General features: G+C 45.2%; 15 protein-coding genes across 17 annotated transcripts; 7 read left to right on the top strand and 8 right to left on the bottom strand.

Annotated features, from left to right (window-relative positions):
- Positions 1-32774: 32774 nt before the first annotated feature.
- Positions 32775-33780, top strand: PV07_02402 (uncharacterized protein). The gene is made up of 3 exons (XM_016389008.1): positions 32775-33275; positions 33332-33405; positions 33450-33780. Exons 1-3 carry the CDS (start codon positions 33044-33046, stop codon positions 33486-33488), a joined length of 345 nt encoding a protein of 114 aa, XP_016255936.1. The 5' UTR covers positions 32775-33043; the 3' UTR covers positions 33489-33780.
- Positions 33781-34027: 247 nt separating this feature from the next.
- PV07_02401 (uncharacterized protein) lies at positions 34028-34760 on the bottom strand (the record flags this gene model as incomplete). Its single annotated transcript, XM_016389007.1, has 2 exons — positions 34028-34435; positions 34695-34760. The coding sequence occupies 2 exons, from the start codon at positions 34758-34760 to the stop codon at positions 34028-34030; spliced, it is 474 nt and encodes a 157-aa protein (XP_016255935.1).
- Positions 34761-37939: 3179 nt separating this feature from the next.
- PV07_02400 (uncharacterized protein) lies at positions 37940-39806 on the bottom strand. The gene is made up of 4 exons (XM_016389006.1): positions 39297-39806; positions 38829-38903; positions 38704-38778; positions 37940-38644 (listed from the first exon to the last, which is right to left on the bottom strand). The coding sequence occupies exons 1-4, from the start codon at positions 39420-39422 to the stop codon at positions 38243-38245; spliced, it is 678 nt and encodes a 225-aa protein (XP_016255934.1). The 5' UTR covers positions 39423-39806; the 3' UTR covers positions 37940-38242.
- A 151-nt stretch (positions 39807-39957) lies between these two features.
- PV07_02399 (uncharacterized protein) lies at positions 39958-41659 on the top strand. Its single transcript, XM_016389005.1, has 4 exons — positions 39958-40719; positions 40780-40902; positions 40959-41186; positions 41242-41659. Exons 1-4 carry the CDS (start codon positions 40422-40424, stop codon positions 41478-41480), a joined length of 888 nt encoding a protein of 295 aa, XP_016255933.1. The 5' UTR covers positions 39958-40421; the 3' UTR covers positions 41481-41659.
- A 968-nt stretch (positions 41660-42627) lies between these two features.
- Positions 42628-43424, top strand: PV07_02398 (uncharacterized protein; the record flags this gene model as incomplete). Its single annotated transcript, XM_016389004.1, has 4 exons — positions 42628-42661; positions 42738-42851; positions 42929-43065; positions 43137-43424. 4 exons carry the CDS (start codon positions 42628-42630, stop codon positions 43422-43424), a joined length of 573 nt encoding a protein of 190 aa, XP_016255932.1.
- Positions 43425-43699: 275 nt separating this feature from the next.
- Positions 43700-45631, bottom strand: PV07_02397 (uncharacterized protein; the record flags this gene model as incomplete). Its single annotated transcript, XM_016389003.1, has 2 exons — positions 44629-45631; positions 43700-44572 (listed from the first exon to the last, which is right to left on the bottom strand). The coding sequence occupies exons 1-2, from the start codon at positions 45598-45600 to the stop codon at positions 43700-43702; spliced, it is 1845 nt and encodes a 614-aa protein (XP_016255931.1). The 5' UTR covers positions 45601-45631.
- A 1511-nt stretch (positions 45632-47142) lies between these two features.
- Positions 47143-48243, bottom strand: PV07_02396 (uncharacterized protein; the record flags this gene model as incomplete). Its single annotated transcript, XM_016389002.1, has 4 exons — positions 47143-47294; positions 47359-47684; positions 47761-47889; positions 47943-48243. 4 exons carry the CDS (start codon positions 48241-48243, stop codon positions 47145-47147), a joined length of 906 nt encoding a protein of 301 aa, XP_016255930.1. The 3' UTR covers positions 47143-47144.
- Positions 48244-49154: 911 nt separating this feature from the next.
- On the bottom strand, positions 49155-49724 carry PV07_02395 (uncharacterized protein; the record flags this gene model as incomplete). Its single annotated transcript, XM_016389001.1, has 1 exon — positions 49155-49724. The coding sequence occupies one exon, from the start codon at positions 49722-49724 to the stop codon at positions 49155-49157; it is 570 nt and encodes a 189-aa protein (XP_016255929.1).
- Positions 49725-50240: 516 nt separating this feature from the next.
- PV07_02394 (uncharacterized protein) lies at positions 50241-51041 on the top strand (the record flags this gene model as incomplete). The annotated part of the gene is made up of 2 exons (XM_016389000.1): positions 50241-50562; positions 50629-51041. The coding sequence occupies 2 exons, from the start codon at positions 50241-50243 to the stop codon at positions 51039-51041; spliced, it is 735 nt and encodes a 244-aa protein (XP_016255928.1).
- Positions 51042-53782: 2741 nt separating this feature from the next.
- On the top strand, positions 53783-54440 carry PV07_02393 (uncharacterized protein; the record flags this gene model as incomplete). The annotated part of the gene is made up of 2 exons (XM_016388999.1): positions 53783-54247; positions 54315-54440. The coding sequence occupies 2 exons, from the start codon at positions 53783-53785 to the stop codon at positions 54438-54440; spliced, it is 591 nt and encodes a 196-aa protein (XP_016255927.1).
- A 1558-nt stretch (positions 54441-55998) lies between these two features.
- PV07_02392 lies at positions 55999-58605 on the top strand. Of its 3 annotated transcripts, none has more exons than XM_016388998.1 (7): positions 55999-56270; positions 56346-56379; positions 56480-57245; positions 57321-57387; positions 57453-57645; positions 57742-58072; positions 58160-58605. In XM_016388998.1, exons 3-7 carry the CDS (start codon positions 57154-57156, stop codon positions 58572-58574), a joined length of 1098 nt encoding a protein of 365 aa, XP_016255926.1. In that variant the 5' UTR covers positions 55999-56270; positions 56346-56379; positions 56480-57153; the 3' UTR covers positions 58575-58605. The 3 variants fall into 3 exon arrangements, with proteins under 3 accessions (XP_016255926.1, XP_016255924.1, XP_016255925.1); XM_016388996.1 differs by having other exon boundaries at positions 56346-56796; positions 56868-57245; XM_016388997.1 differs by having other exon boundaries at positions 56346-57245.
- A 5-nt stretch (positions 58606-58610) lies between these two features.
- On the bottom strand, positions 58611-60550 carry PV07_02391 (uncharacterized protein; the record flags this gene model as incomplete). The annotated part of the gene is made up of 3 exons (XM_016388995.1): positions 58611-59061; positions 59123-59812; positions 59899-60550. 3 exons carry the CDS (start codon positions 60548-60550, stop codon positions 58757-58759), a joined length of 1647 nt encoding a protein of 548 aa, XP_016255923.1. The 3' UTR covers positions 58611-58756.
- Positions 60551-62313: 1763 nt separating this feature from the next.
- On the top strand, positions 62314-63449 carry PV07_02390 (uncharacterized protein; the record flags this gene model as incomplete). Its single annotated transcript, XM_016388994.1, has 5 exons — positions 62314-62591; positions 62642-62721; positions 62770-62992; positions 63037-63341; positions 63409-63449. 5 exons carry the CDS (start codon positions 62314-62316, stop codon positions 63447-63449), a joined length of 927 nt encoding a protein of 308 aa, XP_016255922.1.
- Positions 63450-63551: 102 nt separating this feature from the next.
- Positions 63552-63902, bottom strand: PV07_02389 (uncharacterized protein; the record flags this gene model as incomplete). The annotated part of the gene is made up of 1 exon (XM_016388993.1): positions 63552-63902. One exon carries the CDS (start codon positions 63900-63902, stop codon positions 63552-63554), a length of 351 nt encoding a protein of 116 aa, XP_016255921.1.
- Positions 63903-65230: 1328 nt separating this feature from the next.
- On the bottom strand, positions 65231-66000 carry PV07_02388 (uncharacterized protein; the record flags this gene model as incomplete). The annotated part of the gene is made up of 4 exons (XM_016388992.1): positions 65231-65450; positions 65502-65583; positions 65716-65826; positions 65910-66000. The coding sequence occupies 4 exons, from the start codon at positions 65998-66000 to the stop codon at positions 65231-65233; spliced, it is 504 nt and encodes a 167-aa protein (XP_016255920.1).
- Between the last annotated feature and the right edge of the window lie 3044 nt (positions 66001-69044).

Here is a 69044-nt window from a genome sequence, read left to right as displayed (position 1 = left end):
GCCTCGAAATAGGCTATATACGGGTCTTCTTAGACGCCCTTAGGGTCGATCTTTCCGGGCTTCGGACGGGAAGCCTCGATTTCGCGGGGATCCTCGACTACTTTCGGCGACCTATGAGGCTATTAGGGACGGACGCGATCTAAGTGTATCGAGTATTAAACGACCTAAGTATCATAAAAATCGTCTAGGCCCGCGAGAAGATCGAGGGAGAGAATAACCGTAAGCGATATAGGGTATCAACCTAGGTTCATATAAAATCGGCCTCGAAGGAATATACTCGTCCTTCGTATAGATTAAGGGGGTCCTCGTGAAAACCGGCCCTCGTCTTTCTCAAGCTGACGGTCGGGAAATAAGGGGCGAGAGGAGCCTCGGATTCTTCGTCCCTTCCCTCGTTTTTTTCGAGGCTAGGTGAGGTCCCGTCAAACTTGACTTTTGACGGGCTTACGGACGCCTCGAAAAAAACGAGGCATCCCTCGTACGGACCGAGGTAATGGGGACTAAGTTAGTGAGAAAGAGGGACTCTATATAAATATATAGATCTTTAGAATAGTTAGCTAGTTAGTCAATAAAGTCGAGGAGGGCACTAGCTCTAATAGGTTTAATGGCCCTGAGGAGGGCACTAGGTTCAATAGATTCGATAATATTAAGGCGTCCCTTATAGCTATTCCTCTATAAAGTCTTAGCGAGGTTATATTATTTATACCTTCTCTTCTCTCTTTCTAATCTTTCCTTCTTTATATCACTCTAACTTATCTACTCAGGCCCCCCTACTATCCGGTAAGACCCCCTTTTTTTTCGAGGCTTTAGCCTCGTTTTTTTTTAGCCGAGCACTAGCCTAGTCCGTCAAAAAAAAAGAAGCCCACCCTATATTCTTCGAATCGTCTGATAAAGTGTCTAGTTTCGAAAAAAAAGAACACCCCCTTAAAAAAACCGAACTAAAATGCCTAAAGTCGTGAAGACCCCGAAAAAGCTGAGCGCTAGCTTGAAAAATAAGCCGACTCCCTCACCTTCTCCGTCCCTAGTAGTAAAGGTCACCCCGACTATACCCCCCCCTAATATTAGCAATACCCTTAAGTAAGGATCTTCGCCTCGGAAAAGATAAAAGCTAACTCGAAAAAATAGAGCGAAAGCGAAAGAGTGGCGCGAGAACGGTTACGGCCGGGTCTAACGCCCCCTCCTCACTAGTAAGTCCACCGTTAAAGATAAGCTCGAGTAAGCTCTCTTTTTTCGAACCCCCCCTCGGATTTTTTGAAACCACCCCTAGGGGGGTTTTTTTTTGGCCAAAAGTAAAACCAGTTCCCTCGTGTTTTTCGGCCTCCCCCTTATGTTTTTCGAAGCGCCTCTAAACCGCTAACCGTCGTTTTTTTCGAACTAGGGCTCGTTTCTAGCGAGGTAAGAATAACCTAGCTATTAAGACTAAGTACTAGAGTTATTTTAAGGGGAATAAGGTATTTTTCGAACCCCCTCCCGAAAAAAACGAGCCATACTCACCTCGAAATTTTCTAGGTCATCCCCTCTGTCGTAGGAGAGGCTCCTGATGGTACTAAGGATGACCCCTACCTAGCCTATGGGTATCTAGCCTCTATGAGAATGATCCTTACCCTATCTTTTTCGATCACTAACTCGAAAAAATAGTACGCCCTAGTGGAAGAGCTCTTAGTGGTTTTCGACATCTACCCGAGCGACCCTAAGGAGAAGAAGGTGAGAAAAATTCGAGTCCCTCCTCAAAAAAAACTAACGGTTAAGATAGAATAAAAATAAGGACTTTGCGCTAGCGCCGGGCCAGTACCGCTTTAACTTCCTAGAGGTCAGATTTTACGATTCCCCCCTCGAAAAATACTAACAGACTTAGTTAATCAAAATGTTCACGGTTAAGGCTGACGCGGCGGACGATTAGGAAGTAAGTTCGAAAAATCCAACCCCCCTCTCGATTTTCTCTAACCGGGACCTAGTTCGACGTCGAACTCGTATATAAGACTCTAGTGGCCAAAGGCTAGGAGTGTGTATTATGATCGGGTTTTCCGATCCTCGACCCGTTTTTTTCAACTCTAAGTTAATACCGTCCTACCTCGAAAAAATCGAGGCCTAAGTCCCTTAGTGCTAGGCGTTCCGGTAGTGGGTGACTATCTTCGTCTTTTTCGAGCTAAAGTGCTCTATATGCTGGATATGTAACTAGAAAGGCTGGAGGCTATGATTGGATTTTTCGAGGGAAGCCCATACGATTTTGGCTAACACATGAAATTAGGCTAAGGCTAAAGCGCCTCTTGATTTTCGACCTAAGGGTTGAAAAACTTGACTAGAGAGTCGAAAAATATAAAGACAGACTGAGCTTCGAAAACCACGACCCTTCCCTCGAAAAAAACGAGGGGCCCGGAGTGCCCGTTAAACTAGACTTTAACGGCCTTTAGGACCCCTTGAAAAAACCGAGGCTAACCTCGTATGGACCGATGCGGGGTTTGGAGACTCCATATACCTAGACCTAAGGTATAGCCCTCCTCCTTCCACTCTAACTTTACGAGTTTAGCGTCAATTTCTTTGAAAATTTATATATAGATAGAAGTCGATATTCCTGATCGAATAGGCTAAAAAGATTGACTTCGAAAATTTCTAGTTTGTGAGATATAAGCAATTTTATAATAGGGAGTATTTCTCCTCTAGAGTTAACCCTATAACTAGTAGATTACGCTAATACTTAGAAATCTAACTATATATACTCGTAAAATATATCTTAACCCTAATGATACTTGAAAAAACGATCGAATTTTACGGTGGGTACTAAGAGATATTCGACTTTAAATTTCCTTAGTACCTATCGTATAAAAAATCTTGGTATCCTTCGATGGGTACCATTGAGCACATTAGTAGGCTACCCTATATATACATATATACATACATATACACACACACATACATATATACGGTCTATGGAATGGATCCTCTGCGCGTGGTCATACTTATAGTCTCCTGAACCGATCCTCTATCTATCCTCCTCCTCCTCCCTACACCCCTTCCCGTCTAGATATCTCCCCCCTTTATAGCCCTAACCCTCCTATGCCCTAGATCCCTAAGATATACTACTCTATGCCTATACTTAACTCATCTCCCCGCCTACCGGTCTACGTACTAGATCCGCTACTACTTCTACCTCGTCCATAACCCCGTTCCCCCCCCTTATACTGGTCTATGCACTGGATCCGCTACTGCTTCCACCTTATCCGTAACCTCGTTCTCTGCCCTCGTACTAGTCTATGCACTAGATCCACTATGCGTTCAACCTCGCCTGTGACCCTATTCTCTACCCTTATACTAGTCTACGCACTAGATCTGCTGCGCATTCTACCTCGCCTACGACCCTATTCTCCGCCCTTACACTAGTCTATACACTAGATCTAATCAATACACTACCCCTTTCTTATCCCTATCTCGCTATCTCACCCTGGTCTATACACTAGATCTAATCTATATATCACCCTATTATCGTCTTCCCTAACGGATAATACCGAAGAACACTCGCTTAACTCGGAACATTTTTTTGGGGGGCGCTCATTTTCGCTCTATCCTATGTATCGTAGTATCACTATATCATAGTATCGCTATATCGTAGTATCGCTATATCATAGTATCGTAGTATCATAGCATTATAGTATCATAGTATCATAGCATTACAGTATTGTAGTATTATAGTTTCGTCCTCACCACGTCACTCCTACTGCCTACACTATCGTCATATCCATCTGGGTCCAACTACTAAGCCTATTATTATCCATTATTATATCTGTCTAGGTCTAACTACCTAGCTACCTATCTAAGATACGAAACTAACCTTACCGCTAGTTATGCTATCATATGCCGTCAAAGTCCTTACTCATCTAGTGTACTTATAGATTCCCCTCTATCCTGAGTGGCTAGAGCTAGATCTAATCCCGCCAGGATATACCTCTTATATTATACTATCACTAACTAACCTACTCACCTCTAGACCCTCTAAATAGGTTCTCCGGAAGTCTATACAGGTTGTGCGATATAATCAGCGACAAAGACTGCTGAGCCGCCACTGAGCTCGTCCGCATAGACCGCCGTATGGGAAGCTAACTCTGTCCTCCGCTTAACGAAGACTCTTTACCTAGATCTCGACCCCCCCTTAGGTTCATAAGATACATTATCTGGAATAGAGATAGAGTTACTAGGTGAGGAAATGGAGTTAATGTGAACCTAAATGTGCCTAATGCGAACTAGTCTAAGTTAGAAAGTGGACTACCGGCAGAACTGACTTTGTCCCCCTCGCTACCCTCCCCATTAACTAACGTCTAGTTATCCGCTAGCCTATTGTCGTCTCTTAACGCTAAGTCGCCCATATCTATGTCTCCAGTTAGGGCCTTATGGGACGGCGTCTCAACACTTACGTTACTTAAGTCAGCCTCACCCTTAACTGCCGCACTATCTACACTACTTATATCAACCTCACGCTCAGCTAGCTGTATATTGACACCGGTTATCTAGATATCACTAGCGGCTCGTGGGGGCGGGACCTTAGCTATCTTAGCCTTAGCTACTAGTCGCGGTAAGTCTATATTACGCCTTAGTTATTACTATAGGAGCTTATAATCTACGGAATCACGAGAGTCTAGCGGCGTTAACTTAGGCTCATAGTTCGTCTTAGCCTCGCGAACTGGGTTAGGGACTATAGTATTCTATCTAGGCTACTTAGTATTAGTGACGTTGGGCTCCTTCTCTATCTCATGATCCACCTCCTCTAGCTCGTCTTCCGTATCACTCTTCGATAGATTCTCCTTACCTTACGCCCGGCGTTAGATATTCTATAGTATATAGTCGTTAATGTGGAAGTCTACGCTAGGAATCAAAAATAGCTAATATACTGGGTCTATTATATCGCGATTAAACTATATATCTTCTGAGTGTTAGTTGTAGAGGAGGTTACTATTAGGTACCCGTAATATCTTAGTTTTGGGGTCGATCACCTACGTAGTGACCTTATTAATCTCGCTATCGTTGCGTATATTAATGTGTACGCCGTAGATAGGGTCCTATATAACGTCAATTGGAGACCATAAGTTAGTGGCGCCGCGTAGGATAATACTAGGTTTTGTTAGCGTAGTAGGACTACGGGACTTAGTGAGTGTCGTAAGGTTAAGACTTCCTAGGGGGGGGGGGGGGGAAATGAAGTTAGTGTATGAATATGAACGGGCGGAACATGGTCTATGAAATAGATCCGTAAGGAAAAGGATACCGGTAGATCCATTCTATAGACTAATAATGGAAGACTCACCACTAGGAATAAACATAATAGAGTTACGCTTACTAGCGTTAGACGCGGTGAATAAGTGTGAAGACGGATCATATTGACGGTTAGGCATAGCTATCGATAGGGTACTGTAGGTCTTATGTGGCTTATGGAGATTCTTAGTACGCTAGCCTAGGCGCGAGTAGCGTTACCCAAGTTACTAGTGGATATATTCCTTAGCTTACTCTACGTAGCTAGTGTCCCATACCTTCTTAACTAGCTTATGGGCCTTCTTAGCCGTTAACTTAAGGCTACTAACGTATATCTTTTCGCGATCCTCGAGGCTTAACACCTCCTTATTTATAGACGCCTCGCCCATAACCTAGCTTAGCATCTTCACGGTGGCATTAGTAAAGAGCCACTAGTTATAGGTCCCTAGTACGTAGATAATCTATATAAACTAGACCTCTTCCTAACTAATATAGTGGAGGCGGCTAATCACTTATTTTACTATAGGGATATTATCCAGTATGTCAATAATGATGATCTTATAGTAGGCCCCTTAGATATTGATGCCTATAGTGGATAAGCGGCTGTTTAGGAGGAGGAATAGGATCTCATTATTAGGATTATTCTACTTAGCTAGGATGATACTACGCTTAGCGGCCGTAGTGCCCGGCTAGATAATGTAGTAGGGGAGGCCTAGGGTGTGGAGGAAGTAGTTAGGGCCCTACTATGTATATAGCTAGTTTATTATAAACACCGTCTTACCCTTAAACCGCCTAGCCTCGTCGCTATATAGAGACTAGTAGATGTACTTAGCTATGTATCGTAGCTTGACTAACTCCGACATGTAGTATAGATATACCCCTAGGCGCTCTATGTAGTTAGGGATAGTAGGCGTGGGTTAAGTGGCCAGAAAGTATTCCGTAAAGCCATAGTCGTCAGTGTTCTTAGTCTAGTTACGCGCCTACGCCGTGCGCTATCCTTTCTTACGTAGTATTAGGGCGTTGAAGCGGAGGTCAAAGGTGGATAGGTATAGGTGACGGTGGATGGCCATATCTCGCAGACCCCTACTGGCGATGGTAGGCTTCCGGCTGGGCTTACCTGAGGCGCCGTAGCCGCCCTGAGATAGGACGGGATAGAACGCATTCTAGATCTTAGTGTACTCTTGCGCCTTATACGCGGTCTACTAGAGTTTGACACTAGTGATGTAGTAGATAGGGACGGCCCGGCCAGCCTAGTAATAGTAGTCGCCCTCTAGCTGGATCTTACTGGCTATGGTCTAGTGGAGTTAGATACGTAAATAAATGGCGCGGAGTACAACGGATGCGGTACTAGCACTATTTAACTTACCATAGTTAATTATGGACGCGAAGGTACGCGGGTTCAGGATGAAGAGCGACTAGTCCTTATACTTCTATATATAGTTAGGTAAGTATTAGGTAATGTTAGTAATAACCGCCTACTAGTAGATCTTCTCTAGGTCGTTGGGGAGCTTATAGCTATCAAGTTTATGGAGGTTATCCTCCTAGTCACTATTCTAGAAGAGATAGAGGTATCTAAGGAGGTCACTAACTTAATTAGGGAGCGGAGTAGCTATAACGATCTACTTTTTGGGATAGTAGAGTTTCTTAACCGTAATTAAGTTATTTATCTTAGGATTCTTTATCTGATGCCCTTCGTTATAGATAACGCGATAGAATAGCCTAGTGAAACGGGAGATATAGACTGAGAAGTTAGCCTTGTTATAGGTGTCGTCCTTATCCTCCTCATCAACTTTAACGGGGACGTAATACTTCTTATTGATTCTTTCTAACTACGTAAGGGTCTATCTAATGTATTTGAGGTCGCCCTATCTCTTCTTTAGCTTAGCCTAGGTGGGACCGTACGCTATGAAAGGGAGGTTATCCGCATCATTAAAGTTATCTATCTATGGGGACACTAGGTCTTTATCTATGGCGGGAAGAGGAAGTTAGTCACTAGTCTATGGAGAGGATCTGGCAGATAGGGTGCGATTAGATCTATCCTATGGACTGTACTATACCGGTCACTAGATGTAAGGGAAGGGAAAGGGGGTGGGGGATGGCACTCACCTCGCTCTGGCCCGCTAGCCATAGCGCGCACCTACTTCTCGATAGAATGCTTTCCCATAACTAGGGTGCGTTTCTAGAGGGTCTCGTATGCGCACTAGATGACGGTAAACGCTGACATTAGGTTGTTAGCCGGGAACTGTTTCTTAATCACGCGTCTAGCCGCCTTCCTAGACGTTAGTAGTAGTAGTTAGCGTATAGACTCTTCGACGTCAGGGCTCAGGGTCTTGTCAGTACCGTAGAAAATGCGAAGTTATAATAGGGGCTTATCGGTCTCTTCACTACGCTAGTGTTTATGCCACTCTACGTACTAGGAATCTAGTATCCCGGGGGGCGTAACTATAACGGTAGGTCAAAAGTTGAGCTTGGGTAGCGGTAGTTCCGGTTCCCCTCTACCTTACGCGAGGTGATACTGATGCTAGTAGCGTTCCCACTACTCTAGCTTCTGTATAGCTAAGTGCTAGATTAGGCCGTAGTACTATAATATCTTACTAAGTCCGTAGTCTATAGTTAGGATGCCCCCTCCAATCTCTAATAACTCCATTAAGATCTACTAGTAGATGCCTAAGACCTAGTGGTGCTTCGGATAGAAGCGAGAACAGGCGGAACGCTTACTAGATACGTAGTAGCGTCCCTTAATCAGCTTGTTAAAGTTAGGGTCGAAACCTAACTACTTAGCGGCCTCACGGTAGGAGGTGACTTAGGCGGAGACGGTCGCGTTCTTTTCCTATTAGTCCCAAAACGCCTACTCTACCTTAGCTATCTTAGGCCCTTCTACCCCCGTCGTCACCTACTCCTTTATAGCCTTAGCCTACTCTTCATTAGCCTTTACCTACCTCTTAGCGGCCTTCGCCTACGCTCTTAGGTCCTAGTACTCAACGTTAGGTACTACCCGCTCCGCTATCGAGATTTCCTCACTCTACTCTACCGTATCTATAGTGTTACCCATACTAAAGGCGTTATAGTTGATCTTATATATGTCCGCGATTATCGAGAGGAATAGTTTAATAGTCACGATATTAACGTTAGGACAGAAGGTGCGTTCAGTACGTTTATCCTAGTGACTCTATTAGCGGGAAAGAATAGATCAAAGGGGGTAATGAGCTAGTGTATAGAATAGATCTAACGAAAAGTTACTCCGTTAGTAGTTATGAATAGGGCTATAGACTAGATCCAGTATACGGTCTATATAATAGATCCATTCTATATACTACCGTTAAGCTCGCTCTATACGGTTTAAGCTAGATTACGGGGGGCTTAGAGGATCTATTCCATATACTAGTATAGGCGTTCACTTACCTATTTAGATAGCCTATATGACTTCAATTTACTAATTCAGGTGGAAATCAGGTTATCTTCGTTTTCTAGGGTGTTAGCTATATCCTTTTCCTCCTTATCCTTAATGATCAGGTTAGCCATATTGATCCGTACGTTATTATTATGTTCCTTCCAGTTACTATGCGGAACGAGGAGTTGGATTTATTCCTAAGTCATATGGACGGACTTTCCTTAGTTAACTAAGTTCAGATCTAGTAATATATGTTAAAACTTATTATCCGTGAGGTAGCGAATAGGGGCGGCCTTCTTCCTACTAAACTTAGGAAACTAGAGCTAGGTATAGACGTACATAGCGAATTTGAGTAGGGTCTACGCTTGATGAAAGTCCTTAGCCATAGCTAGGCCCTAGTGGATCTGTCTAGGCTGCTCTTTCGCGTACGACTTGGGAAATACCTTCCTCCATCGTTTGATGATCTTATAGGTCTGGGCCATATACACTACCTTAGGCTAGGTCGACTTATTCACCCGCTAGGTAGCGCTGAATTTACTGAAGTAAGGGTTGTTTAGGGAGAAGGTGTCGCTAATGCTAACCTAGACTAGGTACTTCCAATTATTTAGGGCTACGTCCCCCTTCTAGATCTCCTTCACTACGTGTTTAAACGCGTACGTAGAGGTATCCTTAACGCCTAGGACTAAGAACCCCACCTTCTTCACTTAGAGGAATAACTTAATACTATCTTCCATTTCCATAATGAGATTATAGAGCTAGCCGGTATACTCAAACCTAAGGTAGCCCATTATATATATCTAGTTTAGGTAGAGTTTCTTACTGAGTTTAATATAGCGGTATCTATAAAAGTGCTTATATAACTCCTTAATGGCCTAATCCTAAGGCATTATATTATAGTTATCCGCGCTCTTCGTATCTTAACGCTTCTTTAACTTCCAATCGCTATATACTTTAGCCTAGAGGCGAGACACCGTACCCGCATAGTCTAACTTAGACTCGAACTAGCTCTTATGTTCCTTATTAGAGCTAGACTCGTTACCACCGGAGTTAGGGCCGCGATTACGCTAGGTAGACCATATATTACCTATCTTAGGGTCCTTAGATACAGTTCGACTTGAGGTGATCTCAAGCGTAATGTCTAGTTATTACTTAGCTGATAGCGGGGTGGTAGGCTAGGTGGTCTTCTTAGTCTTATAATGTCTAGTAGTACTAGGCTAGGTCACGTCATCACTAATATCTAAGTTAGTAGGGATAGGATTCTCCTTTATCCCTAACTCTCGTAGCTTATTATCCTTAGAGAGTAGGGTGAATTCCGTAGCCTCCTCTTCTACTTCCTACCGCGCTTTCTTATCCTTTAGTTCCTTAAGCTTCTACTTCTATAAGTAGTACTTAGCCCTAATTCTCTCTTTTAGGAGCTTATTACTCTTCTTACGTAGGAGGGTCTCATATTAGGCTTAGTACTTAGCGATATGTTACTAGGCGTTAGTAATCTACTCCTTAAGGGTTAGGGTATCTTTAGGTCTCTTTATATAGGGTTCTAGGGACCTAGAGACTATATACTTTCCGGGACCTAGTATAGTGACGGAGGATAAGCCCTAGAGATATAGTAGAACTTTGTCAGTAAAATGGCCTATAGAATGGATCTAATAGGATGAAGAGAATAGAGTCTAGGAGGTGAGGTAGTCTAGCGATTGGATCTACTAGCGTTTAGGGAGTTAGTAGGAAGAGTGGCCTATAGACTAGATCTACTAGATATGGGAAGTTGATTAGATAAGTAGCCTATGGATGAGATCTACTAGACTTAGGGAGTTAGTAGAAAAAGTGGCCTATGGATGAGATCTACTAGACTTAGGGAGTTAGTAGAAAAAGTAGTCTCTAGACTGGATCTAGTAGGAAATTCTAGTGGAAAGGCTCACCTCTAGCTCAGATTCTGACTTAGCTCACTCACTAGGTGTCTAAGATAAGTGGCTTAGGCTATATAGGGTAGGAGAGAGCGCCTAGGCTAGGCGGAGGTAAGGAAGGGCCTGAGTTAGCCTATCTTAAGGATCTAACGCGATTTATAGTAGGAATGGGAGTAGTTTTAAGGAAGTTACTAATAGTTAATCTAATGAAAGAAGTTATGAAAGAAGATAAGTTTGAATAAGAGAGCGATAGGAGTGATAATCGGCGACGCTAAGGGGGATAGCCTACTAGAGGAGGTGAAGCGAGGGTATGTTCTGCCTTACCCTAGGCTACCCTAGATCCATTCTATAGACTACCTAGAGAAGAGCCGTATCCTATTACAGTAGCGGATCTATTCTATAGACCTTAACCTTTACTATCTTCTAGGAGGACCGCGTATAGTGCTAGTCTAGGAGAAGTTGCGTAGCTAACGCGCCCCGCTGATTAACTACCGTGCATTGGAATAGGTTAAGTGCTGGGCCGGTTTGAATCGATGAAATTGGCATATGTAAGCGTAGGCTACTGGGAGTTAGTGTATATCTCCCGGCATTACTTACGCTAGGCCTAATGGATAGATACTACGGTAAAGGGACGGTATTATAGCGAGGCATAATAATGCCTAATTCTACTTACGTTAGTGGGTGGACGTTTATAGTATAAGTATAGATATAGGTCGTTACGTAATATTGAAGGGGTATTAGTATACTATTAGTACGATCCGTACTCTATAGTCATTAGACATAGTGGGCTATGGACTGGATCTAATCTATAGACTACTTATAGATATACTATTAATAGGCTATTACCCTACTACGGTAGGTATCTGATATATGGGCGAGGTAGTGTCCCCTTCGTGATAAAGGCTAGTAGCGTTATTGGATATGTAGTAGCTGAGACGTACGGAGGTAGATAATGGGAACTCCCTAGTACGTTAGCTCTAGTTACCGCACTACCCTACCGTAGCTATTATAGTGTTACGTATGAGACTAGCCTCGTCATAAATACGTTACTACGGTCGATATCGCCTAATAATAGTTAGATCCCTTAGTGAATCTCCGTACGTGAAAATAGCCGCCCTCACCCTCCTATCTTCTCCTCGACTTTGATTCTATTTAACTACCTAGTCCTCTTACGCCTAAGTAGTAACGTATCTTTAGACCTATAAAGATTCCTTTTTTTTTCTTTGGCGAAACTGCGGTATTACGCGAGAAGTAGACGAAGCCTTAGAACCCTCTCTAACGTCGCGTCAAAGTAACACTACTCCTCCTCTAACCCAAAACTTAGCCCTATTTTTTCTTAGTAGTGTTTTGTTTATGGTCCTACTTGACTATAGTACAATAGTGAGCACCTACGGATACGACGATAACTATAAGACTAACTCTAGTAGGGTGTGGTGAAATAAGGTTACTTAGGCCCCCTCCACCATTAGGTAGGTTAATTAGCTCCTCGCGTCGTCGTACCGTATTAACTCGTACCTAGCGAACCCTCCCTTATCGGGTGATTAACGGCAAACCGTACTAGTACGTGTCTAATAACTATTTATCCCCTATATATAGTACGATAGTCGTTATAGTGACGAGGGCCGGTAGAAAATGTTATAGGGGATATACCTACCTCCGGTATATTAAGTGCCAGAATCTCCACTACCTTTTCCAGTAGTATTATGAGGAGGAGCGTAACTATACATATAGGGACCCCTATATCTAGGATAATAAAGGGGAGAATATGGTGGATTACGGATCGTAATTATATAACTATTACTATTAACGTAGGGACGTAGCGCCGGTAGGGATGAGAACTAACTAGTAGGGCTGGGGAAATTAAGGTGTAGTACGGTGCCTACGAGAGAATCTATAAGTTTAACCTATAATGTGGTATAGATAGTGTATAGACTGGATCCATATTATCTAAGCTTAGTTAGTATAGTAGGATCTATTCTATATACTATTTCCTACATTACTAGCCTTTTTGGGTAACTAGATAGGGGGCTATAAGGGTTATAAATAGTGGTAGCGAGGTGACTAGGAGGTTAGGTATTACTTGAGGTAGTATGTAGATAAGGCCTATCACTGACGGGCACTCTAGTATAAGAATGACTATAGATCTAAGTGACTATCGCCGTTATCCTTAGCTTAGGTAGTACGACGTTCCTATATAGTAATCCACTCCGACTACTATACCGGAGACTATAAGGTCTAATTAGGGAGGTTAGCTAGCTAGTCTCTATAGTATAAGTATTAGATCTTCTTACTTATTCTACTAAGCTAAATCTACGCATTAGGGCGGACTTATTATAGGTACTTAGGAGGGAGAACTAATTCTACCATATTACGGTTAACATTAATTGAGTACTATATACGTTCGTAGCCTTTAGTCTTCTACGTTAGGCCCTACTAGTTTAGGTACGGGAGGAGCTAGTGCTATTTAAAGAAGTACTAAGTATAGACGTGGATAAAGTATTATTAATATTAGACCCGGTCGAAGAGCGCGCGAGATAGCTGACTATACGTACGGTAGTAGAGCGTATAGAAAGGTTTTTAGTCCTAGTAGAGGTGGATAAACTTATCCCCCTAATGGAAGAGGAAGTCGTAGAGGAGGATAGGTTCCTTAAAATCTGACTTATTACTAGTGACGGTGTAGATACGCTTAGAGGATATAATCTAGTGGAAATACTAGTAGTAGAAGGGCTCTAGATTGCGTAGGGCGTTCTTAACGTACTTAGGGAGGATTTCGCGTTTGATAGAGTAGAGGGTGTCGATGCGGAACTATTCTAGGTAAATATGCGATATCTACTATAGTAGGCGTCTCCTAACCTTGGGGAGGTGGAGGTTCTCCTTAAGTAGGTAAAATGTAAGGTTAAGTCGCTGTTTATAGTTAAAGAAATCCTAGATTAACCCCCCTTACTATAGGTATACGTCCTATAGGGCTCGGTTACTAAATAATACTAAGTTAGCGATATTACAGTAGAACTAGAGTTAATCCTAGTTAATGCGAGGTTTAAGCTAGTAGTATCCGTATTAGGGGAGCGTATTGTAGAACCTAAGGCTAATCTAGCTATAGTAGCGAGAGAGCCTAGCCTTGTCCTCACCGGCATTAAGACTCTATTCCGCGGTAAGTAGGTTACGTTAACTATACTAGAGGGCGGGTTCTCGTGAGAGTTAGTGCCCCCTAAGGGCGAAGTAGAGATAGCGGAGGAATATAGCCATAATCTTAGTCTATTCCTAGGTGACGGCGTACGGGGTAGCCTAAGCGTAGACAACCTCGAATCTAAGCGCGAAGTAGTTAACGTACTAGCGTAGAAAGGTGAAGTATATTTAGGTTGGGATCGTCTAGGCGTAGGATAGGTGACTGTGAACTAAGTGGGTAGGCGCCGTAGTAGGATATGGCGGACGTAGCGTATCTATCATAGCGACGGTATACTAGTATATCATCCGCACCTCTTGATGAAGGCTATAGTCTTTACGTTAATTATCGTAGAGGGCGATACGGGTCTAGTGCTGACTCTAGGTATAGGCGCGGCGTAGGACCTATCTCTTACGGGGCCGTCCCCCGGCTATAGTACGCGTAGTCTCGCTGATGAGGGGGTCAACGGCTATCTCTTCCATCGCATCATTATCAAAGGGTATCTACGCGTTAATGTAGACTACCTCCTTGACTAGGTTATAGTTTTGGATGTACCGTACGCCGCTACGGTAGAGACACGAGCGCTTGGGCGGGACGCTAGTGACGGACACCGCATCGCAGAGTATGGACTACGTATAGAATTGAGCCCCCTATGCCTTATATGACGGCTTCCTCCGTTCCTCTAGGTAGAGTTATTCAACGTAGGATTTAAGGTAGTAGCGTCGCTAGAGGTACGTAGTGGGGACGTAGCGTAGGCGGGAGTCTTAGGGGGGATAGATCTCTTACCTAAGGTTAAGGTAGAGTCGATCTAGGTCAATATATTCCCACTATAAAGTTTAGTATATCTACTTATCTCACTCTTAGAGCGTATTAAGTATAGTTATACTATAGCTACTATAGCTCTTAAACATAAGCTTAGTACCTTTAGCGTAGAAGAAAATTTAGGGGTCGCGAAAATCCTAGAGGTCGGGTCGCACATCGATCTCCTTAAGGACGGTAGTCTAGAGTAGCTAGAGGAAGGTGGACTAGAGGGTATAGTAGATAGCCTAGACGCTTTAGTAGCTCTTTATAGTGACCTAGCGCCCTTTAGTCTACGTGGCTACCGCGTTAGTCTACGCCTAGCGTAGTGACGTAGGGAGGTATTAGAGGACGTAGGAGGGCGTAACGGACTGGAGGGTGGGGAGGAAAATAAGGTTGAACTATTAGTGTAGCTAGTGCCTAGTGAGTCTAATAAAGCGATTATTAACGGGGATATAGGGGAAAAGGAAGTAGACCTCGACGTTACGCGCGCTGAATAGCTAACCTACGAAGAAATAGGGGATATCGCGGAGGAGGGTTTCTACGGTATGAGGATAGATAGGCTCGTAGTCTCCTTCGTACCCTTTGACCGGTGAGCTATTATGCGGAGTGGATTCGCGGTAGGTTGTAATGGTGATGTGGGTGTTAGATGTCATATTCTTGCGGACCTAGGGCGCTAGCTTAATATTGAGGCCTTCCCGCGCGAACGCTAGCGATGTAGTAAAGCCTATGAAGCTGTCGATATTATAGGATATCTTAGGGTTAGCGCTAGGGGTGGTATAGGCATAGAGGTAGACATAGCGCGGGTACGGGTGGTCAATATCTATCCTATAGATAGCGTCTGCCTACTGTACTGTGGACGGAGTAAAGTCTATCTTTACCTAGGCCGGTGTGAGGAGTTAGTTAATGCTATAGTCTACCTATAGGACGGAGGGTAGACTATCTTGAGCGAAGTAGGAGGCGAGGTTATGATACTCTTAGTTACTAATAATATTATTGTGTTCTTATAGTAGGCGAGTGTGTTTCTAGGGCGTATAGCTATAGTGATTATCTAAGTAGTACTAGGTGACGAGCTTCTATACTATAAAGGTGACCTAGTCTTAGTCGTCCTCATCCGCTTTACTAGCCTCACTCTCACTATAGAGACTATCCTCCTCTAGGTCTTCCTCCTCTTAGTCTTCCTCCTCTTCCTTAAAGTTAGATATCTTAGAAGGGTCTAAGTTAATAAGCTCTAGTAGGGTGCGGAGACCGTCTATTCTAATAGGGTTATTAGGGGTAGTAGAGTTTTCGGAATCAGGTTAGTCGAAAGCTTCGTATAACCCTATAGGGTCGTGCGATTTATTAAATGTAGGCGATTATGGCGACGCTCTCGCAGATGTACATATAGTAACTAGTATAGGGTGCGCTAGGGATAGGTTCGTAGGAAGGGCTACTCTTATAGAGGCGTATATAGCTTAGGATAATTAACTAGGGGAGTATAATATACGGATCCTTACCGTTATTTATATGAATATTAGTGGAGCTATAGAACGACTGGATATTCTAGTAGAGGTATAGGCTATAGCGTAGGATGTGGTGATGGAACTTAAGGCTCTTATAGACGGAGACCTCCTAGGATAGGTATTATAGGTATTTACACTTATAGTGGCCTTAACGAACGGTTTCTTAACGTCCTTCTATTCCTCCCCCTCTTCGCTACTATTATCACTTAATATGGATATATAACCCTTATCACTATGCTAGTCCTAAGGGATTTAAGTAGTAGTCTAGTGTGTACGAGAGAGAGTAGATAGTGTGGAGATAGTAGAGGTGGTAGAAGGATAACTTAACGACTATAAGGTACCGGTATATAGATAGGGAGATGCGAGATAGTAATAGATCTACTACTACTTTAAGGGGGGGTATAGTGGTAGGCGGTGTAGCGTAGTAAAGGGGTTTTATACTTACTCCTAGCTATCTCTATACCTATAGGCTATAGAGGGCTAGGCAAAGGGTACTATCTACTAGGTAGTGGGGGATTACTACCTTAGTAGTATTAAAGGTTCGTTACTTTAGTAGTATATCTAGCTAAGGTGACCTCTATCTGCGTAAAGGGCTTCGTACTTATCTATATCGAGGGCGGTAAGCTAGTATATAGTATCTTTAATGTCACTCCTAAAGTCATAGGCTTAGATATAGAGTCTAATAGCTAGCGATATTCGCTTAGGCTCTAGGAAGTTAAAGGATTACTTAGGAAGGGACTTAATCAGTCGTTAACTAGGGGTCTATTACTGTTACTTCTTAAGCTATTATTAGTGCCGGAGTTTCTACTACTATATACGATCTTACTCTTATCGACGTTAGATAGAGGGATCTATATTATTATCTATTAATAGCGGCTAACCCCTTTTATATAGTTAGGAGGGCTTAGGTATTATACCGTCTATACTCTATATAGTTATTATTTATACGAAGGTAGGATATATACTAGGTGATGAGGTAGTGAGTCGAGAAGCTAGACTAATATATATATATATATCTCTCTCTCCTAGAAACTCATAGCCTCTAAGTACTAGACCCTATTAGTTAGGGAGCTCTAGCCACCTAGCCCTATCCTCCTTCTTATTAGTCCCTAAGCGAGGGAGTGGAGGGAAGGTATTAAATGATACCTCTATAGTCAGTTCGTCAGTTTATAGGCTAATAACTCGTAGGACTTATTCCTAACCTAGGATTATATAGTGTTTAGTAAGAGAGCGGAGGGAGAGTGTTGAATAATACCTCTATAGTTAGTTCGTTAGTTCGTAGACTAATAACTTACGGGACTTATTCCTAATCTAGGATTATACGGTGTTTAGTGAGAGAGCGGAGGGAGAGTATTAAATAATACCTCTATAGTCAGTTCGTCAGTTTATAGACTGATAACTCGCGGGACTTATTCCTAACTTAGGATTATACGGTATTTAGTGAGAGAGCGGAGGGAGGATATTAAATAATACCTCTATAGTTAGTTCGTTAGTTTATAGGCTGATAACTTATAGGACTTATTCCTAACCTAGGATTATACGGTATTTAGTGAGGAGAGAGCGGAGAGAGGGTATTAAATAATACCTCTATAGTTAGTTCGTAGACTAATAACTCATAGGGCTTATTCCTAACCTAAGACTATATCTATTATTATATAGGATATAGACTAGATCTAATAGTTACTACATAAGATATTCGTTAGATCTATTCTATATCTAGTTTTAAAGGGGTAGTAGGGATAGTTATTATTATAAAGGATTATAAAGAGATTTCGCTAGGCTTTCTCCTCCTTATACCTCTTATATCTCTTACGCCTTATATACCGTTATTTACGGCCTTTAACTATGTCTGATATCCTCTCGCTATAGCTAGTATTAATGCACCTCGTACTAGCCTTCTCAGCCGCTTTACGCCTAGCTTTCTCTTCCTTACGCCTCGTACACCTCGCACTAGCCTTCTCGGCTGCTTTACGCTTCGCTTTCTCTTCCTTACGCCTCCTACGCCTCGTGCAGCGTTATTCGCGACCTTTAACGGTATCTGGGATCATCTCGCTATAGCTAGTGTTAATGCACCTCGCACTAGCCTTCTCAGCTACTTTACGCTTTGCTTTCTCTTCCTTACGCCTCGTACACCTCGCACTAGCCTTCTTAGCTGCTTTACGCTTTACTTTCTCTTCCTTACGCCTCATACACCTTATACTAGCCTTCTCGGCTACTTTACGCTTTGCTTTCTCTTCCTTACGCCTTATACACCTCGCACTAGCTTTATCGGTTACTTTACGCTTTACTTTCTCTTCCTTACGCCTCATGCACCTCGCACTAGCCTTCTCGGCTACTTTGCGCTTTACTTTCTCTTCCTTACGCCTCGTACACCTCGCACTGGCCTTCTCGGCTACTTTACGCTTTACTTTCTCTTCTTTACGCCTCGTGCACCTCGCACTAGCTTTGTCGGCTACTTTACGCTTTGCTTTCTCTTCCTTACGCCTCCTACGCCTTATATAGCGTTATTCGCAACCTTTGACAGTATCTAGGATCCTCTCGCTATAGCTAGTGTTAATGCACCTCGCACTAGCCTTCTCGGCTACTTTACGCCTAGCTTTCTCCTCCCTACACCTCGTACTGGCCTTCTTAGCTACCTTTCGCTAGAGGGGGTATACTTCGGATAAGTTACTTTATAGAGTGTTATTGAATAAGCGAGCTAATTAAGGAATTATTACGCTATAAGCGAGCTAATAAAAAGATTATTATACAGTAGGCGAACTAATTAGTGAATTATCACGGTAAGAGACTAGATTATTTTAAACGTTAGCATCGCCACACCTTAATAATTCTTAGCATAAATCCACGAAATTCTCGCTTAACACTTAGTTTTCAAACCGTAATATCTTAATAACGAGACTAGCTATTAATATAAGGAGATAAGGGATCGATTAAGAATTAGTAGATTAATATATTTATTAAATAAAAATTAGGAAATTCTTAGGGATAGGCCTAACCTTAAGCGTATTAAGATGTATGGAGAAAGCCTTAGGATTTAAGAGAGATAACTATATTAGACAATCGCTACATAGCCCTTACGGCAGAGTTAGCGAATATCTAGATTACTATCATAATTAACTTAGGAGTCAACCGAAGCTATGCGAGTATAACCATAGTTAGAAAACTATATGAATACGAAGTAAAGAAAAGACTTCTATACCCCTTAAAGATAGTAGATGGATAACTATTAAGATAGGTAATGATAGAAATGAAAAACGTTCCGTTAATAATTACGAAATACGAGGAAATAATAAACCTAGATATAATAGATATCCTAGGATACAACGTAGTTTTAGGAATAGACTAGCTTTAAAAACATAACCTAACTATTAACTAGTAAATAAGGATAGTAATATTTACGAAATATAGCACTACATAAAGGGAGGACTAATTATCCTTAAAGGCTCTAAAAAGAACGATTTTAGTACGACTAATAGAACGTATACTAGTTAACTCTAGTATTAGGGAGATACTACCGGAATATAAAGACTTTAAAGACCTTACTAAAGAAAGAGAAGATAATACGGCCTTACTAGAATATAAACTATAAGATTATAAGATACCCTTAGAAGAAGAAAAAGATCCGGAATACTACGTATAACTAATCCTAATATCTGAAAAGGAAGAAGACTTCCTTAAAGAGTATATTAATAAACACCTTATAAAAGAGTTTATTAGACCTTTAAAGTCAAAAGTAGCTTATATAGTACTCTTTATACTAAAAAAGGATAGGGGATTAAGACTATATATCGACTATAGACGCCTTAACGCGATAATAAAGAAAAATTAATATCCGATACTAAGAATCGATAAATTATAGGACTGACTCTTAGAAGCTAAATAGTTTATAGTAATTAACGTAAGAGACGTATACTATAGGGTAAGAATAAAGGAAGGAGAGGAGTAGAAGATAGCGTTCAGGACTAGATAGAGTCTATATAAGTATCAGATAATGCCCTTTAGACTAACTAACGTACTAGCTACCTTCTAAGAACTTATTAATAATACCCTAAGAGAGTACTTAGATGAGTTTATCGTCGTATACTTAGATAATATCCTTATATTTTCTAAAATATACGATAAATATATCTAATACGTATAAAAAGTCCTATAAGTACTAAAAGAAAAGGACCTACCGATTAAATTAAGTAAATGCGAATTTTATATATATACAATAGTATTTCTAGACTATATTATATTATTATAAGGACTAGCGCTAAACCCTAATAAAGTTTAGACTATTAACGACTAGTTTATACTAATAAGTATAAAAGAAGTATAATAGTTCTTAGGTCTTATTAACTACTATAGGAGGTTTATCTAAGGATTTTTAAGAATCGCGGTACCTCTAACGAATTTAATAAAGAAAGACTATATCTTTAACTAGGATAATAAATATGAATACGCCTTTAAGGGACTAAAGGGATAGATAACCTCTATACCTATCCTTATATTATTCGACCTAGAAAAGGAGTTAATACTCAAAATCGATACGTTAGATAAGGTAATAGAGGTATATCTTATATAGAAAGATAAGAATAGCCGATTACGACCTATAGTCTACTACTTAAGACGAATAACTTAACTAGAATCAAACTACGATATCTATAATAAAGAATTACTCGTTATTATAGAAGCGTTACGATAATAGAGAGTATACCTAGAAGGAGTAAAGTACTTAATATAGATATTCACTAACTATAAAAACCTCACTTACTAGATAACGATAAAGGATCTAAATAGGCGATAAGTGAGATAGGTAGAAACCTTAGTAAGATACAACTTTAGAATCTACTATATTAAAGGAATCGAAAATAGTTAAGTAGATACATTAAGTAGAAGACTAGACTATATAGGGATAGTAAGACCTAAACCTAATACACTACTTAAGACTAACGAGTAAATACTATAATATAGAGGATACGACTATAATTTAGTAATTATAGATATTAAGCTAATCGAAGAGTAAAAATAGGATATTATAAAAGAAAGATATAATAGCTAACTTATAGAGTACCCTAGAATTATAAAAATAATTAAGTTAATTATAAGAGACTTTATATAGAAAGGACTTAGAAAAGATATCGAAGAATATATTAGAAAATACGATACCTATAAGAAAATAAAGAAAGAACGATATAGACTATATAGATTACTTATAGTACTATAAATACTAAATAGACCGTAGGACTCCATTATAATTAACTTTATTATAAAACTACTAATATCTTAAGAACCCCTTATAAGTAAAGAGTATAATAGTATTATAGTGATTATTAAAAGACTAACGAAATACGTATATATACTACTATTTACTGAAAAAGCGATAGTAAGAGATTTAGCCTACTTATTCGTTAGAATAGTTATATTATAATACGGGATACTAAATAAGATAATCTCAGATAGAGATAAACTATTTATATTACAGTTTTAGTAATCCTTAATGGACCTCTTAGGGATAGATACGAAGTTATTAACGGTATACTACCTATAGATAGATGGTCAAACGGAAAGAATAAACTAAATACTTAAATAATATTTATAATACTACGTTAATTATTAGCAGGATAATTAGGCATAACTACTACTAACGGTATAAATAGCATTTAATAATAGCACCGCTATAATAGGAATATCATTATTCTACGTAATATATAGACATTATCTAAATATATTTAAAACACTAAAATTTAAGAAACTAATATTAGAAGAAGTAAGGATAGAGGTTAATAAAATAAAAGAGCTATATAATATAATGTAAAAGGAGTTATAAAAAATATCAGAAAAAATAGTAGAAAGAGAAAATAAAAGAAGATCTAAGGGATTAGACCTTAAAAAGGGAGGGATAGTCTATATAAGAAGAAAAAACATTAAAATAAAATAACTAAGCGATAAACTAGATTATACTAAAATCGGACTATATCGCATTAAAAAGAAACTAGGACTAGTTATATACGAACTAGATCTCCTAAAGACACTAGAAATACACCTAGTATTCTATAAATCCCTACTAGAACTATATAGGGATCTAAACGCGAAACTAGGACTAGTAGAGATCGATAAGGAAATAGGAGAACTAAAGTATGAGATTAAAAGGTTAGTTAACTTTAGCCCTAGATCGGAAGCTATTAAGTATATCGATATATACCTAGTTAAGTAGTTAGGATATGATAATTTAGAGAATACTTAGGAATATAGCGATAACTTACTATCTAGAGTAAAGAAGGAATACTATTAAAGGATAGGTACGTAACCTATTATTCTAAAAGAACTAGAACTAGAAAACGAGACTAATACTAAACGCTAGCGAGGAATAACCGACGTAGGACTCTACGGGATATAAGAAATGAAGCTAGAAAAGATATTAGTCTATTAAGGGTTCCTAGTACTGACGTAATATCTAGTATATTAGTTAATAACGGAACCTAATACCTAGGAACTAAGGGAAAACGTACCTAAGACACTTATTATTAAATATTACTAGTACTACATTAGATTATCTAGAGTTAAGCCTAAGGATCGGGATAAAGAATAATAGTACTAAAGAATCATCGACTAGATAACTTAGAGAGCTATCCTATATCCCTGAACTCGGGAAAAGAGAGGGACGGATCAGAAAAAATAACCGCGTTAAAAGCTAGATTATCCTAGATAAAGGGATCCGTATCTATTACCGCTATATCCGTACTATCACTATCGTTAAGTAAACCTAGGGCCGCTACCTTACGATCCGCTATATCCTCCTAACGCTTCGTCAGGACATCCACTGTTTTATTTATATTAGTAATACGCTACTAAGTTTCTAATAATTACTTAGCTAAGGCTAATATTAAATTTTAGGCCTCCTAGCCTTACTAAATTAACTCCTACTTCTTATTTTCGAGTTAATCAAACTTAGCCTTAGAAAAGTGACTATAATAGGTTATATTCTTTTTAGTATAGGGACCGCACTTCGAATAGCTACGACGAATAATGTAGATAGAGTGCGATTTAGTATACTCTAGATAGGGATTAAGAGCGCGGGAGCTGAGCTTTATAATAGCGTCACTTAAGTTACGATATCGTTAGGATTAAGGGGGTTTCAGAATCTTTAGCATAATTAGCCATAAGGAAGAAGTAAAAGGAAAGAGGAAAGGGATACGCTTACCTTAAGTACGTTAAGGGTAACGTATACGTTAAAGGAGGGGGAGGTATTACGAACTGACTATATAGGAGGCTAAGGGGGGAGATAAGGAGGAAGGTTAACTAAGGAGAATATATCAGACGCTAGTGTCTTAGTAAATATATTAGTATAACCTAGTAGGGTAATAGAGTAATATACCTAGATAAGCTCAGAAATATGTTGATATGTTTAATATATCTAATAGAGTAACATATTAAACATATATCCCGAGTAGTATATAGCCGCACTTAACTATATAGTTCTCCTCGTAGTTAATAATAGTTATATAGAATCGAGTTCCTCACGATCATCTACTATACGTATAGGTCTATATACTATACACTTAGTTTCTAGTCTTAGCTATAGCGTCCCTCCCTACTATATCACTAAGTAAACTACTACGGGTTTGCCTGTGGACACCTCACGTGTCATATAGTAGCTCATAATACTAGGGCTATCTAGTAGTTAGGAGGACTAACTGTTAAAATACTAGATCTTACTAGACCTTAAAGGATTTACGTAACGCTAATAGACTTTAGTACGTATATCTATAGTTAATATTAAGTTTCGTTAGATAACTATAGATATATAATCTTAGGAGTACTCTATTAAAATATAGTTATCTATCTATAGCGGCTAATAACTTAATCCTTAGGGCTTATATAGGTATATAATTTAGGATTTAATACCTATCTATAGTAAATAATTAGCCTACTAATTTTAGTCCTAAGATTCCGTTAGGAATATCAAATATTTTACCGTAGTGTTTTTAAATATTTCACGGTTACTATAGAGTCTACCTACCCTATATAATTAGTCCTTCTAAATATTTCACCATGAAATATTTACGGTATTACTAATAGGGTGTGATGGGTTGAACCCAGGAGAAGGCTCAGTTCTGGCGAACCAGCGCTAAGACTAATGTCAGGAAATACTACCTCCTAATTAGTCAAGATTTACCTATATAATATATAGGCGAAATACTACCTCCTAATTAGTTAAGACGCATACGGTATAAGGGATATAAAGTCCTAATAGCTAAGATATCGTACGTAAGGGAAGGTAAGGAGTTAGAATAAGTACGTAAGGGAAGGTAAGGAGCTAGAATAAGTACGTAAGGAAAGGAGTAAGAAGGTGAGGATAATAGTTACCTCCTTACGGCGCGTTAGAGGATATAAGGAGAAAGGAAGGATAGCTATTCCTTCCTTCTCTCTCCTTAGATTTATCCTCCTTATTACTAGGTTAATTAGCTAGTTATAGAACTCTTTCTAAACCCTTACATTAGGATAAATCTCCTATTTCTCGTACCTCCTCCGTATATATCGATAATAGAAATGGATTCATTATCTATATTAGGTCTAACTCTACCCCCGGAGTAGATAGCGTAGTTATATTAGATAGTTCAGATATAGAACTAGTGAATAGAAGGTCTAGAGTAGCTACTCTAGAACTAGTAGAATAGTGGGAGTACCTCTACTCCTAAGTTAATATTATAGGAGAATAGTAACGTACGAGAACTAATAGCTATATGCGAATTATCAGATTAGAAACATTAGAAACTCCCTAAACTCCCTAAGTTTAGCGGAAAGCGGATAGAATTTTAACTATAGCTTACGTAGGTAAAGGCGAAGCTTAGTATCGATAAGGATAAGGATACTAAGATCGTACGATTTTAGTATATATATAGTAGACTACGAGGAGAAGCCCTTACGTAAGTTAGCGCCTAGGTAGATATAGTCACTTTAATAGACTAGATAACGGTTTAAGGTCTTTTTACGTAACTATAGGTAGCGTATAAAGACTACGAAGCTACTAAGCGAGTATCTTAGAAACTTAGCTTTATATAATAAGGGATAAAGACATTTAGTACGTTCCTCGCTGAATTCAATCGTATAATACTAGACGCTAGCGGTCTTAGCTAGGATAACTAGGTTAAGAAGACCTTCCTAGCTAACTATCTATTATATAAGCTATAGAATATAATTATAGTAACCTCTATCCCTAGGTCCTATAAGGAGTACTATACGTTACTTTATACTATTAGTACTAACCTAGAGAACCTCTAATGAAAGAAGGGATAGGATAAGCCCCATACGATAAAGGGCTCGTTAACGCCGATTAAGGTTACCTTAGCGGAAGATATAATAGAGTAGGAGCCGTTAGACGCTACTACTACGGCCGTTATACGTATATAGTGTACTCAATAGATATCTAAGGAAATATTAGATAAGCGAAAGGAAGTAGGACGCTATCTTTAATATAGATTAGGAGAACACTTTATACGCTAATACTCCCTACTTCTAGTAATGCGTCCTTAAGTAGGATATATAGTAACTATAGTTATAACTATAGAAGAAGAGGGTGAAGAGGATCTAAAAAACGAGTAGCTCCTAATAAAAGTCGCCGTTAGGAGCGTACGAAGATTTAGGAAGTCTAGCGAGGATTTCGAGACTTAATAGATAAGTTACCTTTCTTAGTACCTTTAATAGTAAATAAAGAGTATTCTATATCTATACTTATAGATTCTAGATATTTATTATACGATCTTATTAATACTTATTTTACTTCTCAATAGAATCTTTAGCGTATATAGATTCCCTCTTAACCTATTATAGAATTTAATAAATTAACGAACTTATTAATCTTAGAAGTGACTAAATTAGAGATCGATATTAATAGATATAAGGAAACTACCTTTCTATATATTATCCCGAGTTTAGTCTCGTACGATATTATATTAGGACTTCCTTAGATAAAACGGAATAATATATAACTTTACCTAAAGGAGTCCTATCTATATCTAGAACTATAGAGGATACGTATATAAAACGAATCAAAGGCGACCCCCCTAAAGATTAACTATAGCCTTATAAGCGCGGTAGCTTTCTCTCTACTTACGCGACGATAATATAAGTAGAAGGGTATATAAGTGTTCGCTACTAGTCTAGCTAATATTAATAAAGCTCTAACGGTTAAAAAGATAATAGACTCCCGTACGAAGTTATTAGAATACTTACACCCCTTCCTTAACGTATTTAATAGGATAATAGCGGATAAACTACTATCGCTCTAAGGGAAGAGGGTAGACTATACGATAGACCTTATATAGGACGATAGGAGAACCCCTAAGGTACCTTAGAGCCCGTTATATAGTATATTAAGAAAAGAACTACTTATTCTACAGAAGATACTTATAGAGCTACTTAATAAGGAGTTTATCTAGGTGAGTAACTCGCTAGCGGTAGCGCCCGTCCTCTTCGTACGAAAGCTAGGGGGAGGACTATGATTCTATATAGACTATTACGGATTAAATAAGATTATAAGGAAGGATCGGTACTCTCTATTATTAATCTACGAAATACTACGGAATATTAGATAAGCTAAATAGTATATAAAGCTTAATATTATCGCGGTATTCTACTAGATTCGCATTATAGAAGGAGACGAATAGAAGATAGTATTCCGTATAAGATATAGACTATATAAATAGCTTATTACCCCTTTTAGATTAGCGAACGCGCCTAGTACATTCTAGAAATATATTAATTAGACCTTACGCGACTACCTTAATGTCTTCTACTTAGCCTATATTAATAATATCCTAATCTATTTATATAGGTTATTAGAAGAGTATCAGAGTTATATCCGGAAGGTCCTTAAACGCTTACGTAAGGTAGGACTATGGATTAATATTAATAAGTGCGAATTTAAGGTTAAGTTAACGAAATACCTAGGGTTTATTATTAAAGTAGAGAAAGGCGTATAAATAGATCTAGAGAAGATAAAGGTAATCCTCGACTAGAAAGCCCCTAAATTAATAAAGGAAGTATAAAGCTTTATTAGATTTACGAACTTCTATAGGAAGTTTATATAAGACTTCTCTAAGATTATACTTCCTATTATAACTCTCATACGGAAGGATATAATATTTTAATAGATAATAGAGGCGGACTAAGCCTTTATATAACTAAAAAGGATATTTACGACGGCTCTAATATTAATCCTATTTGACTATAAGAGAGAGACTATTATAGAAGTTAACGCATTAAAATAGTGTATTAGGGGGACGCTCTTCTAAGTTAATAACGAGGGAGTTATACGCCCCTATATCTTCTTCTTAAAGAAGAATTACCCGGCCGAATGTAACTATAAGATCTACAATAAGGAAATACTCGCTATTATATAATGCCTAAAGAAATAGGATACTGAACTATAGAGTATTAAGAAATTTAAGATTTAGTCTAACTATAAGAACCTTAAATACTTTATATCCGTACGAAAACTCACTAAGAGATAAATATATTAGTCCCTTATCCTATTAAGGTATAACTTTACGATCTTATATATCTTCGGAAGGTAAAATATTTAAGTAGACGCCCTCTCCCGGAGAGAGTAGGATATATCTTAGGACTAAGAGGATAAAAGACTTTAGTATCGTATAGCGCGCCTTATTAAGCTAGAGATACTAGATGGAACGGGATCTAAGGCGCTATAAGTAAATATAATATCGATAGAAGGACCGTTAATTAAAGAATAATAGAGATTAACTTAATAGAATAACTAGATATATTAGGAAGCTATTAAGTCTATATAAAGAGAGACCTATATATTCCTCTCTAACCTAGGTCTAAAAGTATTAATTATAGAATATACCCTTAACGAGGAAGAGTAACTACTATTTCGGGGACGGCGCTAGGTACCGGAATTAGAGGCTCTCTATATAGTAATTATTCAATAGGTATATAACTCGAAGGTTATTAGTTACTTAGGTCGAGAAGAGACGGCGACCTTAATAATAAGGTAGTTCTTCTAGCTAAATATACTATAAGATATTCGAAGGTTTATACGGAACTACGACGTCTATAGACGGATAAAGGCCTAGAAGGAATAGAAATAGAGGTTCCTAAAGCCTCTCCTAATCCCTAATCGACTATAGAAGGAAGTATTAGTCGATTTCATTACGGAACTCCTAGAAAGTTAGGGCTATACGAATCTAATAGTTATTATAGATCGATTAGGGAAAGGAGTCTTACTTAAACCGTTACGTATAATTAAGTTAAAAGATATAGTAGGAGTCTTCCTATAGACGTTCTATCGGTAATATAGACTATTATCGGTAATTATATTAGATCGCGGCCCCTAATTCGTGAGTATACTATGAAAAAGGATCTATTAACTCTTAGGTATTATATAGTGACTATCTATAGCTTACTACCTAGAGATAGACGGATTTACTAAGCGAATAAACTAAACGGTCGAAACGTACCTTCGTACGTTTATAAATGGAAAATAGGACGACTAGGTAGAACTCCTACCTATAGTGGAACTAGTAATTAATAATCGTGACGTATACTCTATAGGAGTAAGCCCCGTTCTTCTTACTATATAGATATTACGTCGAGCTACTTTAGATATAAGAACCCCCCTATACGGTGGAGACTCCTTAAGAACCTATATAATAAGTAGACTTTATCGTACGGTAACTCTAAGAGGCGAGAGAATAAGCGTAGTCTTTAATAACTATCGCGTAGTAGGAGTAGGAGGAGAGAACGAATTAAACGTAATAATAGGCACCGTAATTCTAAGTTAGCGATAAGGTATAGCTTAACTTAAGAAACGTATAAATAACGCGTACTAGTAAGAAACTAAACTAGAAGAATGCGAAGTATACCGTTATAGAGGTAGTAGGATCTTATAGCTACCGCCTAAATACCCTACCGGGCATTCATAATATCTTCTACTTAGACCTCCTTCGTACGGCCTTAATAGACTCTCTTAACTTATAGAGAACGGACGATAACTAGCCTACGCTAATAATAGTCAGAGACGATGAAGAATATGAGGTGGAGGCGATCCTAGAAGATAGGGTCGTACAAAGAGGAAGAGGATCCTAGAAGTAATATCTAGTGAAATAGACTAGATACGCCGAACTAACGTAGGAACCGGCTAACGCGCTATAAGACTCCGCCGCGCTAGACACGTATAAGGCTTCCTAGGTAAGTATAGAAGGAGGGAGGGGTGATGTGATGGGTTAAACTTAGGAGAAGGCTTAGTTCTAGCGAACTAGCGCTAAGACTAACGCTAGAAAATACTACCTCCTAATTAGTTAAGATTTACCTATATAATGTATAGGCGAAATGCTGCCTCCTGATTAGTCAAGACGCATATAGTGTAAGAGATATAAAGTCCTAATAGCTAAGATACTATACGTAAGGGAAGGTAAGGAGTTAGAATAAGTACGTAAGGGAAGGTAAGGAGCTAGAATAAGTACGTAAGGAAAGGAGTAAGGAGGTGAGGACAATAGTTACCTCCTTACGGTGCGTTAGAGGATATAAGGAGAAAGGAAGGATAGCCATTCCTTCCTTCTCTCTCCTTAGATTTGTCCTCCTTATTACTAGGTTGGCTAGCTAGTTACAGAACTCTTTCCAAACCCTCACAGTTATACTCTCTTATAGCTAATTTATGATACTTACTTTACTATACTATTCTTTAGTTACTTAACTACTTATACCTTACACCTACTAGGCCTAGCTTATATAATAAAGGATCTATGACTGAGGAGCCTAACTAAGTTTAGGTTACGCGGGAAGTAGCTCTGATAAGGGATCCCTAACAGCACCTCAGATCTCCTTCAAACCTTTCCCGTTACAGTAGATACAATTGTAGGTAGTGAGAACTACTCTAGAGGTACTGTGGAGGGTTTTTCTCCCATTTATCTTTCTCAATAGTAATGCAATAGCTATAGTCACTTTTTCTATCTTATACTTACATTAGTCTTTTGTATAAACGATCTAATTCTAGTAACCCTTGATCTTCAACCAAAACTAAGCCCTCCTAACCGGCCTAATACATTCAAATGCGCTGCGTATTCGTCCCCCTAGCCTTTTTATTGCCATTTCTACCTTAGCTTCTTCCTCTAGTTAGAAAAGTTGAGCTGAGGAGTGGGAGCCCGGGCAAGTCAGTCCTTAACCGCTCTAACGAGATGAAGGCCGTGTTGGAAGAGACTAGGTCTAAAGTTAGTATGTACCGCGAAAGTTCATCATTTAGGCGTAGAACTTACCCCCCCAGCTAGAGGAAGAAGCTAAAGTAGAGGTATAGCCCTAAACAGACTAGTAAAGACAATTGCGAAGCGTATTTTTGAATGTATCAGAGCGGTTAGGAGGGCTTGGTTTTGATTGAAGATCAAGGGTTGGTAGAATCAGATCGTTTTCACAAAAGACATATAAGATAGGAATAAGCGACTATTGATGAGGATGAAAGAAGTAGCTCTGGTCGAAGGGACTGAGGTGTTTATATAGGAGAGGAAGTAGACGTAGGGCGGCCGGCGTCTTCCCCCTTCACAATAGGTGAGACATAGCGGATAGCTCACCCGGCTCACCGCAACTCCGGCGAGATCAGGGGGGTATCATCTATATCCCGGTCGGGGATAAGTATAGAGATAGGTGCGTAGGCCGATCTTGCCTATGTGTATCTCTGTATTGACGAAGCTGATCGGTTTGTGAGTGCACCAAATATGTGGTCAGGGTCCTTTTCCGGGCCGAAACCCCAGTCGGGAAAATGCCCTACTGTGTTTCGCCAAATGCCAGTTCTGGTCCTATTCGACCTTTCTGGCTTGAAAGATGGTGGATATGGTGGTGGCTATGAAGGTCCACTTCGGGAGCAAAGGTGGATATTTTAGACTCAGGCTCAGCTGAGTACGATTTATGTGTGAAATGGCTCTCTAGGCGCTGAGGCTCGATCGGCATTGCGAACTAGTCAGATGCAATTGGACAAGGGCTTACCGGCTACTTTGTCCGGATACTTTCTACTCGACGCCTCTTGCTCCCTGCGAAACCGAACCAAGATGGCTTCAAGACTCGGTGGGTGTGTCAGACATCAACTATAGACCAACATACTCAGCGGCGAATCTTCTCAAACCCTTTGATCACCAGCAGAACGAGGACAGACTTGCCACCACCCCCTTCCACCAAAACACAATCGATAAATTGAACATACAGCCTGGAAGTCTACGCGCAGGGTTGTCCCCCTGTCATTATCTGTGCCAATTCGTTGTGCTTTGTCTTTTCTCCACCTGTCGACACAATAACAAGAAGTATCGTTATGCCGGCAAATCTTCAACTGTGACAAGCAAATCTCTCATTCGGATGCGAAGGACGATGAATCGGACGTATTTCGTAAACTCGCGGTGCCGGATCGACGGTGTAAATTCTTTGTTCACCTATATCGAAATCAGAGCAAACAAGTCGGTGCTGGGGGGAGTCGGGTTCTACCGAAATTAGCCCCGCGCGGACCTCCGGCATTTAGACCCTAGTCGGGGGGTGAGCGATGGGTGCAAGCCAAGCTGGGGCTTTAGACTTTGACTGGATCTGAGAGCACGCCACATGGCGCATCTGACGTGGGCGACTCAATATAGTGGGGCCAGCCGGATGAATGGGCCGATGATCTGTGCTCCTGGAATAACCCAAAAAGAACTCCGTACTTGGCGACTATCCAGTCTTAACCCTCAAAGGTTTTCAATTCTTCATCATTATAGAGTAACTTCCTATCATTTCTATACTTTGGACACTTGTCAGGAGAAAATGTCCCCTTGTACGCGCACAGTAAGGGTGAATGGATACACTACATCCAACACTCCAACGGAACTTGATGATCCTCTCAAAATATTTCACCCGAAGCAGGGTCGACATCAGCGTCCACAATTCATTGGATACACTCGTCATACACCAATCAGAGAGTTTCTTACCGGTGGATATTGTAGTGTGGCGCCCTGACGGCTCTTATATCCGATCCCCACAAGGACAGGGTTCTTAATGTGACATTCAGCTGAAAGCAATCCTGATCGCCGACGGAATTCCTTTTCCTGTCCACAGCAGACATGCCAAAGTATTTGTGATCCCCATTAGTTAATGGAGTCCAAATCATGCCTGGACACACCGACATTGTGCAGTCAGAAGTTAAAGTCCGAGTGCTTGGCCCCAGCCATACAAGCATTCACGCCGCTTTCCCGTGAGTCGAGACGCAACCAACAGATGCAGATATACTTCTCCTACTAAGACGGTCTTGTAAATGCTCCTCAAGACTAAGTGAAAGGGTCTGGTGAAATCTTTGTGGTATGCATCTATGAGATTGACCCTACATCAGGCGTTAAGTATGTCTCCAAAACTTCTGCTTAATTCCGACCGCCCATATAATATGGTAATTACCCCTGGCCAGTTGGGTTTAAAATTGCAATGCGCAAGATGGACCTGGCGCCCCTCGAACTTCCGTAGATCGTAGGCTTGTCTCCGAGAGTGCTCCCGTCAATGGCCCACGAAGCGGTTCATGTGGCTCATTCGCTGTAGTAGAGGGATTACCGCTCCACTCACACTATAGCTATCCACTTACCACTTCTTGGAGGTCTTCCCTCCAGGATTCTGCATATTCCGGAGATTGAAACCCGGACCGATTTCCCCGGGAATGGCGGTCTATGGGATTGCGAGATGCGATGGCTGTTAATCACCGTCAAGCTTTATGTAGGGTTTCGGAGATGCGTACATAATATGTTGCTGTCACAGTTGCTTCAAACACATCATATCAGCTACCGAAGGTTCAAGCCACAGCCAAATGTCCCTTCTGAGGCCCCTGCCGATCCCAAGCTCTTCGATTTGGCTGAATACCATCCATGGCGAAAGGGGAGCACAATTTCCAGATGTGATACTATCTAAGCCGCCCGAGACGTATAAATAATCATGTCTCTTCCCAAGTTTTTCCCAAAATCTTCATCATCTTCAGCCTTCATCAAACCAGCTTACCTTTGCCATTCACTTCCAATTTTTCTTCGAAAAGATCACACTCATTTCGTCCTTCCAGATCATCATGTATACTCTTCTTCTCATCACTCTCGCCGCCACTGGCGTTTTCGCTGGCGTTCCGGTCAAGGCTCGCAGCGACAGTGACTTGACCGTCGAGGAAGCTAGCAATCAGTGCGGCAACGGACAAGTCATCTCCTGCTGCAACACCAGCACTTCCAGCGGCGACGATTCCGGCATCCTCAGCGGCACCCTGAATGACGTTCTCGGAGGCAGCTGCAGCCCCATTCCCGTCAATGGTCAGTTCCATCACCCGTCAAGACGGATAGACGTTGTTCTAATGTCGTTGTTATAGTCCTCGGCGTGCAGGTCCCTCTTCAACAAGCCTGCGGTGACAACCAAGCCGCTTGCTGCACGGGCGACCAAACCGTAAGTATTTACTCATACTTTAATACACCAGCTAACATCAGTAGGGACTTGTCAACGTCCAGTGCACCCCCATCGCGCTCTGAACACGGACAAAATTTCACGGATCCTCCCCGAGCCTCGAGCAGATCAAGACAAAGATGGAGAAGAATCGTGATCAGAGACGTGAGCTGAAGAGTTGTGGAAGTCATGCGTTGAAGGGTTGTGAAGAGTAAAAGTGCTCTGGAAAGATCTCAATGAGAAGTGTCCGGAAATCTTTTGGAGAGTCTGCTATTCTTTGATAACAGATCGAGGGTGGATGCATGGGGGGCTTTACATTCTTTATCCTTGGACCGTATAGGTAGTCACTCCTTAATAAATCAACCTATTTTGGTCAGATTGATATTTCTTCTCTCTCAGTGTCTGCGTGTATATTTCTCATTGGATAGCAGCCAGCCGCTTTATAGAGATGGTTAACTACAACAGGCATTCCACTCGTAGGTTTTCGCTTCCATAAGCTGATGCTTCCCAACCTTGTACCAGCTACTTCTCTCGGACGACTTGTTATAACAAAACTAGTTCAGTGCACGCTTGTCCTCAAGTTGAAGCACTCCAATAATCACCGTTAATTACCCTGAGTATCCTCCTATTCCACCTTTGACCAGTCAGGCTGCTTTTCAGACCATTTGTATTCGATATTACTGAAACCGTCTGTAGCGAAACCCCAGGAGAACACCAAATCCTCTTCAGTACTTGGGTTGCAGAATCCATGCTCAGCATCGCCCGGGATATATATCGCGTGTCCGGTGGTGACCCTATGACGGATACCTTCTAGTATTATAACCATATGACCCGAAAGAATATGATAAAACTCTGCTGGTTTGTGTCTGTGTAGAGCTTCGAATGCTGTCTGGTGGCTAGTCCGTGCTGGAAATCTCGCAATCCCAAAGGTAAGTTCGTTTGTAGGGGTCGTTTCGTTGGCGAATATATTTTGAAATCCCCCAAATATTCGTCCTGGCTCTGGAAAGCCCAAGACTGGCAATGAGTCAATATCCTGCTTACTCAAAACGACAGGCTGTATAGAGCGTTTTTTGTCTGTAGTGGCTGCCATGATGTAGAATAGCTACTATTTCGGGGGGATTGAGCTGATAGGGTCGAAAGTCCACTTGGTGAAACTGTTGTAGTTAATTAGCCTGCTTCAGCTCAGTCACTGAGCAAAAACAAAGTGGGCTATTCGCTGTTAGATGGTCCGTCTTTATAGCTTCCACAGTATGTGTAAATAGTAGATGATTGGGTCAGTGATGATCTCTCACTATTTCCGAACTTGGAAAGAACTTGTGTAAACTACGCGTCTTTTCCATAAGGATAATTATACGCATGATCGCATCACGACAAAGGCAATTGACGTGCACGAAGAGGTGAAAGAACCACAGATACTTTCTTATCTAGGAAATAAAACCCGAACCGTTGCGGAAAGCGTCATCGAACCTAATCCAAATTGGTCCGATTACCTTCCTTAGAAATGGGTGATAGCTTCCTCCGCAGATAATTGGTGAGGGGAGTACTTGATCTTCCGCACGCCAATCACGTGATTTTCACCGCTGGAAAGAGCAGAAGCCGCACTACCCAGCCATTCTCTTATGTTGATAATAGCGTGGATCGTCGAATGGAGCGCCTTAATTATTAGTAGGTGAATGTATTAGTCTCTATGATAGTTGAATTGATTCATTCGCTCAATGGAGTCCCTAATGGTTTCCTCGCACCCTTCTTTTGCAGGCCACAAGGCTCAAAATTTTTCACGATTGTAACAGTCACTATAACACGCTCTCCCCTTTGGGGATAGTAGCCGTAAACGAAACCACCGGGGATAGTGCCAATGGCCAATGTTCAATTACTCTTATCGGACTCGACCCTTTAGGCGGCTACGTTTTCGCTCGAATAGCACCCAACAAATACACTAAAGTCTGCTCGTATTCAGGCAGCCGCTTCCGCCGGCGCTATTTACGCCACCCTCAGTGGCTTCTTCCATTTAAACATCTTATATATACTTCCACGGCCCGCTTTTTTTTTTGGACGTGCATTATGATTGCCATTTCTATTTCACTTCCTTTGATGATTGAATATGTGGAGATTTGGAGTTGAATTTTTTGAGAATGAGGAGAGTACGAGTGTCCTTGTAAGTACCTACTATGATTGCTGCCGGTAACAACAACAAATACGATTTATCCGAGCTCGCAGCGAAGAAGGCGAAAGCAATGTGTCGCCTTAAATGTAAATGTTCGGTTTTTTCCAGACGTCAAAGGACGAGACCTTCAATCCTATCGTTGTGGCTACTAGGAGAGGCACGGCAGTGTCAAATCAGCGGAGCGAAATGGACTCGAAATATTTAGTTCAGCAACAGAGCTTGCCTTGTAATCAGGGTAATGCGGGCAAACTAAGCTCTAGCCATCCGGCATATTTGAAATTGTGTAGCTTCACACTCCAAATCCCGGCCGGCTCTCGGTAGAAATGCCTATTCCTCTTTGTAGGGGGTGAGCCTTGACAGCTATATAAATTGTCACCTGCATTTGCGATAACCTATACTACTTGGTCACCTGGAAAGGGGAATGGCACAAGAGTACAACGAAGTCCGACGAGCCCCGCCGGCAACTTCGCCCAGGCGAATCAGGTCCTTTTACCGAAATATGAACCTCAATCAGTGAACCAAGTCGCTGGTTTGATCCATTATCGTTATCGGTCACTGCGTCTATGTAGTTATTTGGGCGTAGGTATGCCCAAGACCATATTGGTCTGGTCGCTTAATGACTCGAACCGTTCGTGTAACAGCTTTGCCTATAACACAAAGTCGACCTTATTTCAGCACAGGCGGCATTCTGAAGAATGCCGTGGATGGGATCGCGACTGATCTTTGGGGCGTTGACATTCACCGCCGAGCTGTGTCCCTGACCGTGTACCTTACCGCGTTGCTGGCAGGCATCACCGGAGAGTCCGTCTTTGGCGGACTCATCGTAAACTCGCTGTATTGGAGGTGGTATGAATGTGCTTTCTCAATCTCGCTCAAATGTTTCGCTGAGTCCGTGGTTAAACAGGATATACATCGAGCTTGCAATCTATGAGACACTGCTACCGTATACTTACTTTACGCTCGGCAAAACGTTCCCCCTAGTTTCCTCATCGAACGAACGTACATACAAATCACGTTCTACGAGGATCATCTTATCAGAAGTGTGGGCAACTTCACGAGTGACGCTGACGCAGGGATCCGAATGCTATTTTCGGAGTTCATCATCGGCACCTTCACACTGTGGACGTCGTTCGCCTTCGGTACGGTCTTTATGATGGCAGCATCCGTACCCCAGGTGTGCACGGCAATTTACAGATAGAATGAAGCCCAGGGTGGAATTTTCTCCACGCCTCTACTAGTTGGAGCCCTCCTGGGCGGCGTGGCCTGCGGCATCCAAGATTTGATTATCTACCCGCGCATCACTGCCAAGCGATCGAATCCGGAAGGTTGTACCTTGCTATCCCGGCCACCTTGCTCGGAGTTGCGGCCGGCATCTTCATGTATGCATGGACTGCGCTTCCATCCGTCCATTGGATTGTGCTGGCAGTCTCACTAGTGCTCGCAGGATTCGGAGTCACATGCGTCGTGATAGCTGTTACAGTTTATGTGACTGACTGCTACGCTTTCAATGCTGCAAGTGCTATATCTGTGGTGGCGTTTGGGGAAAACTGCTTTGCGGCATTTCTGCCACTTGCACCACCGGAAATGTGCACACGTTTGGGCTTCCGATGGGCTGGGACTTTGCTGGGTGTCATAGCGCTGTTGCTTTGTGCAGCACCGGCTTTGTTGAACCTGTTTGGGGAGAGCATTAGATCGCGAAGTCAGTATCTGAATGTGAACAAGGAGGTGCAGATTTCCAAGCTGCAGCTGCTCGGTGGACGGCAGCCTTGTGGGAATACTCGATAGGCTTGTGCGTCACGGGAATCTCCGGAAGATCTTGGCGTCTCAGCACTATTGCATTGCTGGATAGTCCCTCTACTTCCTACCAGTGAGAAGGGGTATTCATCCTATCGTATACCATGCATTTCGTTCCAGCTCGCTCTCACCCCACTTAAACATTTTGGCAAGTCATGGCGAAGAGACTGCATGGCGGTAGGCCTGAATAGTGGATTTAAGTCACTGGGCTCTGAGAATCAACCAGCTCCCTTAAATCAAGTTACAGCTTGGACACTCTCCTCGCCACTTCCCATTGGACACGATCTTATTTAGCGTCTGAGAATGATTATTACATTCGCTAGTGACGTATCCTACTAAATATCATACCGTATAGAGAGAGTAGGCCCATCCCATACTGAAGGATGAACCCAGTGTAAACGTGGTCAGTGGTTCTATCGCCACTTCAAGAAGGTAATTTGGTCGTTTACTGAATGAAGTTGTTCTCATATGACTGTGCGGTGTATCGATGCATGAGCTAGGTCAAATAAGATAATCAAGTAGACAGATATCTTTCCAGAACAGGCCAGGGATAGTTGAGACTATTGGATGCGTGAAGTCTGGAAAATGAATGTGTTTGTATTCCCATCTACCCAGTCTATTGATTCTGCCCGTAAAGAAACAAGAACACATCCAAAGTCCCAGTTTCCTATTTCCTCCCTCACCTCCTATGCTTCAGATCATGATTTTTGTGCCCTCATATTGAAATAATCCCGTGCATTTGCGGCGTGTCCGGAAAAATCCGAGATCCCCGCCGCGCTCATTTCAATTCAAAAAGCCTTGTAAGCTTCCACAACTGCAATCGTCAAATGCTCGGCCATATCCATCGGATTTTCATCCGCAACACTTGTTAGGCTGGAGCGCTTAAGCTGCTTCAACGGCAACCTCTCCGTCGTAGTCCGCAATGCCGATCAACCAGCCGAAAAGGTTAGATTCAAGCGTGTCGCGCTTAGCGATGAGGTTGTCGTCCTCTCCATCATAATCTGCGACGGCGATCAACCAGCCGAAAAGGTTGGATTCAATCGCATCGCGCTTGGCAATGAGATTCGTATCCTCTCCAGAATAGTCCGCGATACTGATCAACCAGCCGAAAAGGTTAGATTCAAGCGTGTCACGCTTAGCGATGAGGTTGGCGTCCTCTCCATCATAATCCGCAACAGCGATCAACCAGCCGAAAAGATTAGATTCAATTGCGTCGCGCTTGACCTTGGCGTCATCGTAGCGGATTTGGCCCCAGCCCGCAAGGAGGAGGTCCTTATCGAGCTCCTAGAGAAGTATAATCAGTATATACTCGCTTTTAGATAGAGTATATATCTTATACTCACTGCGCGTTTAGTCTTTGAGTCGGTAGGAATATCGACTTTAGGTGCCCATACACCCAAAAATCCACTGTCAGTATCCTAGTAATCTTTAGTATATTCTACCTTCGTTATTCCCGGAAATGACTCACCACGTCGCGCTTGACCTTGGCGTCGTCGTAGCGAATTAGGCCCCAGCCCGCAAGGAGGAGATCCTTGTCCAGGTCCTATAGTAGATTGATCAGTGTCCTGTCGGCGATATGGTAGGCTCGTGAGGTTTGGAAGCTCACCGCCGGAGCCGGAGCCGGCGCCGCGGTTGCCATACTCGCGGCATACACCGTCGCAAGACAGACTTCAGAGAACTTCATCTTTGCTGAAACAAGAGCTGGAATAGCTAGCGGGAACAAAATGCAAAGTATTGGAGAGACTTGGGGTCCTTAAAGAGGTAGTCGCAACTTGGAGACTGTGCGTTGGTTTTCGCTTCACTTCGCTGAGCTGGAAGATGATGTACACTCAAGTTGAGGCCGAGAGATCTCGAAATATATACCTTATAGACCAGGTGCTTCCCGGAAGTAGGCACTTTCAAAACTCCAGATCGAGACCTATCTGAAAACACATACCTTTGCTAAAGGCTCCGTTCTCAGAGACTGTCCTGGAATGTTGCGAGCGTGTTCGGCAATCTCAGGATTTCGCGCGTATCGCGCTCTGACATTCTCAGATCCGGCAACCTCACTGCTGGAGAGCATAATTGCAGGTCTCTGAGCATTACGGCGGTAATGTGCCCGGAAGTCGTTGTACCATCGCCCTGTCTAGGTCATGAGGTTGTAATTGCGCCGTCATCTAGCTGTAAGGTTCGCGCGTGCGAAGGTGATTGTGGGCTTATGTTGTCAGCCTACAGCACTGGCGTGGCAGACGTAGGAGACATGACATGGAGGGCGCAGGGAATATTGCTGGCGATTCGAGTACAGACCAAGTCCAGAGCTTGGTGCAGGGGCTGAGGAAGGCATACAAGAGAAACCGCCGCATCAAAATGACGACAGCGGGGCTACGATACCGTGTTAGACTGGCGCGCACAATAGGGGAATGAGGCCTGGCGAACGACGGTTCAGCGAAATGCACAAGCTGCGGCACCACGCAGGGCATGGAGTGAAGGGTGAGACGGCTAGAGGATGTGTAGAGTCGAAGGATCAAGTCGTCGAGCCATTAAGGCAACTACGGCGAGACGTTCAACTCCGCAGCTGCGCCCGAGGAACAGAACCGTGCTTGATTAATGCCACGTCGTGGGCCTCGAAGCACCATATCAATTACTATTCAAGAATTAGACGGTGTGCTGCTGGTACTACTCCACAATGGCCAGTGACAAAGTCGCCCTTCTATTATTCTCCGGCGCGTAGCTCACTGCGCCCGATTCAGCAGGTGTCGCTCAGTCTTTGCCGCCCGCGACACGCGTCGAGTCGCTGAAAATTGCTTGCGGAGCGCCGGATTTGGACTTCACTAGCCATCTGGGATCTTCCTGTGTGAGATGCCTTGGGCGGGCTCTGGGAGATTAAGCTTGAGGCGGACTATGGACAGTCGCACTGTTTACCATTGCTATGATGTGATCTCGGAGCTGAAACTTTTTTCATAATGCTAACCTCAGCTTCTCACCAGGCACCTCCTGTCTCGACCTCAATCCCCTCTTCAGGTCGTAAAGTTGTTTCTCCCAAGCACCACTTCTTACCCCCCTTCCCATCACTGGTGTCCCTATGAGACTACTGGAATCATGGCGACAGCAACGCCAACTGTGGCCTCTGCCTTTGAAAGTGCGTACCATAGGACGCAGTGAGTCTCCAACCTCAGCAGCAGAACCTTTGATAGACAAGCAAGAAGAGGAGGAGCTACGGCGGTGGAATCCAAGGTCTCGAAAGCCGCTGCCGAACATACAAGCTGCCTTGGTTCATACCTTGATCTTCTTATCGTACAGTACCATCCTTCTCTTCTTGGGGACAATTTACACATTTGGACCAAATGAGCGACGATGTGCCGAAGCACTGTCCACCTGGTGTACGTGGCTTTTCTCTCGGAATCCTTGCTTTATCACCCCCTTACTGACTTCTGTTGAAGCCCCGGCCATTTCCGCCGTCGAGTATGAGCTGGATACCTTCAAAGCTGCTTTCAATGCCTCAACCATATATCGGAGTGCCCCCTCTCCTGAGGTGGATGCCGCTTGGGATGCCATTACGAATCGTACGCGGCCATGATGATTAGAATGCGGCTGGGTGCTGACACTGGCCATCGTTCAGAACCCGGAATCACTCTCTCGAGAGACGAGTTGGTTAACGAGCTAGGAAAGGATCCAGTCTACGCTGTTCATCTTCAGCAAGGAGGCGAAGAACTCTACACTGGCTTCTTAGAAGTCTTTCACCAACTCCACTGCGTGGATATGCTCCGGCGTTACACACACTGGGATTATTACGCCAGCACTTATCCCTCCTTTCTAGACTCGGCAGACACGCTGCGGAGCCACCTAGGTATGCGGCACTCATGAGAGCATGACATATACTGACAAGATTGTTATTTGTTCAGATCATTGCATCGACGTGCTACGCATAAATCTCATGTGCACCAGCGATGTCAGCGTCATGACTCACCACTGGATTGCAGAAAAAAAGTGGCCAGACCCGGACTTCGAGACGAGGCACAAATGTCGGAAATTTGACGCGATAGTTGATTGGGTCAACGAGACGCCGCGCAAGATGTACACAATGCCTACGAAGCCGCCCGACGCCGTGCTTTTCCAGCCGCTATTGAAGCATGGACATTAGATAGCCAATTCTGCAGACGTTTCTGTTAACTACCTTATAATAGATATATCGAGCATTGGAGAAGTCCAACAAGGAAACTCCCGTGAAAGCACGGTCACTCTACCAGGGCTTGTCACCTGCCTAGACAACACGTTCGTTTGAAATTTTCACGAACTGTGTAGCAATCCAATAGATACCAGTTTCTTCAATTAGTCGTTTTGAAGCTCTCATTCGCTGCCAACGCTTGCAGCCAGAGGACTACCAGAGCCGCAAGGCCTTGGTTCCACATATGTGCCAGACTGTGTCTAGTTGTCCAAATCGAACACTATCCGGCACCACATAGAGTGATCGCTGTCGACGAGCGATCGATGAGCGTGAGACAGTCTACAAGACAATAGCGATCGCAACTGGCAAGCTAGTCATCTGATGGTAAGGCGGGCAGATCCCTGGAAGGATTCAGCGCGCGCTCGCTCGGGGCCGCATCGCCGTGTTGAGTCAGCCTGAGGAGAGGAGATCTGGAGGTCAGCTACGTGGCCGCAGAAACTCACAGTAACATAGTGGAGAACATTGTCGATCGCGCGCGAGCTGACGCACGGTTGATCCTACAGGGGTGGAGATGCTTATATGGAGGCTAAATCCAGCTCTACGATGAAATGCAACACCAGTCGGCAAGTGCAATTTCACAATGCCATGCCCGCTGCAGTTCGCATACCAGCCATGGTCAGAAGATGCTGTTGCTCGTCGAGACGGATCTCATCTCTAGAGGTCAACCCACAGAGTGATGCGCGATACACATGCAGCCCATCGAGGTCCCCGAGGATTTCTTTGACACGCTGAAGCTGGACTATCAACTCCCACATACCCCTTCAACCTGCTCAGTAGCTATCTATCATTGCACCTTGGCTCATGAGCAATGTCGCCGACGAAGCTCATGAGGATGACATCTTTCCATGACGATCAAGATCCTGAGGCAGAGCTTGGGACCGCACAGGCCTCGTTACTAAAGCACGAACAAGAATTCCAAACCGAGTCCACAAAGACGAGCCCACGGTGGGCCGCAGCGCCGGTGTAGAGGCTCTTGTGTCGACTCAATACTGCATTCTTATTTCTGAACCTGCTCTTCATCTTGATACTAGCGCAATATATCTTCCACCTCGCGGAAACTGACATGTCATCGTGCCTACGAGAGATCTCGGCTTGGTGTGAGTTTACGCCCTTCCGCTGACCAGCAAGCTTGGGGCTGGAATCTATGATGAAGTTACTGATCAAACATGTAAGCTCCCGCCCTCGATGCTATCGAATATAACTATCGTTCCCTCTTCGATGAGTCAATCCAGTATGGTGGCCTGCCAAGTCCTGAAATCGACGCAAATTGGGATGATCTTGTAGCAGGTGAGTCGCAAAGTATCCTTTGCACACTTGGGCAAGGGCAGAATGGGCAAGGCTGGTGACTGATCGCGATCGCGCAGAACGGCCTTTTGCGCTGACAGAAGTCGAAGTCACTGACAAGCTCAGACATTCAGCCACCAAAGCAGTCCATTTTACAGAAGAGGAGGGTGGTGAATACCTCGGTTTCCTCGAGGTTTTCCACCAATTGCATTGCATTGTGCGTATCTTCGATGTGGACGAGAGAAGCAGGCACTGACTCTATGTCGGGCCGAGAGCCCGACTTGACAGAACATGCTTCGCAAGTTCGTCTATTCAGACTACTACGCGTCTGACAGGGCGCTGCTGGACACGCCCGACAACGTCCGCATGCACATGGATCATTGTCTTGAAATGCTTCGTCGCAATGTCATGTGCTACGGCGACGTGTCGGTGCTCACCTATACGTGGAGCGCGAAAAAAGACATTCCCAACCCAAACTTCGATGTGATGCACAAGTGCCGGAACTTTGACAGAATCGTGGACTGGAATCGAAACGGTGAGAGGGCATTGAACAGAACACCGACAAAACCGGTTTAGGCACAGATAGTGACATGTCAATGTGGACCGGGCTCAGAATTCAGTCGGCTTCGACGTCAATAATGCTCATTGATTTGCAAGTTTAATCATATAAGGGCGGACATGTGTTGGGCAGTGGAGTCGATTGCAAAAGAGGATTCGAAATAAAACAGAGTAGGGGGGATTCATTGCCGACCCAGTCGCGATAGTCCTTAGATACTTGGCATTCGTTGCCACCTACTACATATATATGTGAATTTGCGTCGACCATTCTCCTCTTGGAAAATGCGAAATCGTCATAAAGGGCTTGTCTCCATCCTGAACGCCGCCACCCAATCGCAAGCCAATGGCCCTGAGTCCCGCAACTCCCAGCACTTTTCCACGCGCTGGCGAGCTTGCACAACCTGTAAGTCAGCCTGTGGGAAGGACTCACACTGCTCTACGAACCACTGTCGATTGTCGAAATCGCTCATGGCAGCGGCGATGTATATGGGCCAGCTGATCAGCCGAAACAGCGAAGAGTATTCCAGATGAGGCAGAAGGTTTATTATGTGTTCAACATTTTCCGAAACTTCGCGGAGCTTGGGATATGGCCCAGATACCACAGTGTGCAGGTAAACCAAGACTGTTCGGGCGTATGCAGCCGTGACGATAGAAGAGATGGCATCGAGATCGAGTTCGCCGCCTAGCGGAGCCTTTTGGGCTTTGCTGGAGCTTGCTTTTGTCGACATCTCCATATTCCGCTCGAGTTGAAGCCAGATCACTTCGGCCTTGGTACTGAGTTCCAGGCGGCTGAGGCAGTTGTCGGCGGCCATCTGGGCTTGCCATGCGTCGAGGTCGCTTACTTGATTGGGACTCACAATCAACCACGTCTCACAGCCAAAGGAGCTTCGGACTTGTAAGAGTGGCGTATTCTCCACGAGGTCTAGGATGCGGACCGCAAACGGGGGCTCTCGGATTGATAAAGACGACAGAGCGGCATACCAAATGATGCTGCTGACGAAGATTGGGAGGCTTTGATGTTTCATGCTGGTGCTGATTGGGACTTGCTGGACTTGAGAAGTCTCGCTGGATGGTTGGCCTAGATGGGCACAGTCTTTGACTACATCAAACAAAAAGACCTCGGCGCCACGGTGTACGCCAGTTTCCTCCACCGAGGCCCCAAGGAGCTGCGCCGCCGAATGTCAGTGAAGATTCCACCGAATCTCACTCTCAGCAAACATACCTTGAAGGACAAGAACTGCACGACGCAGGCCAGAATCTGCAGACCCTTCTCAACCTTACCAGTCCCTGCATCCACAGAATTATCCTGACCCATGCTGGCGACAGTCTGCCGGAATTCGTGGAGCCCGAAAGCATGGTATACTCTCCAACCAGCAAGTTGACCGGGTTCTGATGGTCCCAAATACTGGTTACTGGTAGCGGCAGTTGACTCTTTGTGGTAAGAAGCAAGACCTAGAACCAGCCAGTAGAATGAGGCACACTCGTACATCATATCCAGCACCCAACTGCGACTGTGTATGACAGCGGTTTTGGAAAACAGAGGGTATTGTAAGTGGAAGACATGGTCGAGATAGTGCATTAGCAGTGCCGGAGGGTCGTCAGTCAGTCGGGAAGAGTAATCATTATAGGACTCTGGAATTCGAGCATAGTGACCGTTAATCCACGAAAATCGTTCTGGGGTTGCGCCAACGGTAAGTGCGTTGACTTCGAGGGCGGAGGCGCCGGATGATGCCATTCCAGCGACACCGCCTTCGCCAGATATTACCTCAGGTCTCTGAGGGTCGCGCCGGCCAGGCTGAAGATAATCCGCAAAAGAAGCAGCGAGGTCGAATGACGGGCTCAATATCGGATCCGGCCAGGATGGACACTGGAAAGGGCTAGATAGAACGCGACGTTGGTCGTCTAGCTGGACTTCAGACGAAGACGAAGACCGCTCGGACTCTGTGCACGAGGATCGCTCTGAGTCGGGGTGCGTTCGGCGTCGAGGACCTGATCTGCTTTTGATGCGAATCTTCACGTACTTGCGATAGCTGTCCTCAACTCTGCCGCCATCCATCCAGCTTGGGCGTGCACCGTACCCATCGCATTCGAGCTGAAGGTTACGGCAGGTAGCACACGAGCCTGGTGTTTCGTCACACTTCTTCCTTCGCAGACGACAAGTCCAACAGCCACGCGTACTTCGCACATCCGGCATCGCGACTGACTTTCGATCTTCTTCGCAAACCAGGTCGGAATGGGGAGCCGGGAGCCGGGAGCCGGCTGTGGCCTATATACAATGCCCAGCCAACATATTCATGACCGCTTCATTGTGGTAGCGAAGCAGACTTGTAGCGCCAAAATTCTGCTGAAAAACAAAATGCTTGTCCTACGCATCACGCGGGTCCGGCTGACGGCGGCCACGCCCGTCTGATTTTTACGCTACTCTAAGGCATATGTAACTTGAAGCGCGTTGTTGACAGCGGGATACTATTGGCGTTCACTTAACCTGAGGCCCATGAAGCCGGCGTATGGTGATACAAGTAGAGATGGCATGATCCCACTGTCGAGTCTTGACTTTGAGGGATTCGCCATGGGGCTCAAAATGGAAAGGTGCCAATCCTTCGAGAAAAGTGGCGATAAGGAAAGTGGCCGAAAAAGAGGCGATGTGAATTCTCTTCCAGACTCCAGAGACAGAAGAAGAAGGAGCGAACCTCTGATATACAAGCACATCGAACGACCAATGATCAATCAATCACCTCTCACGTGCACAATGTCGAATTTAGTCTTCAACATTTACGACTTTTACGCAGTTCACCTGCCCAGCAAAGCAGGGATTTGCAGCTGTGAAGAGGCGTTGGATGCCGGTATCCCTTCGCAGCGTCTGTGTGTGGAAAGGAGAAGATGCTCTTCGCTAGGGCCAAAGTTGCCATATTCCCTTGAGAGGGAAAGAGTTGCGCCGTAACGAGCGGCCATTAAAAACTGGGCTAGGGACCTCAGCTGGCGGCACGGTCAGCAAGGACCAGAGCTTATGTCTCTAGCCGAGGGGTAGAATTGCTTTTGTACAGATTCCCGAGTACTAGTACTTCATCTTTATTGACTCAGGGGTCCAGACTGTTTTCCCGGCGGAGAAGCTGCTAAAGCCTCCCGGTTGTCCTCGAAAGCATCTGCAAAAGGGTGAAGGATCTCAGCTTACATATGCACGTCGTGCTTGGTGGGGGTGGCTGGATTGCGTCGGTAGGATTTCGAATACGACCCTACGTGTATCTGTGAGCGGTCGCTTATGGGGGCTGCCCGATCGGGCAAATGAGCGCGATAAGGTAGTGAGGACCAGGGGTTTCGTATACTTGATTGGTTTTGTTGTAACCCTGTTGTGAGATGACTGGGGTCTTAGGACAACAGCGAAATCAGGAATGATCTGCAGGGTCTGCTGGCGCACACTACTGCACATCATCCGTATGGACACAATTGGCCCCTTCACAAACTTGAAAACCGATGTTTTATTTTCAGCTATGGTCTTCAGATCTACTTACCCAACTGCAACTGTCCAGTAACCGAGGCTAGAGGCATTTCTCTGCCCATGCCCGTTCGCTGTCATGATATTGTGAGGTGTTTCTCAAAGGTCTTTGTTGCGCATGCACTCTCTCTGCCAGATCATGCACCGCTGAATGCCTAGCTGCAAGTAAATGGGTACAATTGCCAGTAGCCCCTTTGCCTGCTGGCTGCGGACAGCGGTGATACAACCTCTGGATGCTAATGTGACTAGATTCCAGGCTGCCCCATGTTGCTCCAATCGAAGACTCCAGCAAGTGGATCGTGTCTCATGTCGGTGTATTTATCAAAATCAACAATCATTCTTCTGTCGTAAACCCAGCTTCGGATAGCGTCGAAATTGCGGCATGTATGCACAATCTGCACGTCTGTCAGAACTGGGGTCAAGCGACTACCCGAGGCAAGCGAGAAAGGCACAACTCACATTTCCCACTGGCTTAGAGGTGCTGTCACTGGTGTCCCATTGCCATGGAATAACGCTGACATCCGACATGCACATCAAAGACTGTCGGATAGAGTCAACACAATGGTCGAGGTGGAGCTCTCCCAAAAGGTTGTCCTCTTGAATGGCATCACTCCAGTCGTGAGGAACGTAGTATTCTGGATGTAAGGCTTTGCGGATCATGTTAAGGCAGTGCAAGTGGTGGAAGACGTCGATGACGGCAATGTAATTTCCCGGCTCCTGAACGATTGGCCATGTCTTGTTCGGAAGATGCGCCGCCTCGTAGGTATTGAGCATAGTCGACCCGACTATTCAATCACTTGTGGATCAGTTCCTGGGCATGGGACAAAAAGAGACAACCAAATCGAGACCGCAGCCACTTACAGTTGTACAGATCGTCCCAGTTCGCATCAATCTCCGGCGATGGTGGTCCTTGGTATCGACGGTCTATATCTCCGCCGAACGCAGATTTAAAGACCTTAACGTCGTATTCAAGAAGGTGCTGTAGTGGCGCTGCTCGGACAACTGTTAAATAGGAGCTTTCGTCACAGAATTTCGTAACTTACACCAAGCAATTTGTGGGAAGAGTGGGTTCGTCGGGCCTGAGTTGTAGTGAAGATTGTACAGAATGAACAGGGCGAGGATGGCTGACGTGGTCCAAGAAATGATGAGGCCGGCACTGGGCGAGCCCATCAGATTCCATCTCGATAATATCTCTTTCAGTTGAACCCATATCTTCCTCCTCCTGCGACTTTTCTCAAACTCGCCGCTGAAGGTGACTTCTGAGCCTTCGTCGCTGGAGGGTCTCTGGTTGCTTTCGATGTCGGTAGATGCAAGTGGTTGATAATGTTCTGTTTTTGACGGCATTTTCAGGTCCGGGATCAGAAAACCTCAAAGACTCGCGCAACACCTGCTATAATTGTAACTCGACAAAAGGTAATGGCAGTCACTAAGTTTCAGTAGCGTACGAGACCCGTGTGAGGGAGGATGCTGCAGTTGAAATTTTGTCGTGCCATATCAATCAGATTTCCTTGTTTTAGCACATTGGCGAACTACAGAGAATGAGGCAGCATTTGCTCGAATTGTTTCCACTGCGCCCCGCCTCTCGGGCCGCCCCGAGCTGGCGCCGGCGCAAGGTTGCCCTGCATTAAGGCGTGGCCTAGCACGGTGAATGGAGAAGGAAGTATTCGGCATAACATAGGCCGAAATTCATCCTAGAGATGTGCCGCAACAATAATGAACCCGGGCCCGAAGCTGTGACCAGCGCGCGAGCATTAGGCTATACATCTAGCAAGACTAAGCATATCGATCCCTCGCGCGCAGAGCCTCCCACGAGTGGTTCGCGCCTAAACGAATGCGCGTTGGGCTAGCGGACCGACCGGAGACATATAGGCGTACCCGTATGCTTGCAGCGGGTAGGTATTATTCTTCAGCTGCAAGCACGTACCAGCGGGGAGGGGCTAGTGAATCCTTCCCGCGCATAGAGAAGGAAGCCTGGAAAGGCGGGGTTCGTGTTCCTCGGTTGGAAAGCTCTTTCGCAAATACATGTTTCCATTTTCCAGGCTGAGGAAGGGAAGGATTTTTCGCAGTGTAGATTGGTTCAGTATCTATTGAGGCAACGTCTTGTGATGATGCAAAGTAGACAGTGTGACAAAATCTAATACTAGCTGACATGGCCCCAACACCCATAGCCTCGACTCACTCAGTTCAACGTTCGAGGACAGGAAGGAAAAAGCAGCGCGCTGCACTCCTGTCTTTGGCTAGAGTCGTTCTAAGAGTCATAGAATGTCCGGACCGCTCTTTTCTATCATCTGATCTGCTGTCATGCCGCATCTGGCGAACCAAACAATTAGCTCCAAATACGTGGGACCGCCATCGCTGACGTCCTTCGTTTGTGGCTGCAAAAGGCCCATGGAACAGTGATGAGCGTGACCGAAATCGCCATCCTTGAAGTCCAGGGGTCGTCCAAACGATAGTGAGCGGATCAAACGTTGCCACTCGTAGACGCAATGTAGTTGATGAAAGTCGGACTTGGCGCGCAAGTGGCTGTAATTGCCTGTGAGAACTTGGTCGACGGTCAAAGTCTCGTTATCCAGAGTCGACCATTCCCATTGTCTGCGATACTTGTGCACAAATGAGTCGTGGAGATGTGGATCCCAGCATGCATCGGGATAATAGGCATATGACATGATGTCAAAGTGACAGCCCAGAGAGCGGGCTTTGTCAATACTTGAACCGCAGTGGATGATGTCTTGCGTCGGAGTTGCTGGAGAGATGAGATGAGCGTATGAATGGGCAATGAAGCCACCGAGGGCAAACATGATCAAGTTGGACTTCCGCCAGACCATGTTGTGGATGGCGTACGCTTCGCACAAAGACAGGATGATAGGTGGCCTGGTATTCGAGACTCCCTGTAGAACAAGGAAGTATGAAATACTCTTGGTGCGAAAGACTGAAGATCACAGATACGATCCTTTAGCTCGCAAGACGTTACCACAATATCTTAGCAGACGTGTCAGGGATTAAAGCTTTGTAACTTTAATTTTGTGCCTGCACTATATAGCCCAGAGCGAAACGCGCGGCTTAGTGGCTCCACATGATAAGCTGCAGTGTTCAAGAACAAAACCAAGGTTGGCAGGGTCCTTCAGTTTGCAGACTGGCATGGGTCGAAGGTGCTCTACCGTGTCGTGCGCGACTTGGACGCTTTGATCTGCTGTAGTATTCTTCAAAGACACATGCCCATTTCACTTGAAATCAAACTCAACGTGGTCTGCTCAATATTCGAAGTCATCCTGGCTAATTAACCACCAGGTCTTATTATCGACGGACGTTCGACATCATTGGAGCACCTATTTGTGGCGAACATGGAGCCGCCATTCGACTTCGACAGTCTCTCGTATGGATTCAAGAAAATTGATCTGGAAGGCGACGCGGATAGCGTGGAAGGCTTGGATGAAGAACAAATTGGGCCAGCATCGGCCAAGTCATGTCGGCAGCACCGCCAGAGACGGTTTGGGGATGTCGTGTATGCGGGAGCATTGGGAGCAGTCGCGTTTCTTGTCCTCCTTGCCGTTGGGTTCGCTCTCGGTGTATCGGACGAAGAGACGCGAACCCTCGAGGATACAGCGAGGCTCAGTACTGCTACCAGCGACTTAACGCCACTGCACGCCGAGTATGGGTGTGGCGGTACGGAAGCGTCAGCAAGAACGAAGGGATGTCGCTTTGATATACTGAGTCACTCTTGGACGCCAGTGGAATGTTGGGACCAGCCGCTCTATGACGATATGATGAGAAGATATAACGAGAGCCTAATCTTTGCGAGCATTGACGAGGGAGAGGTGGCCATCAGTTCGCACCAAGTTGTTGAATCATTGAGCCAGATCGGCCATGGTGGGTTAAGATATGAAAAACGGACACTGATTGCTTCGTGGAGGACACACTTGATTGCATGCACATCTGCGTGGCAGAAAGTGACGCGGGCAGTATTGATGCAAGCGCCCCTAGACAGCTGGTCCGCATCATATCCATTAGCGAAAACATGCGGCGAACAGCTTGTATATCGCGACCAATTCGGATGGGATGACATGGTTGTGGTTAAGGAGGTTGGCTTCGTTGAGTGCGGACTTGACGCAACGGGCATGCTGAAGATGCTGGCAACCACTTGACAGACCCAGAAGGTTTCCCGACCACTAATAACGCGTCTCGAGACTTAAACTAGACTGGTCGCCACGTGATAAGGCCTAAAGAACTACAAGTACTTCGTACGGAGTACCAGGTACATTTTCTCACATTTTGATTATTACGTCCAACGTTCGGAACGCTGGAGCCTCTGACAATGCCTTGACTCCGGCGACCATTGACGCGCGCCGATTCTAGGCGTCACGCACACGGAACTACTATTCAAAGGTGGAAGCTACCAACAATCCTCGATTGGTCACCCTTCGATCGAGATGCTTCGTATTCTGGCGTTCCAACCAGTCATCACCAGGACCAATATTATAAAAATGCTCCTGATTTCCCTTGTAAATGTCTCTCTGTCTTGAGCGGGCCACACTTTATCACCAAAGGACGAGCTTTGTAGTTTCGTGCCGCGTTTCTGTCCTCGTCAGCAAAGCATTAGCCTTTCCTTACCCATTTCCGCCTCTTCCACACCACCATGAGGTTACTGCAGATTTCAGTTCTCATTTCCCTTGCAGCTCACCAGACTGTCGGAGTCGCCATCCCCATCAAAAGTGCCTTGGTCAGTCAGTATCTCCACACACACCAAACCACAGCACTGCAGGCTGCCAAAACCCACGCCAAAACCAGCTCCTGGCATCTGCGAAACTACGCTTTACGGCTTGGGGAGGCAGCTTTGACCAGCATCGACTTTAGCTCCGCCTTTGTAGCGAACATTACATTCGGCACCCAAGAGTTCCCGGTAATCATTGACACTGGAAGTTCGGATACATGGCTTATCAAAGCCGGATTTACTTGTGTCAACCAGACTACTAATGCTACCTTACCGGCTTCGACGTGTGGATTCGGCTCGTCAGGCTATGTCCCAGGCGATTCTTTTATTGACATCCCCGACGAGAACTTCTACACTAGCTATGGTGATGGTGAATATCTATATGGTACCCTGGGCTTGGAGAGAGTAACATTCGCCGGAATCGAGATTAAAAATCAAGAAGTCGCCCTTCCTTTGCTCGCTGCTTGGTCTGGCGATGGCATTTCCTCCGGACTTGTCGGGCTGGCTTATTCGTCCATTACCAATGCATTTCCCGGAACCAATTCCTCCAACGACGAAATCACTGGTAATATTACCGGCAACAACATGCCTTATTCCAGCATCCTGAACACGATCTTCATTGACCAGCTGTCCCGGCCAATGTTCAGCCTTGCACTCTCACGTTCATCGCGCAATACATCGCCAGGCGGTATGCTCGCGATTGGCGGGATCCCACACCCTCACGACCCCATCATCAATGCCACAGGATCCTTCACGGTGAAGCCTATTGAGCCGTCCAAGCCACAATTAATCGATCCTACCCACCCAGAACTCCAGTTCTACACAATCACTATCGATACCCTCGTCTACGACGGCGTCAATGTTACCTCCCACCAATATATTGTTGACTCAGGGACCACCCTCATGTACGTCCCGACTCAAGATTCGAAAGTCATCAACGGCCTATTCGATCCCCCAGCCAGAGTGGAAGAGGGACTTTATCTTGTGAACTGCAACGCCACTGCCCCTGATATGGGTATTCGGATCGGAGGAACGCTGTTTGAGCTCAATCCAGTGGACCTGATCCTCGATGAAGATATACCTGGTGGACTCTGCATTAGTGGCATTCAATCAGGCCCCGTCGGTCACTACATCCTTGGTGACACGTTCCTGAATAACGTATTGGCTGTTTTCGACATCGGCGCAGCCGAAATGGCTTTCAGTCCCAGGCCTTTCTACAGCAGCCAATCTTAGAGCTGCGACCACATTATAGACAATTCAAACAATAATTTTGGGTCGAAAATAGGCACAGTGACAATCCATTGCATGAGACTGGCGACCACCACTGGGAAAAATCATGTTGCGTCGTAAAAGTCTGCAATCATAGATGCTTAAATCAGCACGCATGCGACACGCTGCCACTCTCCATCAACTACAAGTATCCTGATCGATCCAGAATTAAACGCCTTGAAATCTTGAGATTCGCCACTCATCTTTTCGAAGGATTTAGTTTGACTGGCCTGTTGTTTATTCTCGGTTGTAAGGTTTGGCTAATTCACCTTTGCGGCACAATACGAGCTCAAAGTATCTTGTGGCAGTCATGCTGCAGGACCGGAAGGCTTGACCAATCAAACGACAGAAACCTTCCCTTTCAGCCTCATGTTCTAGGTCAGCTGAATCATGCCCAAAAGCCTTGCGAAGCTTTGAAACCCCTTCCAAGGTCCGGATTGGCGAAGGCTTAATCATGAAGCGGATTGAATACAAATTACTAACGACAAATTGGTCGCTCGTGCGGAAGAATTGTACCACAGCGGGCAAAGATACAACATTCCTTCCCACCACGAATGATGTTCTAGACTTGCAAATGCATGGAAAGCTAGCTATCGCGCTGAGCCCAATCGGAATGTGCATCGAAAGGCGATTCGGGTGTCATGGGACTCACTCTAGGGTCGCTGTTTCAACACCGTACCTAAAGCGGATCCCACAACACGAAACTTACCTAGTAGGTAACCAGCTTCTTTCGAGCTGAGGTTCAACTCGAACTTCCAAAAGTCGAATCAATCTTTGGCAACGGGAAGTATGTCTACTGGACTTGGGCTATGTAAAAGCACGTTGGATCCTATCGATCCCCCAAACTTCCTCATCAACTCTTGCTCACTTCTTCAGCCAAGTCGCCGGACATTTGGCTCAAGCAACATGACCCTCAAACTTTCACTATGCACTTTCGTGGCTTTCATGGTCTTCTCCTTTTTCAGTCTGGCAGACTGCAGAGCTAGCTCTAAGGAACGTGCAGTTGGAGTTCCGCACCACCTCAAGCGTGACACCAGCCCCCTCTATCGCGGCTGGGCCCTTAGTATCCCCACTGAATGTCCCAAGAACACCTTCCGTTGCGGCAAAGCCACCTGCTGCCCGGACAACTCTTGGTGTGGTACTGAGCAGAACACCAATTCCAACATCTGTTGTCCCGAGGAGGCCGGGTGCGGCTTCCAAGTTGCGTTGGACAGCCGGTGTGCAGACACGAGCTGGGTGCTGTGGGAAACCAACAAAGATCCTATTTGTTGTTTGGAGGGTCAGACAGGAGTCCAGCCTGCGGCTGCTGACTATTATGGCAAGTGTGTGCCGGCAGCATCGAGTGTGGCGAGTGAGAGTCTTGCAACCATGGTATGTACTGTATACTCTACTGTAGTGTGAGTCTGTCAAACAACCATACTAACTGTGGATATCCTAGATCGGTAGCGGTCCAACCGCTTTTATTCCAATTCCCTCGAACCTTTGTGGCACAACGGCTCCTCCGCCAACAGTGAGCATTATGAAAAGAAGCAAAGCGACCGTTGCAGCACGTCTTAAGGTCTAGGGGGGTTGAAAGTGGCTCATTGTCAACGAATGCAGCGGGTTTATACTAGGAAATCCTGGATAGATGATTAGCGAGGTCGTCTATCCAAGTGTTGCTTCTACTTCTGGCTCTGCTGGACATTGCTAGCTTACGTTGACACAGATGACCCTAAGCATCAACCCTTTGTCAGCTCTTCAGAGAACTTATTTCGATTGACCTGACGAGTCGTTCTACTCCGGTTGAGAAGGACACGTAGTAACAGTGATTAATGAAATATCTGAGGTATTCATTATTGATTTAGTATTGACGAGTTGTTAAAAATAATGTATTTCTCCATGATTTGATTTCTGCTAGGATGATTGATTCCTACAAAGACTTGACGATCTGCGTATCGATTGCCATCGATGGTGGTCTGAAGTACGATACCTCGATAGCACTCATAGCCTTCTTAATCCACGTGATTACCAATGCCCAAAGTGCTTCTCCGGACTCCGGAGACTACTACAGGCTCGCTGGGGCACTGCATGGGCGGGTGCTTGCAGGCAGTATGGACAGCGGTGTCAGCACATAGATCTCATGGAAAAATCCTTATTCAAGTTTTGAGAGGGTCTGAGTCCACCTGATGAGCTTGATCCTCGTGGCATAGGGAGCTTGTCCTGACCAGTTTGAGCATATCAAGCCTTTGAGTATCATGTAAATAACCACTCGAAAATTCAATTCTGAATATGAATAACAGATGCCGCACAGAAACAAGTGGATTTTTCTCTAACGGAATTGGCGAACCTGGAGATCGCAGTAAGTTGGTTCGCGTTCGGAGAAAGAGATAGATGAGACTGTCATCACCAGGTAGAATTTGGAGTCACTCGGTGCACGTATTGAGCCGGTTCTGTGGGTCAGCCTCTCAGCCTCACAAGCGAATACGAGGTCGAAGCGGAGTTTTGCTTGAGACCTTCGCAAAAGCCAAAGGCCTTCAACCAATCAGCTGTGCCATAAAGTCTTTCGAGTACCTCTCGCCAGTGAAATCGTATAAATTCTGGGAACGGAAGCTTCTGGCCAGGCAGCGATTAAGAGACTGCCTGTTCTGTAGCACCTTCACTCATACCCTTGAAAATATCACCTCAGCCCTATCAAACAAGCTCACATGCTTCCTTCGATGTTTTCGAGCAAATTAGCCTGTCCTTTGTCGCACTTGACGCGAGTATTGCTGGTCGTCTATGCGGGCTCTGATAATGGCTTGTTTGTGCGCTCCAAGTGAGTGACTGATATGTGCCACTATGTGTGCCTCAGATGGGCTTTAACGGTAGCGATGATTCTGGAAATATCATTAGCAGACGGGTGGACCTAGATAGCCGAGGTATGGCACTCACTCGAATTGGGCGGTATTCAGGTCAAAATCGAGTATGTCTGATTATAAGGACGTAAATTTCCACATCACACTACTGTCACGGCAAACATGGTGTATTTCGGCGAAATAATGGTAAGATTAATAGTGGGTCTAGGCTCGGCAATATACAAAATTTCCGAGCCACCTAAAGTATAAATGCCGAACTCTCAAAATATAAAGGAAAACTCCGTCACTCCACGCCGGTCCTTCTATCCTGATCACCCACGCTATTGCAGGCTACAGCAAATACCGCCCTGCCCTTCAATGAATACTTCTGCTTTTGGTCGCGAGCCACAGGTGGCGGGTGAAACTAGGAAGCGTGCCCTCAAAGTCAACAAGGCATGCTTACCCTGCCGCGCACGCAAGGTAAAGTGCGATGCTTCGGTGATTGGCCTCCCCTGCAGTAGCTGTACCAGCAGGCAATGTGCCGAGGAATGCGTACTGCCTGCCCGAAAGGGTCGGACCAGGTTAGTTGGCTGGTGATATGATAGTTCACAGCTCATGATTTGTTGGGTGTGTACTAATATTACTTGGGCTCATAGGACAGCAGTACATCCTTTGCCAACTTCTAGCCAAGTATGTTTTAGAGGATTAGTATTATTCGAAAGATCTCTATTTTCCATATTTCCTTCTGCACCTTGAATAATCATTTGGGATGCCCACTAACTAGCGACAGACTACGGATGTCCCGGCTATATCCAATAATACCCCATTTGATAATGAGTCAGAACAATCGTCTCTTTCCCTGGACCGACAAAGCATACGTCGAACTGAGCCAGATTTGCTCTACCTCAATATCCTAAAGGACGCAGTGGAAGAAACCTCAGAAAGTAGTAGATATCACACCCTTCCCAATACTCCCCACCGGTCAAGACTGGAAGGCAGTTTCACTCCTCGGAACTGTCGATGGACCAAGCTACGCCAATTGGATGATATTGACAATGAATACCTTATGAAGAAGGGTGTCTTTGATCTACCCCATCCCCATCATTTGTGAGAGAATCGTCCCTTTTCCATCCTCATCATGTTTTCGTCTCCACTCTGCTCACAGGCAAAACCAACAGAGATGCACTCATTAAGACATACTTTGACCACGTCTACCCTTTTGCTCCGATAATCAACAGAGCTGATTTCATTCGCGGCTATCAATCTGGCGACTGCTCTTTGTTTATACTCCGCGCCATATTGACACCAGCCAGTCTCCATGCGTCGGCTGATGTGCTATCTGCCTGCGGCTTTGCAAGCTGCTCAGCCGCACAAGCGTCGTTCTTCTCTAAGGCTAAGCTGCTCCACGACTTTGCCGCCGAAGATGATCCGTTGTTGATTCTGCAGGGATCTATCATCTTGTGCATGGTGATCCTCGACCACCCCACTGATTGGGACTTTGGCTACTGGTTCCACAACGCAATCCGCCTGGCCACCAAGCTTGACCTACGCAACACGTGGGTTTCCTACCCTGGACTGTGACATCTGTGCCATAAATTGCGTGTACTAACTGCCTGGGAGCTCTCTAACAGATGTATTCAAGAAGATAAACCCCGCAAAGTCTTGAAGGTGTACAGAAGGATCTGGTGGGCTCTCCACGTACGTCCCTTTTTTCGCCCACCGTGTTCTGTTATTTCTGCTTTATACTTACTATGGCTACGTAGTTTTTGGACATTTTCCATGTCTTTGTTAATACCAGACGCTCACGACTTCTCGAAGACACCTCCGCGATCAAGCCTAGGACAGAAGATGACTGGGAAGCGGAGGATGTCTCGGGAATATCATCCGGCTTGCTATCGGCTGTCACGCCTCAGCAAAAGGCCTACCCCATTGTCCACTGCGAGTTGTCTCGAATATGTGAGCCTTAGCTCTCTTTGATTCTCTTTTCTCATTCCATTTTCATTTTATTTTCAAACTATAACTAATCCTATGACCACGATTAACTCTATTTAGTTGGAAAATGTTTGTCCATTGTGACAATCAAGCCACAGCAGGATCCTCGCCAAATGATGCAACCACTGGATGCATGGCGCAAGTCTCTTGTAACCAGGATGCACGTGGGTGGGAATACTGGAACTGATGTGTACTATCTCAATATCCAAGCAATGAGTTACAGGTTTGAGTGTGTCTTGTGTCGCTTAATACGACGCTGTTGGCAGCAGTCCAGACATACGGAATGGAGCGAGTGGGCCAAACAGCGGCTTCGGTCGGCTGTTCTGGAGTTGGACACGATTGCCATTAGGGTATTGGCGAGTGGCACCCTTCACGATTTTCCTATGTCTTTGTGAGTGCTGTCTCTTTCTTCCCATTTTCGCATTTTTTCGGCATGCTCTGTGGAACGCATCAATAGAACTAACAATGGCCTCATCAGCGTGACCACCATAACTGCACTACTCGCTCTGCACATCGAATCGGCGCTCGATCCGACCGAGACAGATCTTGTCCGTTCCATGGCTCGGATATCCATCAGCCAGACAATGCTTGTTCTCACCCAAGGGAAAGAAATACCCGCCTTGAAAAGAGCGCTACCGGTATTCGAGGAGATTCTTTCCAAGAAAAATCTGTACTTGGTTCCGTCGAACGATCTCGGTCAGGTACCTGCACAGTCGCACCCACAAAGCAATGATTTGACGGATGCCCAGGCTTCGCCGCGCACACAGGTCGGCGGAGTTTCGCCTCACTTAGAGCAGCGTGAAAGTAATCCGTTGTTTGATGTGGATTTCCTAGGATTCGATTTCTTGGACGAGTGGCAGATCGGGCAACTGGATGTTACGGGGCGATATTGACATTGGCTTTCCAAGAACAGGCGCCCTTAAGGCACATGCATTATCTGAGGCAGTGTCCATTATATACCATGATATTAAATCTGTATTTCACATAGTTTCCGTCTATCTTTGAAACCCGCACGGCCTATTACGTATCGCGGAGCGCTGATAGTACTGTCAGGACCAGCCTCTGCTGAATCAACCTATTCAGCTTCCTTCCCTTGCTCATTTTGCTCGACCCTGGTGACGAGAACGTGCCGACGACGCATCATTTCCAGTACCTTTGCCGCCTCGGAAGCATACTTACATCTGGAGCGTATTTGCGGACCGTATTTGTGGAATAGAAACGGGAAAGGCAGGCATCCAAGCACCAGGAATGCAGGAATGGAGCTCGCCCATTGATTTCCGAGATTCTCGTACATTTGGGTCGTAAACAGCGGAAATGCGGTGCCAAACAAGGATCGAAGCACTGAGTTGGCCGCTAGCACAGAGGCAGCATAGACGACATCTATACAGAAGTGAGTACGTGCAATTTTGCAGAGGATTCCGGGGTAAAGATTGAAACATACAAGAGTCGACCAAATAGCTCATCAGCGAGATGAAGACCATGACAAGACCGCATGAAAACAGTGTGGCGCCAATAATGGGCGCGATCCAATGCACCGACGGATACGTCGTCCACGCAAACAGGAAGAGACCAATCGGAAGGACAATAGAGCCTGCCATGGCGGTGCTTAGTCTGGCTTCTGGTTCGACTGCGCACCCCTCTGCCTCGACTGCAGCGCACAGGCGCACGTAGCGCTTGTTGTCCACTCCGGCCGCAAGCGTGGCAAGACAGACGCCAATAGCGACGCCGACAAACAGAAGTCCGGCGGTGCCCTGGCTCCAGCCTCGGGCATCTTGGAAGACGATGGGAATCCCAGCAAAGAACATGTACAGTGTGCCGTAGACGATAGAGATGTACATTGACGTCAGCAACACAATGGGTTCGCGGAACAGAAGGATCAAGGGGCGCGTGAAAGAGACCAAGAGCTCCTGCGAGAGTGTTTTGGGCGTCTGCGCCGCATCGAGCCGGGATACATATACTTTCCCCATCATCCGAGAGAGGGACTTGGCTCGACATCGCAGAATGAACGGCGCGTATGTTTCGCGGGTGGCAAGCATTGTGGCAATCCAGATCACACCACCCAGTATGGCAATCAATCCAAGAATCCAGCGCCAGCCCTGGGTCTCGTCAAGAAAATCACCTGCAATGGGACCTGAAAGGAATTGAAATGAATTAGCAAGTGTACAAGAGCAACAATGGCAAAAAAGGTTACATGGAAGAAGGAAATCGACGACCTACCAAGGGCAGGCCCCAGAAAGGGCGCCGTGACGAACAATCCCGTGGCGAGTCCGCGCTCCGCCTTGCTGAACATGTCCGCAATAACGCCCCCAGTATTCGTCATCGACGATGAACCAAAAGCGCTCGCAAAGAAGCGAAGAACCAGCAAGGCTGTGATGCTCGGCGCGCATGCCGCCGCCACGCTAAACGCCGTGTACGCCGTGTACGAAATCACAAAGATAGTCTTGCGCCCGTACACCTCCGACAGAGGCGCCCAGATCAATGGTCCCAAAGCGAACCCCAACACGAAGAGCGACAAGCCCAGTGTGGCCACCTCCTCAGACACGTGAAAGCGCTGCATGACGCCCGCGATGCCGCTGACGTACACCGAGCTGGCAAAGGTCACCGCAAAGGTGCAAAGGGATTGGGAAATGGCAATGGCCCATTTCCGTCCCTTGGAGAAATTCAAGGCGTCTTGGAGGTCGTCGCGCAAGTAATCGACAATGTAGGGGTCGTCGACTGTGCCGCTACCGGCGTAATTCTGCCGACATACATCGTCGTCGAGGCGCGTGAGCTCGAGAAGAGATCGGATTCTAGATTTGCGTAGGAAGGAGTCCGTGACTCGTTGTGGGACTTCATCGACGGAGGCAGTGGGTTCGTGAGGGGTGGGCATTATGAGAGCTACAGGAAGCACAGGAAGATTTATGTCGAGCTCCAAGAGTAGAACGGAGGAAATGAGCGGACTCTCACATTCGACCATCATTTCACATAGCTAGAATCCTTGCTCGGGGTTATATAATTCTTCTCGGAAGTTTGAATTCGGCGTTTCAGCTGGACAGTATTCGCGAGAAACAAAAATCCACGGAACTAAGTACGGAATTATAAGAAATTTTTTGGAATCCGACATTCCTTGTTCTTCGATATATCAAATGCGGTTGATCCTCGCAGCTTACAACGTTAGACCGCGTCGAAAAATGAGGTTCCATCATCTTGTAAGCTTGTGTCAAACCACGCCAGGAAGGCCAAATACTAGGATTACTACATCGGGGAACTCCATCACCGTGAAAATCAAGATTGGGCAATGGTTTATGTTCCTTTGAGCACAAATCGCGTCCAAATCCACCTGGTCGGAGGTGCACGTCAAGAAATGGGTTGGTAGAAGGATAATACGTATGGAGGCCAAATGTATAGCCGATAGTGTCGGTGATGAAGGTTGTGAAAGTGAAGTCACCAGGCCTCTTCTAACCCCTACCCCTTTCCCACTTCGAATGGAGAGATTGTAGAGATTGGCAAAGAGCGCGTTCCGAGAGAAAGCCTCTAGACTGAGATCCCCAAAGATTTGGCTGTGAAGGATGGCTTCAAAGAATGGGCTCCTCCGTTATCACTACCTACAATACGCAAGCCCGAAGCTCACCTGTAAGTGGGGAGACTCTACTATTGACTGAATAGAAGAATATTGCTCGCTGGATGGGTTTCCTGACGATTGCTGCAAAACTATAGATTATTAAGATACTGACGTACCTTAAAAATTGGAGTGGCCTAGGGCTCTTACGGGTGAGCCAAATTTTTTTTGGTGATAAACTATAGACTTAATCCAGCTTTACCGCAACATCTCTATTTACCGTGCAGTTACAATTTATTTATTATTCGGAATATTATCGCTAGCTCCCTACTGTATATAGGACAGGCAATAATACGATTAGTTTGCGAGATTTTCTTAAAATTTTGAACGCTTACCAATCTATAGGATTTTGGTATCTAAATTCTGCCAAGTATTAGGCGAATTTACGATTGTGCCAAGTTGCAGGTGAAGTCCCAGCTAAAGTTGCAATCCTGAGTCTTTCCCGGTCCTTCGACCCTCACCACCGCAATCCAATCGAGTATCATGACTTCAGCTATACCTCCATCCTTCTCTACAAATGCCTGTGCATCATGCAGTGTCCGTAAACGAAAATGTGATAGAGGCTACCCGTCATGCACCACCTGTGTCAGGTTTGTGACTGATATGCGCCTGGTGCGGCGCAGGCTAAGCCTTTGCGGTCTGTTAGGTCCGGCCGTGTTTGCGTTTACGAGGAGAGCAACTCAGCAGGTTCCTTTACTGGTGCACAGACAGACTCACACTCGGTCCCCGGCCCAGAAGCCCCTAGGCTCATCTTTGGCGATTCATTGTCACTCGGGTCGGCCTTCCGGCGCTCGGAAATCGACGCCCTTGTACTCAATCAAGCACGACATGTAGTCGCTTCGCCTGAAGAATGGCGTTCGACCGCAACATCCTACTTCGCTACCGTGTCGAAACGCCTACCAATCATTTCAAATCGCCGATTCCAGGAGCGCCTTCTTTTGGGATTCCCATTTACAAGCACACCCGCCGACTTTACTGCCCTATGTTTATGCACGCGTCTTATTTTGCAGCATCCGCCATTACAGGCTCAGAATATGCAGTCATCGCTCTACATTACTGTGAAGAACATTATCAGTTTACTTGAAGCAACAGACTATCTGTCACTGGAAATGTGCCAGTGCAGACTTCTCATTGTATTCTACGAGATTGGACATGGCTTGTTTCCGGCCGCATCAATCTCTATCGCAGCCTGTGCACAAGCCGCACGCACCCTTGGTCTCCACAACCAGTGGTCGACCCCGGTGACGACTCAACATACTCTCGATGAAGAAGAGCGAAGACGGGTGTGGTGGGCAGTGTTTAACTTGGACAGGTAAAGTCAAGGCCTCTTGGACCGGTGCTCCATCGTATCTGACACTATAGATTCATCAACCTGTGCAACAACGATGCTCTGTTTGCGACCGAGGATCCTAGAACTGATGTCCTGCTCCCGTTCGATGACGGTAACTGGTCTGAGAATGTGGTACCTACCTTGGTTCATCATACTTTAGGTACCTCCTCTGATATCACAATGGGTCAATTTGCGCGCGAATGCCAAATATCATACCTTGTGGGCCGCGTCCTCAGACATGTACTTGATCCAACGTCGGATCGAAATTTCCATGCAAGTGAGGAGCTACAGCTTGAACGCACGCTCAAAGCTTTCATGCCTCTACTTATGGAAGAGGATTCCAAGTACGGCCAGTACTGCGCAGCCCTGGCGATATGTACAAGGTAACAGCCCTCGATGATCCGAGTTCTCGTCTGACTTTGGGAAGCGCTCTTTTCAACTTGTACGACGCAGCCATGAAGCAATACAACGACGAAGACCTGGGAAAGCTTCGCATATTGGACTGCATCGAGTCGGCAGCGATTCGACTGGTAGATTTCTCAAGACACTTGTTTGCAGACCCTGAAAGCATAGACATTCGCAACATGTCGCCGCTCATACCACTTTCGCTTTACCAAGCAGCCATGATCCAATATCGAGCATGGAAGCGAACCAACGAGATATTCTGCAAAGAGAGAGTCACTTCTCTCTTCAAGATCCTCGCAAATTTCAGCAAACGGTGGTTTGCCGCAGGTATGCACCCCACTAGACTGCGGCGGGTAATCCTGAAGACTCGTGATCATTGATACGAAATCTACAGCAAAGTATTTGCAGACCTTACACTCGTTAAAGATGGAGTGAGCATGGCTTCTGTCAGATCCTGTCCCTCAAATTCTCAGACTTGTTATATCGAGCCCCAACCGGTTGCTACTATGTTTTAAGTTCTCAACAGCCGTCTACATTTCATCCAAAGCGCCCCGCACTGGTCGAGCCATGTTTACCCAACAACGAGGCCGCGGCGACGTGTGACCCGCAAGCTCGGATGAGTGCAACATATGGTGGGCCTGGAGGGTTGCCAGACTCCTGAAGGTGAATAAAGACCGCCCTGGCCCCTTTGAGGTGGGTAAGAGCAGCGTCAACGTCGCCGCGATTAGCTTCTGCGCTGATTAGATTCCATAAGCTGACAATGACAAGTTCGTCAGGTGGAATAGAAGTCCCTAGCCGGTGCCTTAGAGCTTCTATGGCCTTGTAACAGTAGTAGATACTGTTATGTACGGAAGACTCCTGCTCTATTTTTGGCAGGATCGTCGACATGTTTGCCAGCAACGAGTATATCAAAAGGTCGTTCCTTAGACAACCTTGCACCATGAACGCTGCACTCTTCAGAAGAGGTGCGCTTCGTTCCGATAAACCCAGTCCCGCCGAACAAAACAGACTTTCATGCGCCACGGCCAGGTAATATTGCAGATATTGGTACTCTTGATCGCCCAGAACAATTGGAGATGGCTGAGAAATCGAATGACGAGGCTTTGGGTTGCATGAATCCGCCAGCGGTGGAAATAAGCTGCATTGGCCTTGGACGTTGAATTTCGTGCATTCATCGCATGCGACAGTCTTGCACTGGCCTGGTTTTAGAACACTCTCTTGGAACAGGGCAACATTAGCTTCTGTGCTTAGTCGATTCTCTACATTGTGGCTAGCTTCGCTTTTCTCGGCCATCAATGGTTTTTCAGCGTGGGCGAAGATGAAACTTGGAGAGGCTGGACTCTTGTGAGGTTCTGATGCAGCGACACGAGAGATGATCGAGCGGATTTGGACGTGACGTTGAACCAGTCTCTTATGCCGACTTCTATCTTCCTGGCTCGTTGACGATGAAGGTGAGCTGCTCACGAAAAGAAATGGAGGTGAATGCATCACACGACTTTGGAAACTGCTGCTGAATACGTAGGAAGCTCTATCACCAGCAGATAACTTCAAGACACCTTTTCAAAATGGCTCTCTTGTCGAGATGACTGATAGAGAAGATTGATTATATCCAAATTTCCATCGGAGGCAAGAAAACCCCTCCTCGGATCCAGAGATACTTTGCAAGACGCTCGTCACAGCTACATTCCCAGCGTAGCCTCGATCGACGGCAAATCAAGACTCTCATCATGATTATATACTAGCCCTAGTTTAGTAGCAGTCGATTTGTTCTTTCTCGAGGCAGGAGTAGTCATATTCTGACATCGGCAGAGGAGCACTAGCAATGTAACCACCGTTTGCGATGTGGGACCTTCTCTCTCGGATCAACACATCCTCGTGGAGCACTTGTCATAGAGCATCAGCATTGGCCAACATAGGAGAAACGAGCATAGCCGCTCTACATAGAGCATATAAAGGCCAAGACGCATGGGAAGACCTATCTGGGTTGGCGCACGAGGGGAACGAGCGAGAATCCTTGTTCAAGGGATATCGATCCCCGCTGCTACTACTGTTCGTACTCGGGCAGCGCAGCAGACTCGCCTCCCCGAAGTAGAGTATCTCGGTTCGCCAAGTGAAAGTTGAGAGTTACTTTCCGCTATTTCTATTGAAAATCATGTGGGTCTTGAGGATGGAATACGAGATGGTGTCCGAAGACACATATTCGAGTCACGGACTTTTCACATATGGTTGTCGCCGTGTTTGGTGCTTAAGGTACGGTCCTCGTTAGATATAGGCATAAGGTACCAGAAGCTCATTCGGAGCCTATTTTCCTTGACATCAACTTCCCTCAGCACCCCGCTTTCGATGTCGTACGCCAGGCCAACAATCTGAGTGGTGTTCTTGACCAGCGGAGATGCTTTCAGAAATGCGATATCAGCTCTAATACTCTCATCCATCCTACGGGTAGATGTCAACATTCGGAATATGGCTAAAGTGTTGGATACTGACCCGGTAGTAATCTCCCCGAATTTGGAAGATTCAATTAGCTCATTAGCTTCGGGATTCAACTCGAGCAGGGCCCTCTTGATATCTGAATCATGGTAATAGCTGAGGCCACAATTTGGAGCCTATTATTAGCAGTGAGCCCCTCGGGGAAAGGACCACTCCCATGTTACGCAGGACTACATCACCCCCAAGCAGACCAGACTGATTACTAACTTACCGGTGTGATGCATAACAATGATTGTGCCCGGGTTTCCGATGGTCTGTAAGACTGATAAAGTGCGAATGGCGTCAAATGCTCTGCCGCCAGCGTTGCAGACCATGGTAACTTCTATGGCCATTGATCAACATTGTCTCCATGAGCCGTAACGCCCGTTGATGGGGTACGGCTAGGCGAAGGGACAGACTTCTTACTTAAGGTTGCATCGATCCCCAAGATTTGATATAGATTGAAGGGTGGATCGGAGCACGAGAGCACCACGACGCCTGTTCCGGTCGACCTCATAGTTGCCGCCATCTGTGACAGGCCTGGCGGTGCCTGATAGCTCTGGGCAAACTTCCGGAAGCAGGGGTCGTCAGATTAACTTTTCGTGAAGTGTGGATCCACTGCTGTTCGGGGAAGAAGGACTTACCTGTTGCGGGCTAGCATCTCGAGGACTTGCTTGGAAAGCATTCTGGCGCGCTGGGACGGTAGAAAAGGTTGAAGGGAAGTATTACTGTATAGCCTGAGGTGGATGGCGGTATTGAGACATCAAAAATCTGTGTTGGTGGAATCCCTGGGTCTATTTCTAATGGCGTCCAAACATGGCCAAAGACCGCAGTGGGAAGTATGTTGAGAATGTGACGTCTGTGCATGACGCTCCTGTTGGTCATCAGCCACAGAGCGATACTTGTTTACGGCCATAAAATCATCCTGTTGCTAAGCAAAAGCTGATCGTAACGCAGATCCGACGTATACCGGTACGGACATTCCTGCTGTTCGAAGCGAGAGCGCATGCGGGAATGCTTTTAGAGCTGAAACACTTCAACAGCGAGTCCGAACATTGCGGCTGGATTCAGAAGCAACAACTACTGTGCATGGTAAAGCTATTGAGAGCCCAAGCAGCGGAGTAGCGTGCGGGCTAGCTCGTCTCGGCAATCGTTCTTGCAGGTTAGAGCCAGGGAACCAGGCATACCAAACCACTTTAAGGTGCGTGTCTAACATCAATCTAGCCAAAAAGCGGCGTGGCCCCAGGGCCGGGGTGCGGATTAGTTGCGGGCGCACTGTTAAGCACCACTTGGTACCAGACACGACAGAGAAGTGGAGAGTTCTTGGCTGCATGTATTATCACCTCAATCAAGACTCTTCAAACGCAGACGTTGCATGGCCGGCGGCACGAAATGATGGATGCAGTGGATGCCGATATTGACAAAAGCATGTTTCCACTCCCGAGAACTTCAAACTACGTCCAGCAGGCGAAGTACGCCGCTCACATAGGCGGTGAGCCACGCCCAAGGGGGTCAAGTAACACAGCGGAGGAACTCCTGTCTCCGTCGAAAACTCGATGGCATCTCGATCTGGTACGACTCAAGTATCTCGATTACTCGCAGACTATGCATTTGTAAGAATCCCACCGTACAGCTTACGCATCAGGCAACTGCTGCTTGAGATGGTTGTGCCCGACTCGAATGCTGGAGTCAGGATATGTGACATCAGCTCAGGATCAGATTTGCCGTAGACCATGGGACGAACCTGGAATAAAACCACGAGTCGATCTACTGGGCGAGAAAAATTAAACCTTCACTCACACAAGCACGGATAAACCATTCACTGGTTCCAAACATGTCGAATCAGTCAGGCACCATCTTGATCGTTGGCGGCACAGGCGCCCAAGGTATACCCGTGGTCAAAGGTACAAATATTACCCCAATTTCAATCCAAAAACACTAGAACATGTATTAATACACTTCTTTCAAAGCTATGGTCGCCGACCAGAAATACTCCGCCCGCGTCATCACCCGCGACGCGACCTCCAGCGAAGCCCACGAGCTATCACAACTCCCCGGCGTAACCATCCAACAGGGTAACAGTTACTACGAGCCTGATCTTCGCAAGGCTTTCGAAGGTGTAGACTACGTCTTCGCCAACACGAACGGATTCGCCATTGGCGAAAAAGAGGAGATCTACTGGGGCATCCGACTGTACGAGCTGGCGCGCGAGTTCAAAGTCAAGCACTTCATCTACGCTGGGCTTGAATACGCAAGCAAGCTAGGCGGGTTCGATCCAAAATACCGGACAGGCCATCTGGACGGCAAAGGCAAAGTCGTCGACTACATCGCCGCGCAGCCAACGGAGCGCATGGCATGGTCTGTTCTGACCTCCTGCCTATACATGGAAGGTCTGAGTGAGGTCCTGCGGCCATTCCCACACCCTTCGGAGCCTGGGACATTGGTATTTGCTGCACCGTTGGGGGCCGCGAAGTGTCCACTCATCTACCTCGACGACTGCGGCCGCTATGCGCGCTGGCTACTCGACAACCCATCCCGCAGTATTGGACTGGATTTGCACGTCGCAACCGAGGACATCGCATGGGCGGACCTTGTCAAAGCATTTACATGCGTGACGGGCAAGCAGGCTGTGTACAAGAACGTCACGCTGGACGAATACTTTGCTCTTCCGATTTTTCCGTACCCGGACATGAAGATCGGGCATTCCACGACCCGTAACGATCCCACCCTATTCACGTTCCGCGAGAATTTCTCTGGCTTCTGGAATACATGGCGGGACGAACTGACAACGAGGGATTATAAGCTTCTGGACGAGATTCTGCCGGATCGGGTGAAGAGCGTACGTGAGTGGATGAAGAAGGTCGGGTATGATGCAACGCCGGCCTCGGTGTTGAAGGATTATCGTGATGGCGTTGGCGGGCGGACACCTCAGCCGGAGTAGGCAGTGATAGACGGAAACAGAAATGTATCCGACTGTTTGGAGATGTCCAGGCTACGAGGGAGGACGTTTTGTTGGTTCTTTTGTCAAAGACAAAAGGCTTGGCCTGATGATTTGGCGGTGGTGATTGCTGGCCAAGGCTGCGGCCGTACACTAGGGAGAGGACCAGAGCGATGTACCCTCGTGGGTGGGTCAGTCTTCATGGCTCCCTTTCCCTCGGCGGGTGGCTAGGCATCGTACTGCAATTTAGCATTTGAACTCAGGAGTATGTGATATTGGTCCCTGCTGTTCAGTAATTGTCACGGTCCGAGATATATGCGGGATCGGACAGGCAGTTTTTCTGCTCTATTTGTATTTGAGCGTGCACGGTCGGTGTAGTTTCAAGCCGTATACCGGGTTGTTGACCTAGTATGACTTATGAAGATTGCCTCATGCAGCTAAGCTTTGCTTGATTCGCGCCTTCGCGTGTGCTCTTATAAACCCTGGCCAGTCTTTCGAGGAGCAGCCTGGCGAGGTGTCTGGACAGAAAACACACACAGAGAGATATCGATTGATCGTTGGCTGTTCGATCTAAACACTGCGCTCTCAACGTGATAGCCTGCCTATAGCCACAGCAATCTCTT

The sequence above is a fragment of the Cladophialophora immunda genome, assembly GCF_000835495.1.
Source record: "Cladophialophora immunda strain CBS 83496 unplaced genomic scaffold supercont1.1, whole genome shotgun sequence".
NCBI lineage: Eukaryota > Fungi > Ascomycota > Eurotiomycetes > Chaetothyriales > Herpotrichiellaceae > Cladophialophora > Cladophialophora immunda.
This window is presented reverse-complemented; position numbering and strand designations above follow the sequence as displayed.

Excerpts from the sequence above, each read along its gene's own strand:
- PV07_02402 (XM_016389008.1), top strand. The coding sequence starts at position 33,044 with ATGTATACTCTTCTTCTCATCACTCTCGCCGCCACTGGCGTTTTCGCT. Across the intron at positions 33,276-33,331 it reads CAGCCCCATTCCCGTCAATG|TCCTCGGCGTGCAGGTCCCT; the intron begins GTCAGTTCCATC and ends TCGTTGTTATAG. Across the intron at positions 33,406-33,449 it reads GCTGCACGGGCGACCAAACC|GGACTTGTCAACGTCCAGTG; the intron begins GTAAGTATTTAC and ends TAACATCAGTAG.
- PV07_02400 (XM_016389006.1), bottom strand. The coding sequence starts at position 39,422 with ATGCTCTCCAGCAGTGAGGTTGCCGGATCTGAGAATGTCAGAGCGCGA. Across the intron at positions 38,904-39,296 it reads GAACGGAGCCTTTAGCAAAG|GACCTGGACAAGGATCTCCT; the intron begins GTATGTGTTTTC and ends AATCTACTATAG. Across the intron at positions 38,645-38,703 it reads ACTCAAAGACTAAACGCGCA|GAGCTCGATAAGGACCTCCT; the intron begins GTGAGTATAAGA and ends ATACTTCTCTAG.
- PV07_02399 (XM_016389005.1), top strand. The coding sequence starts at position 40,422 with ATGAGACTACTGGAATCATGGCGACAGCAACGCCAACTGTGGCCTCTG. Across the intron at positions 40,720-40,779 it reads CGAAGCACTGTCCACCTGGT|CCCCGGCCATTTCCGCCGTC; the intron begins GTACGTGGCTTT and ends CTTCTGTTGAAG. Across the intron at positions 41,187-41,241 it reads CACGCTGCGGAGCCACCTAG|ATCATTGCATCGACGTGCTA; the intron begins GTATGCGGCACT and ends TTATTTGTTCAG.
- PV07_02392 (XM_016388996.1), top strand. The coding sequence starts at position 56,756 with ATGAAGAAGGGTGTCTTTGATCTACCCCATCCCCATCATTT. Across the intron at positions 57,388-57,452 it reads GGATCTGGTGGGCTCTCCAC|TTTTTGGACATTTTCCATGT; the intron begins GTACGTCCCTTT and ends ATGGCTACGTAG. Across the intron at positions 58,073-58,159 it reads CACGATTTTCCTATGTCTTT|CGTGACCACCATAACTGCAC; the intron begins GTGAGTGCTGTC and ends TGGCCTCATCAG.